Source organism: Triticum urartu, chromosome 5A, assembly GCF_056163025.1.
Source record: "Triticum urartu cultivar PI428250 chromosome 5A, HENAU_Tu73, whole genome shotgun sequence".
Lineage (NCBI taxonomy): Eukaryota > Viridiplantae > Streptophyta > Magnoliopsida > Poales > Poaceae > Triticum > Triticum urartu.
Window position 1 is genome coordinate 6,055,313 of NC_141877.1, and position 72,089 is coordinate 6,127,401.

The 72,089-nt window shown below is 45.0% G+C and overlaps 2 protein-coding genes and 2 pseudogenes across 2 annotated transcripts; all 4 read left to right on the forward strand.

Annotated features, from left to right (window-relative positions):
• The first annotated feature begins 2,857 nt into the window (after positions 1-2,857).
• On the forward strand, positions 2,858-5,597 carry LOC147967366 (uncharacterized). Its single transcript, XM_087522458.1, has 2 exons — positions 2,858-4,848; positions 4,949-5,597. Exons 1-2 carry the CDS (start codon positions 4,205-4,207, stop codon positions 5,595-5,597), a joined length of 1,293 nt encoding a protein of 430 aa, XP_087378584.1. The 5' UTR covers positions 2,858-4,204.
• A 4,301-nt stretch (positions 5,598-9,898) lies between these two features.
• On the forward strand, positions 9,899-11,465 carry LOC147967367 (uncharacterized; annotated as a pseudogene).
• Positions 11,466-33,240: 21,775 nt separating this feature from the next.
• LOC147967368 (uncharacterized) lies at positions 33,241-36,056 on the forward strand. The gene is made up of 2 exons (XM_087522460.1): positions 33,241-35,307; positions 35,408-36,056. Exons 1-2 carry the CDS (start codon positions 34,664-34,666, stop codon positions 36,054-36,056), a joined length of 1,293 nt encoding a protein of 430 aa, XP_087378586.1. The 5' UTR covers positions 33,241-34,663.
• A 4,394-nt stretch (positions 36,057-40,450) lies between these two features.
• Positions 40,451-42,017, forward strand: LOC147967369 (uncharacterized; annotated as a pseudogene).
• The last annotated feature ends 30,072 nt before the right edge of the window (positions 42,018-72,089 follow it).

Here is a 72,089-nt window from a genome sequence, read left to right on the forward strand (position 1 = left end):
GAGCAGCCACCTCCTTGAAGCGGCAGAAACACCCTTCGAGTACCAATAGCCTCCAAGCAGCAGGAAAAGAGAACCAGGAGCCTTCAAGCAGCAATAACAGAGCACCAGCAGCCTCCAAGCAGCAGGAAAAGAGCAGCTCTTCTTTACTCCAAGCAGGGGAGTACTTGGGATCAGCTAGTACTCTGGTTGGTGCGAGGAATAACCAGTTGGTTAAGCTGAATTACATTTGCAGCCAGGAGTACTTGAAGATTCAGATAAGGTGATTTTGGCAGAAGATTCAGATAAGCTGAATGACCAGTAACCGTTTTTGCATCTTTCTCTGTAAAATACTCCTGCTTATAATTAATTAATTAATTTCTCAAGGGAAGAAAGAAGAAGAAGATAAGAATGGGATTTAATTGGATAGCCCTGCCATCTCCTCTTGCTTAATGAGCTGTTAATGTGCCCCCCCTCTTTGTTGATGGATGTGGAGGCTACATTATTTTCCTGCAGTAGAGAACTCATGCTACAGTGATTCCAGGCTCCAAAAAAGTGATCCATGTGTGCTGTGCAAAACTAACTTTTTCATCTTGCAAGTTGCAAGATCTCTACCCATAATGAAAAATTACTGTTGCTGTGCTTAATCAGAGTATACTAATTCATGTGGAAGATGAAAATACCTTTAAGAATCAAACATTCATTTGGCTAGTCCTTAATCAGAGAATAGTAACTAGAGATGTTCAGATCCATAGAGGTGGAAAGTGTATCAAACAATGCTTGTTTTGCTGGGGGGATGAATCTACTCCCCTTTTTTTCACCTGTCCCCATGGCTAGACAGGTTCAGTCTAGAAATTGTCAAGTGTGTGCAGTGAGTTGCAAGTGTCTCACTGAATCAAGATATGGTCTTTTAATGTCTGATTTCTCATGGAACAGTGGTGTCTCTGCAAGTGTGGTGAGTCTTGCCAGTGTCTCTCTGAAGCAAGATAACACCATTGAAAGAGAAGAAAAACAAAAAAAACCATTGACCTCACACCCTCTCCCAGTGCCCATCATGACCCATTAATTGTTCTGCTATATGGTTTCTATTCTTGTTCTTTTCTTCCAACATGCATCACACCACAGTTCATGAATTTGATAAGATATAAGTTCACTAGAAAAAAATACGTGAACTTGGAATTATTATGTGGATTTGAAAAGGTACATGAATTTTAAAAAAATCATGGATTTGAAAAAAGTATGTGAATTCTGAAAAATTATATGTACTTGGAAAAAGTAAGCGGATTTGGAAATAAGTACGTAAATTTCAAGCACTTTCACGGATTTGAATAATTATGTGAATTTGAGTGTGGTCAAAACCGAGTCCAAGGACGAACCTTGTTTGGTTTTAGAGGGTGCAAGTTATCTGGTCTTGGAGTTGAGGCACACAAAAAAAAACTAATCTCAACTCTCCAGCGGCAGTCTTTTTAGTGGAAATTGTTGCAGACAACATTCAAGTTCCACAAGTAGTATAGTTGCGAGAAATAATACCACACACAAATAAGGCATGTGTTTTAGTCAGACAACACAACAGAAGCACCGCATGTATTTTCCTTTTTGAGAACAAGAAGACACCACATGTAGTAATTACTCCTAATTATATATACTGGAAATAACACACCCAAGTTTCTGCGACATAGCCCGAACACGTGGTGTACATATAGGTCCTGTATATACATATACATATACCAATGAAACTTATGCACGGACTGCCGTGACGGCGCCGTCGCTCTGTCACGGGCATACAAAACCGCACGCTACTGTTTCAGTTTCACGATGCGTATCCTTGGACATTCCTTGCACCACCAGTAGAGTTCCACTTAGCGAGAGCAAGCGAGCTCGTCCGCTCTTTCGCCGTTCTCGTATTAATGTATTGTATGTTAACTAAGTACTTATTCAAGCAAAAAAACGCCAAGCCCTTGTTCATCGTCCATGGACCGCAACAAGCTTCATGCTTCAACTGGTGTTAGTGTTAGGATTAGTAGTAGTAAACTAACACATAGATTCTACGTACCTATCAGTCTAGCTGATCAAAAGTCTAATTAAGAACAGTCTCAGTGAGGGACTGGATTAAGCAAAAGCTTTGACCAAATTAATTAGGTGACCAAGCCCAGCAAATGGTCTCATCAACTCAACTGTCTCTTGGACTGATGTACGGACATCGTACTACTTTGCTTGGTTCAAGGGTAGGTGGTGCTCCATCCTATCTCTGAATCTCACACCAATATCATTCATTCATTTTCAATCACCTACTACCTACCTAGACCTAACCTTCCTCTTCTTTCTTTTCTCAAATTGTTGCTTCTCTCTCTCTCTCTCTCTCTGGTTATTTTCTCTCCAAGTTGCATTCTATCATTTCCCGCAAACAGGTAAAAATGATGAGTATATATCATCAATTGTGCACCGATCCAAAAGAAGAGAGCTATCCTCTCCGCAAACATTTTGCCATTCCAAGTTGGGCTAGCTCCACCTTATCTTTTCCCATTTTTGTTTCCTTCAGTTTGCAATAAGTTAATGATCATGCTAAAAATGGCCACAAGACAACGACCCCTTTCGTGTATTAACCGCGCTGTTGAATTTGACGACCAAGTAGGTGCGGTGCTTCAACTTCAACAATGCGCCTCCAGTTTCATGTTAGGTGGAGCATGCACCCTGTCAAAAAAAGAAGAAAAGGAAATGAAAATAACGCATGAATGAATGAATGAATTTTCATTGAGCCTCCATGTACTGCATAGTAAGATAACATTAGCTAGAAAGCAAATCAAACTGAACCTGCCAGAATTGATTGGAGAATTTGATCTCCCGGCGTGCAAAATCTTTGATGACGACCAAGTTGGTTGATTTTAATTTGTCTGAAAACTAACAACATCAGAATGACAATGTGCATGGACAATACGTTGTGAGGTTCCCGTATCTGTCAAAATGAGACGTGAGATGAGCGCAGATCGGTTCAAACGTCACTGTATGTACCTGACTAACATTAACATCAGAAGGGAGGGTGTTGAGGTTTGACAGCCTCTTAATCACAAATTCTTGCTTTAATTAGGGCACTGCTTGACAAATGGAATGTTGTACTACATGCATGCCTGTCCGAGTCTTTAAACATTCTATTGCTGCACTGGCCTTGTGGTACGACTTGCTCATCAACAAGTTGTACGGAGGAAAACATGATTAATGGTGTGCTAATTAAGAGGGACCGAATCAATTGGAACAAGCAGGCACTGCTCATTTGGAGCTTGATCCACCTCTCTTAAATAAAGAACAGACAGTAATTAACGATGATGATGCAATCTACATGTTGTACCATTCTGCTGTAGATTAGCTACTCTGGAACAGCTTGACAATTTTCTTCCATTTCAGTACTTTCTATTCTCTCAGCATTTTCCATTCCATTTTGGGCTCCACATCTTATCTTTTCCTTCTTGGGTTGGAAATAAATAATTTACGGCACCTTTGATGTACTAAAGCAGGTGAAAAGCCAACAACCCCTTCTTTATTTTTACTCCACTCTCGATCGAAACAGTACGTCTAGTAGAAGATTAGGCCGCCTTATGGCATGCAATGTGGGGTTCATGGACATTCTCCGCTTTCAGTTACAGGATAGGTGACAGATCAGACGTTCTCAACCTTATTAAGAAGTTGCCACCACACGACCATTTGCTCCACAAATGGAAGAAGAATCAGCCTCAACGTTGTTCATGGTCGGTCACCAAAGACCAAACGATGGCAACTTTGATCATAAATGGATGGAAGAAGAAGAACTTAGCTAGGAAGTAATCAATCATTGATGAAATCCAGTATGTACGTGGGCTAATAGGGCTAGCGCACATAAAAAAAATCTGTCTAATGAGAGCCCACTAATGAATCAATCTAAGTGCGATGAGAGCCCACTAAACCACCTGCAGATTGCGTGCTTCCAGACGGCTTTCCAAACCGGCCGATGACGGTGCACCCCGAGCCAATCTCCTCATACAACACGCGCGGACACAAAATCATAATCAATCTAGGGTTTCTTCCAGAGCGAAGATCATCACGTACGGTAGGCACGCCATGGCTGCCGACGAAGACCGGCCGCTGAAGGCCGCACGCGTAGACGAAAGGGGGAGCAGGGGCTGACGCCTGACCTGCCGGAAGACGTGCCCGCCGCGTCTGCAGGGCCTGGCGCGAAGTGGTCGACGCCCACCGCCTCATGCGCGCCGACCTGCTCCCGCTCTCGTTCGCCGGCCTCTTCGTCCACTTCATGGAGCACAAGTATCCCGAATTCTTCGCCCGCCCCTCCTCCTCCTCGGGAGATGCCATCAGCGGCGACCTCAGCTTCCTGCCCTCCATCGGCCCTCGCGCCGGCACTATATGGGAACACTCTGATGATTGGCATGGCTACAACATCGAGGATCACTGTAACGGGCTACTCTTGCTCAGCAAAAATTGTGTCGTTAACCCTGCCACCCGTCAGTGGAATGCTTTCCCGCCGTGCACGGCCCAAGATTGTACTAGATGGAACATGTGGTACTCTAGTCATTTGGTCTATGATCCGATGATATCCCCACACTATGAGGTACTTATGATCCCATGTTTGCGTGACAACAACGATCGTATATGTGACGAAGACGAGGCAGACCTCTCCATGGAGGAATCCGAGTGGCCACCGTCTCCATGCAGGATGTATGTGTTCTCATCAAGGACTAGTTGTTGGGAGGACAAGTATTTCGTCCGAGAAGGCGGTGCGGCAAGGACCGTCGGCGAGATGCGGGTGGGTTGGCAGGAATTCAGAGAGGCTGCTGTCTATTTTCGAAGAGCACTTTATATGCACTGCGGGGCTGCTTTTCTTATGAGGTACATGTTTACCAGCTTTGTTATTATATTATCTGATGTCTATCTTGGTGGTGGTTTGTTATTAAAACATTTATGGACAATGCATGATTTGATTATGCAGAATATCATTGTCAGATAATGCATACCGTGTAATTAAAACACCAATTGTTATGAAAGTGGACGGCTCTCTAGATATTAATATAGCAAAATCAAAAAAGGGGGTGTACCTTGTGGCATTTGAAGAAGATAAGTGTTTGCTTCGAGTTTGGATCCTTAATGAATCATGTGGTCAAATGGAGTGGATGTTGAAGGATGACATAGACCTTAATCCCGTGCTAGTACGCCACCGGTTCAACCAACGAGTCCGTGGACACTGGATCTTAGAAGATATTAACTACAACTGGTTTCGTTCTATTCGTTCTCTAAATGACTTCAAGGAAGCATCAACTGAACAGATATATGAATGGGATTCTGACAATGATGATGTTCAAGATTGTTATTACCATAATAAAGAGAGTCATGATGATAATAAGAGCTATGATATTCAGATACTCGGATTTCACCCCTATAGAGAGATTCTGTTCTTGAGTGAATCAAGCGAGACAGGAATCACAGGACTGGCATATCATTTAAATGGCTCGAAGATTGAAGTCTTAGGAAATATATGCCCAAAGGGTTATTCGTATTTCAACATGAATGATGACATACAATACTTCATGTCTTCTCCTTACACCCCATGTTGGACTGGAGAGTTCCCTCCGAAGAACTAGTTCATCTCATGTACGGGCTTATGTGAGTTGATATCGATTTGAGCTACATACTCACCTTTAATTTATAAGGATAAGAATTTACAATTATATTTGTTTGTTTAATTACAATTGTTACTCCTACTATTGTACTATGTTTTATAGCTGGTGACTTCTTTGGAATTATGCACTCCTAGGTTAAGGTTCCCCAAAACTACCACATTTTAAAACGTGGCTCATACCTACCATAAAGTGTTTTATTCTTTTTGAAAACCCTGATGCCTGTGTGATTAAAATTTGATCGTTTTTATGACAGCCTGGGCCCGGACATCAGGTCCACGTGGCAACAATTATAGACGCCCACGATAAAAGAAAAGATATATATAGATGCCGCTAGTCAAACAAATGTCCATTGAGATAGTCAACTGAGCAGCTTCCATGGCATGCACATACACATCCTTCCAGCATTGATAATTTAGTGATCATGACTCACGAGAGTGATCCATATAGACTCGTAGAATGGTACAAGACCTAGAATATATACTCCTTCAGTGATGGACCATGCCTCTTGGATCTTAGACATCCTCTGGCCACTTGGACGTGCCAATCACTCTAATGTAGTGTAATGGCAGTATGCATGACTTTGGTTTTTGTCTGCTGACTCAACCTAAATCTAATCTATAGTACTTCCTCTGTAAAAAAATATAAGGGTGTTTAGATAACTAAATTAGCGATGTAAACACTCTTATATTTCTTTACGGAGGGAGTACTTATATCTCTAGCTAGGCAACTTGCTTGGTAGGAGACCAGAGTGAAGAGAGTCAGCCTCCACGGAGCATGCATATATACACATAAGTCGTCAATAATGAGAGCCCAGAACCTAATGCTGTTCTGAGGCATTATCTCAACATGAGTCCTCGACAAGATAATGCCTCAGAACCTGCAGATCAACAGGAAGAACACAACAGTCAACAACGATACAACAATGAAGAACCAGTCAATAATGAAGCAACAGGTACTACCTCCAAAACTTTTGCATTTTCATTTTCATGATCTACTCCTATTATTTGCAATAGCTACATGACTTATCTTTTGCTCCTTATTTGATAGGGGAAGAAACAAGTGGTGTAGAGGAACCAATTCATGAAGAAGCAAGTGGTCTAGAGGAAGCAATTCATGAGGAAGCAAGTGATGTACAGAAACCAATTCATGGGGAACTCACAAATGAGGAGAGATATGGTATTTATTTTGCACTCATGGTGATCAAGACCCAAAATGGACAAGTTCTGAAAAAAGACAAGGAGGTCATTGCTAGCCTACTCGATACAACCGTAAGAACTGTTGAGAGAATATGGGAAAGAGCTCTTAAACAGATTGAAAAAGGGGAGAAAGTTGATGTCTCAAATCAAAAGCCAGGTAGAGTTGGCCGCAAGCGGAAAGATTTGGATCTGTCGAGGGTGGTGACAATCCCATTGAACAGAAGGAGAACATTGCGAGGTCTGTCAAAGGCATTGGGTGTAAGCTGCACGACCTTACACTCAAGGTTCGAGTGGGGTCATTTGAGGCGTCACAGTAATGCATCCAAGAGGTAATGAGAAACAAGGGAGCGATAAACTACTCGATCCCTCACATGAACAAGGTACGCCGGCAGGAAGAAGGACGGCTTCGTATAGCCTTTATAGAAGAGGCAGAAGCAATCTTAGCAGCAGAAAAAGAGCAGAAGCAGCAGGAAAAGAACAACAAGAAAAGAGCCCTAGCAGCCTTCAAGAAGCAGAAACACCCTTCGAATACCAGCAGCCTCCAAGCAGCAGGAAAAGAGAATCAGGAGCCTTCAAGCAGCAGGAAAAGAGTACCAGCAGTCTCCAAGAAGCAGGAGCGGAGCAGCAACAACCTTCAAGCAGCAGGAAAAGAGCACGAGCAGCCTCCGAGCAGCAGGAAAAGAGTACCAGCAGTCTCCAACAAGCAGGAGCGGACCAGCAACAACCTTCAAGCAGCAGGAAAAGAGCACGAGCAGCCTCCGAGCAGCAGGAAAAGAGCAGCCACCTCCTTGAAGCGGCAGAAACACCCTTCGAGTACCAATAGCCTCCAAGCAGCAGGAAAAGAGAACCAGGAGCCTTCAAGCAGCAATAACAGAGCACCAGCAGCCTCCAAGCAGCAGGAAAAGAGCAGCTCTTCTTTACTCCAAGCAGGGGAGTACTTGAGATCAGCTAGTACTCTGGTTGGTGCGAGGAATAACCAGTTGGTTAAGCTGAATTACATTTGTAGCCAGGAGTACTTGAAGATTCAGATAAGGTGATTTTGGCAGAAGATTCAAATAAGCTGAATGACCAGTAACCGTTTTTGCATCTTTCTCTGTAAAATACTCCTGCTTATAATTAATTAATTAATTTCTCAAGGGAAGAAAGAAGAAGAAGATAAGAATGGGATTTAATTGGATAGCCCTGCCATCTCCTCTTGCTTAATGAGCTGTTAATGTGCCCCCCCTCTTTGTTGATGGATGTGGAGGCTACATTATTTTCCTGCAGTAGAGAACTCATGTTACAGTGATTCCAGGCTCCAAAAAAGTGATCCATGTGTGCTGTGCAAAACTAACTTTTTCATCTTGCAAGTTGCAAGAGCTCTACCCATAATGAAAAATTACTGTTGCTGTGCTTAATCAGAGTATACTAATTCATGTGGAAGATGAAAATACCTTTAAGAATCAAACATTCATTTGGCTAGTTCTTAATCAGAGAATAGTAACTAGAGATGTTCAGATCCATAGAGGTGGAAAGTGTATCAAACAATGCTTGTTTTGCTGGGGGGATGAATCTACTCCCCTTTTTTTCACCTGTCCCCATGGCTAGACAGGTTCAGTCTAGAAATTGTCAAGTGTGTGCAGTGAGTTGCAAGTGTCTCACTGAATCAAGATATGGTCTTTTAATGTCTGATTTCTCATGGAACAGTGGTGTCTCTGCAAGTGTGGTGAGTCTTGCCAGTGTCTCTCTGAAGCAAGATAACACCATTGAAAGAGAAGAAAAACAAAAAAAACCATTGACCTCACACCCTCTCCCAGTGCCCATCATGACCCATTAATTGTTCTGCTATATGGTTTCTATTCTTGTTCTTTTCTTCCAACATGCATCACACCACAGTTCATGGTTGCCATGTTCAGAAAACAATGCAGACAAGATACTCCAGTGGACAATGCAGTTCAGAAAACAAAAAACTGAGCAGCGGCAAGAAATTCAGATTATCAAACGATGCTTGTTTTGGAGGAGTATGCAGATGTGATTGCACGAACCGTGTCGGCAAAGGATTGTTCCCTTCAATTTCTACAGAACCATGACAGCCAATCGTCAGTTTTGCTATTGGAATTCAGAACTTGGTTGTTGCATCCAAACTACTCCGAGGAGAAACAAGCACCGCTGAGAATGCTAAACTAAAAATAAGAAGAACAAAATAGAGGGAAAGTGCGATAAACAGACATTTGAAATGATCCTGGTAGAACTGCACAGCTGCTTCTTGATGATACTCCACTGTTATGGTTATTGTTTGGTTGGAGCAGCCAATTAAGTCCTGAATGCCTAATCCACTGTCGGAGTATCAAAGAATTCAGTTTTGCTGTTGCATCCAAACTGTATGCTGCATTATTAAACTGTCGGAGAAGGATTTGTCTCACCAGCCGACAGAGCAGGGGCGCCTCGCCGGCTGCCTCGGCAGAGGAGGATGCAGGGAAGGAGGTCTCCCCTGAAGCTCGCGGCCACCGGCGCCAGGAGCTTGGCGGCGGTGATGGGTGGTGCCTTCCTCTCCTCCTGCCCGTAGGTCCGTCCCTGACAGCGCCAACTCGCCACCGTCGCGTCGTGGTGGACGATAGCAGCTCGCCGGCGTCCCCGTGGCGTCCAGTCGCCAGCGTCGTGTTGGTGGTGGTCTGGATCTGGTGCCTTCGGCCTCGCATCGACGGAATCCGTCGCCGGCTTGAACTCAAAGGTCCAAGATTTTTGGAAGTTTGCCGCGGGAAGTGCAAATTAGTCATTGTCGGTCACGAAACGATGTCAACTTTGATAGTTTTTTTTCCTCGTGGGTTAAGTGGATTCCCCGTGGGCTAATAGGGCTAGCGCACATAAAAAAAATCTGTCTAATGAATCAATCTAAGTGCGATGAGAGCCCACTAAACCACCTGCAGATTGCGTGCTTCCAGACGGCTTTCCAAACCGGCCGATGACGGTGCACCCCGAGCCAATCTTCTCATACAACACGCGCGGCGTGGTCTCCACGCGACACAAAATCATAATCAATCTAGGGTTTCTTCCAGAGCGAAGATCATCACGTACGGTAGGCACGCCATGGCTGCCGACGAAGACCGGCCGCTGAAGGCCGCACGCGTAGACGAAAGGGGGGAGCAGGGGCTGACGCCTGACCTGCCGGAAGACGTGCTCGCCGACGTCCTCCGCCGCGTCCCGCCGCGCTGGGTCGCTGCCTCCCGCTGCGTCTGCAGGGCCTGGCGCGAAGTGGTCGACGCCCACCGCCTCATGCGCGCCGACCTTCTCCCGCTCTCGTTCGCTGGCCTTTTCATGCACTTCAACGCGCACAAGTATCCCGAGTTCTTCGCCCGCCCCTCCTCCGGAGATGCGGTCAGCGGCAACCTCAGCTTCCTGCCCTCCACCGCCCCTCATGCCGGCACTATTTGGGACAAGTGCGATGATTGGCATGATTACCAGATACACGATCACTACAACGGGCTACTCTTGCTCAGCAAAAACCGTGTGGTTAACCCTGCCACCCGTCAGTGGAACGCTTTCCCACCGTGCGCGGGCCAAGATTGTATTAGCTGGAATGTGCGGTACAGCCGGCATTTGGTGTATGATCCGATGATATTCACACACTACGAGGTGCTTATGATCCCACGTTTGCATGACAAGGGTCGTGGTGGGGCAGACAAGGCAGACCTCCCGATGGAGGATTCTGAATGGCCACCGTCTCCATGTAAGATGTACATGTTCTCATCAAGGACTAGTTGCTGGGAGGAGAGGTATTTCGTCCGAGAAGGCGATGCAGCAAGGACCGTCAGTGAGATGCGGGTGGGTTGGATGAATTTCAGGGATGCTGCAATCTATTTTCTAGGAGCACTTTATATACACTGCGGGGCTGCTTTTCTTATGAGGTACATACTTACCAGCTCTGTTATTATGTTATCTGATGTTTATCTTGGTGGTGGTTGGTCATTAAAACAATCATGGACAATGCATGATTTGATTTTGCAGAATATCATTGTCAGATAATACATACCGTGTAATTAAACCACCAATTGTTATTAAAGCGGAGTACTAACTAGACCTTAATATAGTAAGATCAGAAAAGGGAGTGTACTTTGTGGCATTTGAAGAACATAAGTGTTTGCTTCGAGTTTGGATCCTTAATGAATCATGTGGTCAAATGGAATGGATACTGAAGCATGACAAGGACCTTAATCCCATGCTAGCACACCATCGGTTCAACCAACGAGTCCATGGACACTGGATCTTAGAAGATATTAACTACAACTTGTTTTGTTCTACTCGTTCTTCAAATGACATCAAGGAACCAAGTAAACATATATATGAATGGAACTCTGACAATGATGATGATGTTGAAGATTGCTACCAGAAAAAAGAGAGTCGTGATGGTAATGACTATGATATTCAGATACTCAGGTTTCACCCCCATAAAGAGATTGTGTTCCTGAGTGAATCAGAGGGGACAGAAATCACAGGACTGGCATCTCATTTAAATGGCTCGAAGATTGAAGTCTTAGGAAATATATGCCCAGAGGGTTATTCGCATTTCAAAGAATTATTGAATGATGATATACGGCTCGTCATGTCTTCTCCATACACCCCATGTTGGATTGGAGAGTTCCCTTAGAACAGTTAGTTGACTAGTTCATCACACGTATGTGCTTACATTAGTTCATATATATCTATTTGAGCGACATAAGATATGCATGGCTTGCATAAGGCGTTGTCACCTTTAATTTATATGTATTCATAAAGATAAGAATCAGTTAATCTCTATTCGAAGGACTTACAATTATATTCGTTTGTTTAATTTCAATTGTTACTCCTGATGTAGTACTATGTTTAATAAATCTTGAGAATTCTTTCTGGATGGTCTCAACACTCTAATTAGACCCGTCTTCGCTATAGGTACGCCAGGATGCAGTGAGTTGAAAGACACACACGAGCTAACAATTCAAGTTGAACTATGCAATGCAATGATGCATGTGCCATGAAGTGAGTTGAGACTGGAGTCACTTTCTTTCTCTCTTTGGTGTGTATAGCTATGCATGTAGGACCAGCTTCCATGAATCCATGGCATGCACATATCTAGCAGCTAGAATTAGTGGTCACGAGAGTAATCCATACAGACTTGTAGGATGGTACAAACCCTAGAAGATATACTCATTCAACGATGAACTGTATCTCTTGGATCTTTGACATCCTCTGGCCACTTGTACATACCAATCACTCTAGTGTGTGTAGTGACAGCCAGTATCCATGACTTTGGTTTGTCTGCTGACTCAACCTAAATCTAATCTATAGTACTCAAGCTAGGCAGCTTGCTTGGTTGTAGTGTAGTGAGAGAGCCAAGCTCGAAAAAGCATGCATATGTAGTGAAGAGAGCCAGTAGGTTGCTAACCAGGTTAGGTTTTTCTTCCTTCATTGACTTGCGTACACTGGTAGAAAAAGGGCCTGTTGTCCCGGTTCGTAAGGGCCTTTTGTCCCGGTTCCTGAACCGGGACTAAAGGGTCGGTACTAATGCCCTGTCCCTTTAGTCCCGGTTCAATCCAGAACCGGGACAGATGGGCCTCCACGTGGCCTGTGCGCGGAGCCCAGGCAGGAGACCCTTTGGTCCCGGTTGGTGGCACCAACCGGGACCAATAGGCATCCACGCGTCAGCATTTCTGTGGCTGGGGTTTTTGTTTTTTTTGTAAGGGGGGAGGTTTGGGGGTTTTGTGGGGTTAATTTAGGTGTTTCATATATTGTGTTAGCTAGCTATAATTAATAGAGAGAAGTGTCCTCTCTTATATCCGTGCTTGGTCGACGCTACGTACTATACATACGTATAGAGAGGACTAGACACGCTAGCTAGCTAGTAAGCAAACGAAGGAAACAGAAGATCGTCATGAACATATATGCATACATAGAGAAGTGATATCGACCACCTCTCCTTCTCCGAGAGATTGGTCGAACAACAAGTTCTCGTATATCTATCCGACACTACCGGCTACATATATACAATAATTATCTCTTACAAATATAATCATACGGACTCATGGTCCACATAGTATTCTCCGTCTTCAGCGATCACGTGGTCAAAAAAGAATGCCGCCAATTCCTCTTGAATTGCTCGCATGCGAGCTGGTGCTAGGAGTTCATCCCGCTTCCGAAACATCTAATTTGAAGAAGGGGGTCAATACATATATATATATGAATGAATGAAACTCAACACAAATGATGGTAATAAAATAAAATTGTGAATGTTGTTATTTACGTACTTCATATTGTTCGTCAGTGTAGCCCCGCTCACAGATCATGTGGCGGATGGACTCGCAAACGTAGTATCCACAGAAATTATTCCCTTGTTCCTGCCACAACCACTTTACAAGAAATAGAGGTCAATCAAACTGATAAGCAAGAATGCCAAATGGTATTGATGAAACTAGCGCTTGAATCAATAGAAGATGCGCGGAACATGCTACTATAGTACTTACTTTCGGGTGTCTAAATTGCAGCTTCTTCGGGAGTCCTGGAGCTTTTTTGAAGAATTTTTTCCAAACCCTGCCAGACAAAGAAAACAATTACTTGATATATCAGGAAATGAACAAAGTTGCTGATATGATGGATAATGATCGATTTAACTTACTTCTCGAGCATTTGAGTCATGTCCGCATAGTCCTGGGGATCTTTCGTCTTGAGTCTAAGACGGTTACTAGTCCCTGCTCAAGCTTAATCTCTAGGAGAATATAGTGGTAACTGCACACGCATGCATAACTCATCAATTACATTACTATAACCTTGACTAAAATATAAGGGAAACTGAATACGCACAAGACAGTAACACTCACCTGAAGTTGTAAGGAAAGAGTATTATATCTTTGTTTTCATTTATTACCAACGATCGTAGCAAGTTGGCCTCGGTATCTGCGACATGAAATTTAACCTGTGTTGCATCTATGAGATATGTGTTAATGAACCCAATATCACTGACTTGTCTTTTTCTTCAATTCGGCGATCTTCAATCTGCATAATATAGTGAGGATGATTATAAATACATGCAATGAAAGAGCTGAGCTATATAGAGAGACTTAATGACAGAAGTAGTACTACTTACAGACAGTAGCAGGTGACCGTTGTTTTATCGAGGGCCAATTGATTGAAAAACTGAAAGAACTCCTCAAATGGAACAGGCAACAGTTCAATTCCAACGAGGTCATGCTCCTTTTTAACTTTCACATACAAAGTACTCCTCCCCCCAGAGTCTCTACAGATTTTCAAGTACCAATCATGCAATCTTCGCATCATCGTTGATAGAGATCTTTCATCTTTGACGAGAGGCTTCCCGTACTCGTATCTTTGTATCTGCACCTCCATGAAATCATAATGTACATCGTCGGGAAGGTAATCGCCAAGATTGCTATAACCGGGCACCATCCTCGGATCATTAGCGACGTTGTCGCTAGGCACCTTGAGCGGGGGGCACGATTGCTTCGCTTGTTCACCGAGCTGGGCAATTTGTTTCCCAGCTCGTCGTTGTTTCAGCCTTTGATCACTGACAGTACTTCCCGACCGCTCCGCTTCGGCAAATTCCTTTCCAATAATGCGCTCATAGTTTCCTTTCGGCGGAGACTTGTGTGGTTTTGTCAGGGCAGCCAGAATGCGCTTCGCTTTCACCGGATCTACCTTCTCCTCCGGAGGTGGATGTTTCTTTGCTTTCACCCCTTTAAAGTAGTTCCTCACTTCTTCTCGTGCGATCTCGGCGTTCTCCTCCGGGGTCCTCTCGTATGGTAACTTCTCTGGAGTCTTCAGAGAAGGACCGAATCTGTATTTCCTCCCGCCTCTGGCTGTACTGCTAGACGCCGACAGAGCAGACGGAGCGGTTGTCTTCTTTACTTGCTTACGAGGCGGAGGAGAAGGACTACGACGCGCCGGAGCGGCGGTAGGTCTCTTCCGCCCTTGCTGATGAGGCGGAGAAGGAGGAGGCTGGCTGCTCGGGCGCGTCGGCGCAGGCGGAGTGCCCTCCCCGCGCCGGAGAAGGAGCCGGTCGAGTGCCCTGATCGTCACTCACCGGAGGAGGAGGCAGTGGAGGAGGCGGACTGCCCTGACTCGCCGGAGGAGGAGGCGGTGGAGGAGGTGGAGTGCCCTGACTTGCCGGAGGAGGAGGCGGTGGAGGAGGCGGAGTGCCCTGACTTGCCGGAGGAGGAGGAGGAGGCGGAGGCGTCCAGTTCGGAAGGTTGATGAGCTCCTTCCGCCATAGGCATGGAGTCTTCAGAGCAGACCCCAGCCTAGTCTCCCCTTCACCGGTAGGGTGGTCAAGCTGGAGGTCCTCAAATCCCTCCGTTATTTCATCCACCATCACCTTAGCATATCCTTCTGGAATCGGCCGGCGGTGAAAAGTTGCGCCGGGTTCAGTAGGATAAACAGAGCGTGAGAACATAACGATAGCCACCGCGAGCCTCAACACTCATTGGACCGCACACATCAGTATGTATGATTTTCAATAAGTTGGTTGCTCGCTCCATTGTTCCTGAGAACAGAGTCTTGGTCATTTTACCCATGAGGCATGGTTCACACGTGTCAAATGATTCATAATCAAGAGACTCCAAAAGTCCATCTGCATGGAGCTTCTTCATGCGTTTGACACCTATGTGACCAAGGCGGCAGTGCCACAAGTATGTGGGACTATCATTATCAACCTTACATCTTTTGGCACTCACATTATGAACATGTGTAGCATCACGTTCGAGATTCATAAAGAATAAACCATTCACCATAGGAGCATGACCATAAAACATATCACTCATATAAATGGAACAACCATTATTCTCGGATTTAAATGAGTAGCCATCTCGAATTAAACGAGATCCCGATACAATGTTCATGCTCAAAGCTGGCACTAAATAACAATTATTAAGGTTTAAAACTAATCCCGAAGGTAGATATAGAGGTAGCGTGCCGACGGCGATCACATTGACCTTGGAACCATTCCCGACGCGCATCGTCACCTCGTCCTTTGCCAGTTTCCGCTTATTCCGCAGCCCCTGCTTTGAGTTACAAATATGAGCAACTGCACCGGTATCAAATACCCAGGAGCTACTACGGGCACTAGTAAGGTACACATCAATTACATGTATATCACATATACCTTTTGTTTTGCCGGCCTTCTTGTCCGCTAAGTACTTAGGGCAGTTCCGCTTCCAGTGACCGCTTCCCTTGCAATAAAAGCACTCAGTCTCGGGCTTGGGTCCATTCTTTGGCTTCTTCCCGGCAGCTTGCTTGCCGGGCGCGGCAACCTCCTTGCCGTCCTTCTTGAAGTTCTTTTTACCCTTGCCTTTCTTGAACTTTGTGGTTTTATTGACCATCAACACTTGATGTTCCTTCTTGACTTCTACCTCCGCTGATTTCAGCATTGAGAACAACTCAGGAATGGTCTTTTGCATCCCCTGCATGTTGAAGTTCATCACAAAGCTCTTGTAGTTTGGTGGAAGCGACTGGAGGATTATGTCAATGACCGCATCATCCGGGAGATTAACTCCCAGCTGAGACAAGCGGTTATGTAACCCAGACATAGTGAGTATGTGCTCACTGACAGAACTATTTTCCTCCATCTTACAGCTGAAGAACTTATCGGAGACTTCATATCTCTCAATCCGGGCATGAGCTTGAAAAACCATTTTTAGCTCTTCGAACATCTCATATGCTCCATGTCTCTCAAAACGCTTTTGGAGCCCCGGCTCTAAGCTGTAAAGCATGCCGCACTGAAAAAGGGAGTAGTCGTCAACACGTGTCTGCCAAGCGTTCATAACGTCTTGGTTCTGTGGGACGGGAGCTTCACCTAGCGGTGCTTGTAGGACATAATCTTTCTTGGCAGCTATGAGGATGATCCTCAGGTTCCAGACCCAGTCCGTATAGTTGCTGCCATCGTCTTTCAGCTTGGTTTTCTCTAGGAACGCGTTGAAGTTGAGGGCTACGTGGGCCATTTGATCTACAAGACATATTGTAAAATATTTTAGACTAAGTTCATGATAATTAAGTTCATCTAATCAAATTATTAACGAACTCCCACTTAGATTAGACATCCCTCTAGTCATCTAAGCATTACATGATCCGAGTTAACTAGGCCGTGTCCGATCATCACGTGAGACGGACTAGTCAACATCGGTGAACATCTTCATGTTGATCGTATCTTCTATACGACTCATGCTCGACCTTTCGGTCTTCTGTGTTCCGAGGCCATGTCTGTACATGCTAGGCTCGTCAAGTCAACCTAAGTGTTTGCATGTGTAAATCTGTCTTACACCCGTTGTATGTGAACGTCTGAATAAAACACCCGATCATCACGTGGTGTTTTGAAACAGCGAACTGTCGCAACGGTGCACAGTTAGGGGGAACACTTCTTGAAATTATTATGAGGGATCATCTTATTTACTACCGTCGTTCTAAGTAAACAAGATGCAAAACATGATAAACATCACATGCAATCAAATAATAAACGTGACATGATATGGCCAATATCACATAGCTCCTTTGATCTCCATCTTGGGGCTCCATGATCATCTTGTCACCGGCTTGACACCATGATCTCCATCATCATGATCTCCATCATCATGTCTCCATGAAGTTGCTCGCCAACTATTACTTCTACTACTATGGCTAACGCGTTTAGCAATAAAGTAAAGTAATTTACATGGCGTTTCTCAATGACACGCAGGTCATATTAAAAGAATAAAGACAACTCCTATGGCTCCTGCCGGTTGTCATACTCATCGACATGCAAGTCATGATTCCTATTACAATAGCATGAACATCTCATATATCACATATAGATCATTCATCATTCATCACAACTTTGGCCATATCACATCACAAACCACTTGCTGCAAAAACAAGTTAGACGTCCTCTAATTGTTGTTGCAAGTTTTTACGTGGCTGAATTAGGGTTCTAGCAAGAACGTCTTCTTACCTACATTAAAGCCACAACGTGATTTGTCAACTTCTATTTACCCTTCATAAGGACCCTGTTTATCGAATCCGCTCCAACTAAAGTGGGAGAGACAGACACCCGCCAGCCACCTTATGCAACTAGTGCATGTTAGTCGGTGGAACCGGTCTCACGTAAGCGTATGTGTAAGGTTGGTCCGGGCCGCTTCATCCCACAATACCGCTGAAGCAAGAAAAGACTAGTAGCGGCAAGAAAGTTGACAAATCTACGCCCACAACAAATTGTGTTCTACTCGCGCAAGAAGAACTACGCATAGACCTAGCTCATGATGCCACTGCTAGGGAACGTTGCAGAAAACAAAAAATTTCCTACTCGTTTCACCAAGATCCATCTAGGAGTTCATCTAGCAACGAGTCATCGGATGCATCTACATACCTTTGTAGATCACGCGCGGAAGCGTTTAAAGAACGGGGATGAGGAAGGCGTACTCGACGTGATCCAAATCACCGATGACCAAGCGCCGAACGGACGGCACCTCCGCGTTCAACACACATACGGGACGGGAGACGTCTCCTCCTTCTTGATCCAGCAAGGAGGAAGGAGAGGTTGATGAAGATCCAGCAGCACGACGGCGTGGTGGTGGATGCAGGGCGTCACAGTAGCAGGGCTTCGCCTATACTACGAAGGAGAGATGTAACGGGGGGAGAGGGAGGCGCCAGGGGCTGGTGTATGAAGTCCCTCCTCTCCCCCACTATATATAGGAGGGCCAAGGGGGGGTGGTGCGCAGCCTAGGAGATCCAATCTCCTAGGTGCGGCTGCCAAGGGGAAGTTTCCCTCCCCCCCCAAGGCACCTAGAGGTGCCTTCCACCACTTGGACTCTTCCTTTAAGTGGAACCCTAGGCGCATGGGCTTTTGGGGCTGGTGCCCTTGGCCCATCTAGGCCAAGGCGCACCCCCTACAGCCCATGTGGCCCCCCGGGACAGGTGGCCCCACCCGGTGGGTCTGCGGGACCCCTCCGGTGGTCCCGGTACAATACCGATAACCCCGAAACTTGTCCCGATGGCCAAAACAGCACTTCCTATATATAATTCTTTACCTCCGGACCATTCCGGAACTCCTCGTGACGTCCGGGATCTCATCCGGGACTCCGAACAACATTCGGGTTACTGCATATACATATCTTCACAACCCTAGCGTCACCGAACCTTAAGTGTGTAGACCCTACGGGTTCGGGAGACAAGCAGACATGACCGAGACGACTCTCCGGACAATAACCAACAGCGGGATCTGGATACCCATGTTGGCTCCCACATGCTCCACGATGATCTCATCGGATGAACCACGATGTCGAGGATTCAATCAACCCCGTATGCAATTCCCTTTGTCAATCGATATGTTACTTGCGCGAGATTCGATCGTCGGTATCCCAATACCTCGTTCAATCTCGTTACCGGCAAGTCACTTTACTCGTACCGTAATGCATGATCCCGTGACCAGACACTTGGTCACTTTGAGCTCATTATGATGATGCATTACCGAGTGGGCCCAGTGATACCTCTCCGTCATACGGAGTGACAAATCCCAGTCTTGATCCATGTCAACCCAACAGACACTTTCAGAGATACCCGTAGTCTACCTTTATAGTCACCCAGTTACGTTGTGATGTTTGGTATACCCAAAGCACTCCTACGGTATCCGGGAGTTACATGATCTCATGGTCTAAGGAAAAGATACTTTGACATTGGAAAACTCTAGCAAACGAACTATACGATCTTGTGCTATGTTTAGGATTGGGTCTTGTCCATCACATCATTCTCCTAATGATGTGATCTCGTTATCAATGACATCAATGTCCATAGTCAGGAAACCATGACTATCTGTTGATCAACGAGCTAGTCAACTAGAGGCTTACTAGGGACATGTTGGTGTCTGTTATTCACACATGTATTACGATTTCCGAATAATACAATTATAGCATGAATAAAGACAATTATCATGAACAAGGAAATATAATAATAATGCTTTTATTATTGCCTCTAGGGCATATTTCCAACATATCATTCTACCAACCAATCTATCTGTCCAGCCGTCTAATAATTAATTACAATCTCAGTTAGGGATTAGATTAAGCAAGAGCATTGACTAAATTGGTAGGTGACCAGACCTAGCAAACGGTTTGGTTCCATCAACCGATTCTTTGGCTGTACGGGTGTGAGGTGTCGTACTACTGATTCTCAAACTGAACCTTACGAGCACTAATTTTCTTGCTACAGGAGTAGATGATGCTCCATATTATCTCTGGATTCTCAAGCGTCTCACGCCAAGAGGCCAACTCCATTCATTTTCACCCACCCACCTACCTACCTGTCCACCCCTATCTCTTTTCTTTCTCAAATTGTTGACAGGGCAATCACTTTCACAATGCAGAAAGCATGCCACTTATCTTGGGCCCCAAAATTCAAGACTTGGGGTAATTTTCTATCCGCCGCAAAATGGGAAAAAGATGACTGTTAGCAATTGTGCACCAATCCAAAAGAGGAGCTGTGCTCTCTCCAAACGTTTCCCATTCCAACTTGGGCCCATCTTATCTTTGCCCTTTTTCTCGTTGCAATGACAGAGGATTATAGTAAAAGTTGTGAGAATCCAATGACCCCTTGTTCTATTTTTCACTCCACTTTCAATCGAGAGAGTGTGATTACAGATTTGTATGAGTAACTCCAGAAGAAGAATGGAGGAGTGTAGTAGTAGTAAATAATTAATTAATGGTGTTATGGTGTTGAACAGAAAAGGAAATACCTAGAGAAAAGGCACATGGGAGGGAGGGAGGGAAAAGGAAATTTTTGGGCAAATGAATGGAGGATCTACACTGCACTAGAGCATTTTTATCTCTCTCCTTTTGTATCATTGTGAAGGAGTGTCACACTTAATTGGCACCCTCGTTCACGTGAGAATTGAGCCTATTTGATTTGAAAATGAAATTCCTATCTACATAGAGTGAAAAAGGCACATGGGAAGGACAAGGGAAAATTATGGACAAAGGAGGATTCTCTACACTACACTACACCCTTCCTCCTTGTTATGCATGTATCAGAGGGTCTAGCGCTGCCACTTGACACCCTCTCATTGGTACTACTCCATATGTTTAGGGCCTATTTGATTCACGGGATTCACAAAATGCATGAATAGAATAAACACATGAGCAAAGTGTCATGTCCTCTTATACATGAATTTGAATAAAATTATAGAAGAGTGTTTGATAGCGCAAGAAAAACAGATGAATTCTACCATAGGAGGTTTTGAGTGGATGGAAATTTTCCTCCAAAATTTACCACTCTCTCGGATCCGTATTACATGTCGCCCAAAAGGATGTATCTAGCACTAAAATACTTTGTATATAATCCAATGAAATAATTCCCAAGGATTCCAATCAAATGGATCAAATGACCACCTTTAGAAAAAATTCCACCAAAAATCATAGTACAAAATTTCTATGAACCAAATGAGCCCTTAACTTTGATACTCACCCACTTGTCTTGGCTTTCTTCTACACATGTGAATGTCTTGATACATAAATTCAACAGCACATCAACATTGTGAAGGTGTGTATGGTGGTGTTAACATAGAGTGAGATTTTGGCCTATCTTTGATGCAAAAGGAAATTCCTATATGCATAGAGTGAGAAGGCACATGGGAGGGACAGAGGAATTTTCCGGACAAAGGGACGGACGATCCTCTACACTACACTACCGGTGTCGGATCGGTGACCACGCGGGCCGTTGGATCATGACGCATGTGGCCATTGGATTCGCGTGGTCACGTGGCGGACCGGAGGATCGTCGGGGGGCACGATGTGTCGAGCGAATGAGGAAAACGAGGGGGAGGGATAAGGTCAGAGGCGCCTCCCGTGTGGGGCACGCATGGGCGGTGCGTGACGAGCGTGCAGGAGGCGACCGACCGAGGCTGAGGTTGGTCAGCCGATTTGGACTTTTTTGAAATTAACTTGAGGAATCACACGAACATGAAAAATGCAAGAATAGAGTGTCATGTCCTCTTATATCATGTAGGATTACCAAACTACAGAAATTTGGATGAAAGGTTGTTTTACAGCACAAGAAAATAAAGGGTTCGAGCTTATGAAAATTTACCTTCAAAATGTAGTACAATCAATCTTACTCAAATATTCGTAAGAATTCCAATCCAACGAATCAAGATGACCACCGTAAGAAAAATTCTAAGGATTTAAATCATATGGGATCCTATGGCTTTCTTCTACTATTGCGAAGGCTTTGATAGATAAATTCCACGGCACATCAATATGTATGTATTAATGTGGAGTATTTGACGAAAAATTACCACATTAGGGGTTGCCGTCCCACTGAACTACCACATTTAGAAAATTGACTGATAACTACCAAAATTTGCTAACTTTGTGACTAAAAACTACCACTTTAAAAAAATGGCCAGTTTAGACAATTTAAACATGTTTATGACATACGGGGCCCACACGTTAGGGTTGACGTGACGACAAAGTCAACTCCGTTTATTTTGACCGTTATTATGAGTGGGGCCCACACATCGGCATCAAGCTTCCTCTTCCTCCTCCTTCTCTCTCTGGCATTTCTTCAAACACATCATGTGCACCCGCGAGCCACCTCCGCAGCGCTTCACTGCCGGCGCTCACCTCTCCCCTGCCTCAAACCCGTCTGGATCCGGAGAGCCCGAGCTGCCCAACCACTCCTAGGAAGAGCCCGTCGCCGGCTCACGCGACTGCATGCACCTTCGCGGCGGCAATTGCTGCGCGCACGGCTCCGCACATGCTCGCGGCAACGGCGGCTGCACACGTGCTCGCGGCGGCGGCGGCCGCTAGCCGGCCAGCACGCGGCGGCGGCGGCGGCTGCGCACGCACGCTCGTGGTGGCAGGCGCTGCGCACACGGCTCCGCACACGCTCGCGATGGCCGCGGCCGAGCTCTTCAAGGAGTCCGTGGTCGCCGGTGCGGGCGAGGCGGCTCCACCCGCCGTGGTTGCGCCGCCGTCTCCATTCCCCGACCAACACCGGGGAGGTGCTGCGCCTGGGCGTCGCCATGGAGGAGTTCGGAGCTCAAGCACGGGTGCACACAAGATGTTCGTGGAAATGCCAGAGAGAGAGAGGGATGAAGAAAAAGATTGATGCCGACGTGTGGACCCCACATGTAATAACGGTCAACCTAACGGTTAAAATAAACGGAGTTGACTTCGCCGCCACGTCAGCCCCGACTTGTGGGTCCCGTATGTCATAAACGTGTTTAAATCATCTAAACTGATCATTTTCTAAAATTGGTAGTTTTCAGTCACAAAATTAGAAAAATTTGGTTGTCATCATTCACTTTTTTGAATGTGGTATTTCAGTGGGACGGCAACCTCTAATGTGGTAGTTTTTTGTCAAATACTCTATTAGTGTGTGTATGTTATTAGCTAATACTTATCTATCATACTTAAAGAAAATGTAAGGTTCCATCATTCTATCATACTTATCTATCATAAGCGGATGGCAGGACCTTACGGAAATTTTTCTTCCCCTCACATCTCTGGTTTTTTTTTTCAACTGTGTTTTCATTAAAACTATCCATGGACCACGGCATGCTGGATCGGTGCTTCAACTAGTACCAAGGAGTACTAAACTAACACCCGGCCCTAACATAGATTCTCATTCTACCAATCAATCTATCTGTTCAGCGGTCTAATAATTAACTACAATCTAAGTGAGGGATTAGATTAAGCGAGAGCTTCGACTAAACTAGTAGGTGAACAAACCCAGCAAACGGTTTGGTACTCCCTTAGTGATCTAAACGCTCTTATATTTCTTTACGGAGGGAGTATCAGCCCAGATCCCCCTTTAATTCTCAAACTGAACCTACGTGTACTAATTTGCTTGCTACAGGAGTAGATGGTGTGCTCCATCTTATCTCTGGATTCTCAAGCATCTCACACCAAGAGGCCAACTCCATTCATTTTCACCCACCAACCTACCTACCTGTCCACCCCTATCTTCTTTCTTTCTCAATGTGTTGATCAGGCAACCAATTTCAGAACGCATGCTACTTATTTTCTCTCCAAGTTGCACTTTACCATTTCCCGTAAAATGGGTGAAAATATGATCGTTAGCCATTGTTGTGCACAAATCCAAATGGACTATGCACTCTCCAAACGTTTCCTATTCCAACTTGGGCTCCATCTTATCTTTGCCCTTTTTTCGTTGGAATGAATGAAGGTTATAGTAAAGCTGGTGCGAAACCAACGGCCCCTTCTTCTATTTTTCAATCCACTTCTGATCGTGGGAGTGTAATTAGAGATCGATCCGAAATTTAACACGTCTGTTGAATTTCACGACAAAATCGATTCGTCAACCATCTTGCTTCCGATTCCAAATTAGGTGCCATATGAAATGTACATGAAGCATGTGCCTTTTTATGATGTCTAGAACACTGAAATGAGACATGAAATGAGAGCATAGATATTATTTTTATTTTTGCAAGGAACTGTCAAATCCATTTATTAAAAAGGGGTATTATAAAAACACCCCCAAATCAATGTCAATGTATCCACCACCATATATATTTTCATAATGTATTTGGTCAATACTGTAGTTGTTGCTACAAAGGAAATTTTTGGACAAAGGAACGGAGGACCCCTCTCTCTCTCTCTCTCTCTCTCTCTCTGGAAGCCCTCTCTTTGTGTGTCACCGTGAAAGAGTGTCTGCTGGTGCTGACACGTAGTTGGCGCCCTCGTTCACGTGAGATTTTTTGCCTATTTTATTAGAAAAGGAGATTCCTATCAACATAGAGTGAGAGAGATGGCACATGGGAGGGAAAACGGAAATTTTTGAACAAAGGAACGGAGGGCCCTTTCTCTCTATCTTGTCTCTTCGTGTGTCACTGTGAGCAGTGTGTAGTGCTGACACTTAATTGGCACTGGGTCTATTTGACTGAAAAAGGAAATTCCTATCTACATATAGTGATAAGGCACATGGGAGGGGCAAAGGAAAATTCCGCACAAAGGAATGGAGGATCCTCTACACTACACTACCTGCGTCAGATCGGTGAGCATGCGGACCGCTGGATCATGTCGCACGTAGCCGTTGCATCCGCATCATCGGACCGAAGGATTCGTCAGGGTGCACGATCTGGCGAGCGAACGAGGAGAAAGAGGGAAAGAGACAAGCTATGAGATGCCTCACGTGTGGGGCACGCATGAGCGGTGCATGACGAGCGTGTGGGAGACGACCGACCAAGGCTGAGATTGGTCAGCCGATTTGGACCTTTTCTGGATTCACTACACACGGACATGAATAAGGGAGTGTCATGTCTTCTTGTATCATGTAGGATTACCAAATATAGGAAGAGTGTTTGATAGCACAAGGAAAAACAAAGGATTTCAACCAAAAGGTTTATGTGTATGAAAATTTACCTTCAAAATATAATACAAATGAATTTTATACAAGTATTCGTAAGAATACCAGTCTAATGAATCAAGACGACCACCGTAAGAAAAAATCCTATGCGATGTATGTGGTTTTCTTCTACTATTGTGTAGGTCTTGATAGATAAAATCAGCGGCACATCAATATGTATGTACCCCATTCGTAACTTAATATAAGACATTTTTTTTGAAAACTTCCAAATCTATTCATTTTCAATCATGGCAGCACAATAAACATCAGAAACAATAAAAATTGCATCCAGGTTCGTAGACCATTTAGCGCCAACTTCAAGCACTGAAACGAGCCGGAGGGGCGCCACCTTCATCGCCCCTCCCACGTCGAAGCCGGGCGAAATTAGTTGTAGTAGACAATCGGAAAGTCGTCGTGCTAAGGCCTCATAGGACCAACACACTAGAGCAGCAACCGTTGCCGATGAAAAGACGCGTAGATTGGAAGGATTCAATCTAAAGACACACGAACGAAGACCAGATCCGAGTAGATCCACCAAAGACAAGCACCGATCAAATCCCGCGAGATCCATCGGACACACACCTCCACATGCCCTCCGACGATGCTAGATACACCACCAGAACGGGGGCTAGACGGGAAGAATCTTATTCCGTCTTCAGGGAGCCGCCGCCGTCTCGCCTTACTGAGCCTGGCACAAACCTAACAAAACAAAAAAAAAATCTGAAAATGGAGTGCTCCGGTGGCAAAGACCGGGATCTACCACGTCTGCATGGCCCTAGGGCCGCCAAAGACGCCGACGGGAGACAGATGACCTAGACTGGTTTTAGAGGCTGGCTGAATCGTTAATATAAGACGTTTTTGACATTACCATAGACTGAACAAACATCTTACAAAAAGTTACAGGCGTATTATTAATTTGTGTGTTATTAACTACTGATAGTACTTATCTCTCGTGCTTAAAGAAGACATAAAGTTCCGTCGTCCGCTCATATTTTGCCCAACCTTACACAAGTTTTCCTTTCCTTTTCCCATTTTGATTTCCTCCTCACATCTCTAAGTTTTTTTTTCATCGTTTTTTCCTTACAACCACCCATGGACCATGACATGCTTGATTGGTGCTTCAACTAGTATCAAGGAGTACTAAACTAACACCCGGCCCCAACATAGATTCTCATTCTACCAACCAATCTGGCTGTCCAGCAGTCTAATAATTAATTACAATCTCAGCGAAGGATTAGGCCCTTCCCAGTGCTTCACCGTGGACAGAGGCTAAGCATACCACATAAACGAAAAAAATAACATGGCACAACATTTAAAGAGGACATAGAGTACTTTGGTGACCCAGGAAGAACCAATGCCAAGCACGATAACCTAGGCAAACAACTTAAATGAAACAATTTGACCAATGCATGAAAGACTTTAGGTGCTAACTCATTAAATAAAGTGTGCTTAGCAACAACAAGTTAAGCATCTATGCATTGGGGAGTTGAGTTGCTAAGGTATTTAATGCACTTAGCACCTCATCTAAGCACCATTGCATTGGGAGAGGTCTTAGACTAGCCACGATGGGTAGTAACATAGAGTAGTAACATGCCCGTGTTACTACTCTATGTTACTACCTCTATAGTGGAGAGTAACATATATGTGGTAACATACAACACTTTATTTATTAGGCTATAGACTCATCTTACCTTGATATATGTGTTGTTACTCATACTACTAGTAACTAGCTATGTTACCATATGCCTTTCTTTTTTCATTTATTACTTGCCACGTCATTTGTTTTATTTAGATATGTGTGATGTTACTATCTATGTTACTCCCACTGTGGGTAGTCTTAGATTACGCAAGAGCTTTGACTAAATTAATAGCTGACCAAACCCATCAAACGGTTTGGTTTCATCAACTGATTCTTTCGCTGTATGGGTACCGTACTACTATTGCCCATATCCTCTCTGATTCTCAAACGGAAGTGTACGCGTACTAATTTGCTTTGCTACAAGAGTAGATGGAGCTACATCTTATCTTTGGATTCCCAAAACCTCTCACACCAAGAGGCCAACTCCATTCATTTTCACCCACCCACCTACCTACCTATCCACACCTATCTTTTTTTTCCCAATTTGTTTATCAGGGCAATCAATTTCAGAATGCAAAAAGCATGCCATTTATCTCGGGGTAATTTTCTATCCAAGCTGCATTTTACGATTTCCCGCATAATGAGAGAAAAGATGATCGTTAGCAATTGTGCACCAATTAAAAAGAAGTGCTCTTTCTCTCTCTCAACGTTTCCCATTCCAAGTTAAACACGTCTGTTGAATTCCATGACAAAATCGATTCGCCAACCATCTTGCTTCCAATTCCAGTTTAGGTGCCAGATGAAATGTACACGGACCTGTGGAAGATGGCGGTGACGACACACGAGTGCGTCTGACCGGATTGTGCCCCAGACCTGGTATGTGGCTCGGCTGGGGCTTCCGAATGTTTCGGTTTCCGGCTTTTGATGTTAGGCTTAGGTGAGTGGTTTGGGTAGTGGCCCAGCTAGCACCCCTTCATCATTTTGGATAGAAGTTTGCGGTATGTGTTGCCAAGATGATGGATTCAGACTCATTGTTGTAATACTTTGTAAGGTCCTGAGAATAATCAATAAAGTGGCCGTATGCATCTTCCAGATGCAGAGGCCGGGGGTCATCCTCCTTTTCTAAAAAAAACCTTTTCGTGCTGTTTGGATGACCGTCAAAATGAGACATGAGATGAGCTTACATTTTTTCTAAATGTTAGCTCTAAAATCCATTTATTAGAAAGAGGTGTTATAAGAACACCCTCAAATCAATATCAGTATATCTACCATCAGATATATTTTTGTGATGTATTTTGTAGTTGTTGGATTTTTCTTCTATAGATTGGATCAAACTTAGAAATGATGAATTTTTAACTGAATTTATACACTGTGAAAGAGTGTCGACACTCACACTTAATTGACACCCTCGTTCACGTGAGATTTTGGCCTATTTTTATTTATTAGAAAAGGGAATTCCTATCTACATCGAGTGAGAAGGCACATGGGAGGGACAGGGGGGATTTCTGGACAAAGGAACGGACGATCCTCTACACCACACTACCGCTGCGGATCGGTGACCATGCGGACCATTGGATCATGTCGCACGCAGCCGTTGGATTTACGTGGTCAGTGGCCGGACTGGAGGATTGTTGGGGCGCGCGATGTGTCGAGCAAATGAGGAAGAAGAGGGGAAGGGATAAGGTCGGAGGCGCTTCTCATGTGGGGCACCCATGAGCGGTGCGTGACGAGCATGCGGGAGGCAACCGACTGAGGGTGAGGTTGGTCAGCCGATTTTGACATTTTGGGGATTAATTAACGTGATGAAACACACGAACATGAAAACGCGGGAATAGAGTGTCACGTCCTCTTATATCATGTAGGATTACCAAACTACATGAATTTGAGTGAAAGGGTATTTGACAGCACAAGAAAATAAAGGGTTTGAGTGTATGAAAATTTACCTTCAAAATGTAGTACAATCAATCTTATACAAATATTCCTAAGAATTCCAATCCAAGAATCAAGACAACCACCATAAGAAAAACTTCTAAGGATTTAAATCATATGGGATCCTATGGCTTTCTTCTACTATTGTGAAGGCCCTAAGAGATAAATTCCACGACACATCAATATGTATGTATGTTATTAACTAGTACTTGTCTATCATACTTAAAAAATTTGCAAGGTTCCTTCATTCTATCATAAGAGGATGGCGGAACCTTACACAAGTTTTTCTTCTCTCCTACCTTTTTGATTTCCCCCCTCACATCTCGGGTTTTTTCTCACTGATTTTCCATTAAAACTATCCATGAACCACATCATGCTTGATCGGTGCTTCAACTAGTATCATAGAGTACTAAACTAACACACAGCCCCAACATATATTCTCATTCTACCAACCGGTCTACCCGTCCAACGGTCTAACAATTAACTAAAATCTCATGTGAGAGATTAGATTAAGCAAGAGCATTGACTGAAATTGGTAGGTGACCAAACCCAGCAGCAAATGGTTTGGTTTCATCCACTGATTCCTTGCCTGTACGGGTATCGTACTACTGTTGCCAAGATCCCGTCCTCTCATTCTCAAAGTGAACCTTACGAGTGCTAATTCGCTTGCTACAGGAGTAGATGGTGCTCCATCCTTATCACTAGATTCTCAAACATCTCATACCAAGAGACCGACTTCATTCATTTTCACCCACCCAACTACCTACCTGTCCACCCCTACCTTCTTTTCTTTCACTATTTGTTGACAGGGCAATCAATTTCACAATCCATAAAGGATAAAGCATGCCACTTGTTTTGGGGTAATTTTCTATCCAAGTAGCATTCTACCATTTGTTAGCCATTGTACACGAATCCTAAAGAAGAATTCAGGTCCCTCCAAACGTTTCCCATTCCAACTTGGGCTCCATCTTATTTCCCCCCTTTTTTCATTTGAATGAATGAAGATTATAGCAAAACTGGTGCGAAGCCAACGACCCCTTCTTCTATTTTTCCACTCCACTTTCCACCGAGAGGCTGTAACTAGAGATCGATCCGAAGTTAAACACGTCCATCGAATTTCACGACAAAATCGATTCATCAAGCATCTTGCTTCCAATTCCAGTTTAGGCCCCAGATGAAATGTACGTGAAACATGTACCTTTTGTGATGTTAATTTGGATCACCATCAAAAATGAGACATTAGACGAGTATAGTTTTTTTTAATGTTAGCAGAGAACTGCCAAATCCATTTATTAGAAAGAGGTATTATAAGGACACCCTCAAATCAATATCAATATATCCACCATCAGATATACTTTTGTAATGTATTTGGTCAATATTGTAGTTCTTGGATTTTTCTTCTATATATTTGATCAAACTTAGGAATGATTGACTTTAAGGTAGAATGTATTTGGCAGTTTTAGTGAACATATGGCTTGATTTGCGGGATTCACAAAATGCATGTGGTATGTTCACTAAAACAAAGCTAAGCCATATGGTGCTACTCCATATGTTTAGGGCCTATTTGATTTGCGGGATTCACAAAATGCATGAATAGAATAAACACATGAGCAAAGTGTCATGTCCTTTTATGCATGATTTTGAATAGAAGAGTGTTTGATAGCACAAGAAAAACAGATGAATTCTATCATAGGGGGTTTGAGTGGATGAAAATTTTCCTCCAAGATTTACCATTCTCTTCGATCCATATTACTTGTCGCCCAAAAGGATGTATCTAGCACTAAAATACGTCTAGATATATCCATTTGAGTGACAAAAAATATAGATCAAAGGGAGTACAAATTAATCCAATGGAATAGTTCCCGAGGATTCCAATCAAACGAATCAAATGACCACCAATAGAAAAGTTCCTCCAAAAATCATAGTACATAATTTCTATGAACCAAAGGAGCCCTTAACTTTGATACTCTCCCACTTGTCTTGGCTTTCTTCTACATATGTGAATGTCTTGATACATTAATTCAGCAGCACATCAATATGTTGTACTACCTCCGTTTCAAAATAGGTAATATGTATTAATGTGAGAAATCCATAGGAACGGATGAGCTCGCATGCTCCTGGAATCGCTGGGCGCTCGTTCTCGTCCGAATTGGGCTGCGTCAGGTACTGTCAGATGTATACGTTGTGTATTGGGCTTTGCAGGTAGGACGGGCCCACATGATTAACAGACCCGGGGGGGGGGGGGGGGGGGGGGACGGGACGTTCAGGACCAACATGTGCGAGGCTGCGAGTGCAAAACCAGGGGTGCTCAACGTCCACACCTACACTTTGGCACACCAACTACACACCAGGATATTTGATACATCAACTTTTGCATGAGCGGGCACTAGAAGCATCTACAACCGTCTCAAACTCCCCTCAAACGTTCAGGTGGATGGTCCAGTCGACACGAATGCGGAAGCCGGCCACATCCAATCCTATACCTTAAGTATCTGCCTTTATTAACTTACAAATATTGTCAAGCCACATAATTTTGTTCAAATCCCTGATTTTTTTTAAAAAAATCACGTATATTTTAATTCAAATCAATGATTTTTTTTAAATTCGTTTAATTTTTTCAAATTCAAGTATTTTTCTCAAGTTCACGTCATTTTTTCAAACTCATGCGCTTTTTTCAAATTCGCATACATTTCTTCAGATCCGTGTAATTTTTTCACGTTCGCTTTTTTCTGAATCCGCTTACTTTTTCTAGGTTCGTGATATTTTTTAAATTTATGATTTTTTTGAATAAAGTACATGAATACTAAAAAAGTACATTAATTGGAAATATTTATGCAAACATGGAAAAAGTACGTGAAACATTAAAAAGTTCATGAATTTGATAAGATATAAGTTCACTAGAAAAAATTACGTGAACTTGGAATTATTATGTGGATTTGAAAAGGTACATGAATTTTAAAAAAATCATGGATTTGAAAAAAGTATGTGAATTCTGAAAAATTATATGTACTTGGAAAAAGTAAGCGGATTTGGAAATAAGTACGTAAATTTCAAGCACTTTCACGGATTTGAATAATTATGTGAATTTGAGTGTGGTCAAAACCGAGTCCAAGGACGAACCTTGTTTGGTTTTAGAGGGTGCAAGTTATCTGGTCTTGGAGTTGAGGCACACAAAAAAAAACTAATCTCAACTCTCCAGCGGCAGTCTTTTTAGTGGAAATTGTTGCAGACAACATTCAAGTTCCACAAGTAGTATAGTTGCGAGAAATAATACCACACACAAATAAGGCATGTGTTTTAGTCAGACAACACAACAGAAGCACCGCATGTATTTTCCTTTTTGAGAACAAGAAGACACCACATGTAGTAATTACTCCTAATTATATATACTGGAAATAACACACCCAAGTTTCTGCGACATAGCCCGAACACGTGGTGTACATATAGGTCCTGTATATACATATACATATACCAATGAAACTTATGCACGGACTGCCGTGACGGCGCCGTCGCTCTGTCACGGGCATACAAAACCGCACGCTACTGTTTCAGTTTCACGATGCGTATCCTTGGACATTCCTTGCACCACCAGTAGAGTTCCACTTAGCGAGAGCAAGCGAGCTCGTCCGCTCTTTCGCCGTTCTCGTATTAATGTATTGTATGTTAACTAAGTACTTATTCAAGCAAAAAAACGCCAAGCCCTTGTTCATCGTCCATGGACCGCAACAAGCTTCATGCTTCAACTGGTGTTAGTGTTAGGATTAGTAGTAGTAAACTAACACATAGATTCTACGTACCTACCAGTCTAGCTGATCAAAAGTCTAATTAAGAACAGTCTCAGTGAGGGACTGGATTAAGCAAAAGCTTTGACCAAATTAATTAGGTGACCAAGCCCAGCAAATGGTCTCATCAACTCAACTGTCTCTTGGACTGATGTACGGACATCGTACTACTTTGCTTGGTTCAAGGGTAGGTGGTGCTCCATCCTATCTCTGAATCTCACACCAATATCATTCATTCATTTTCAATCACCTACTACCTACCTAGACCTAACCTTCCTCTTCTTTCTTTTCTCAAATTGTTGCTTCTCTCTCTCTCTCTCTCTCTCTGGTTATTTTCTCTCCAAGTTGCATTCTATCATTTCCCGCAAACAGGTAAAAATGATGAGTATATATCATCAATTGTGCACCGATCCAAAAGAAGAGAGCTATCCTCTCCGCAAACATTTTGCCATTCCAAGTTGGGCTAGCTCCACCTTATCTTTGCCCATTTTTGTTTCCTTCAGTTTGCAATAAGTTAATGATCATGCTAAAAATGGCCACAAGACAACGACCCCTTTCGTGTATTAACCGCGCTGTTGAATTTGACGACCAAGTAGGTGCGGTGCTTCAACTTCAACAATGTCGCCTCCAGTTTCATGTTAGGTGGAGCATGCACCCTGTCAAAAAAAGAAGAAAAGGAAATGAAAATAACGCATGAATGAATGAATGAATTTTCATTGAGCCTCCATGTACTGCATAGTAAGATAACATTAGCTAGAAAGCAAATCAAACTGAACCTGCCAGAATTGATTGGAGAATTTGATCTCCCGGCGTGCAAAATCTTTGATGACGACCAAGTTGGTTGATTTTAATTTGTCTGAAAACTAACAACATCAGAATGACAATGTGCATGGACAATACGTTGTGAGGTTCCCGTATCTGTCAAAATGAGACGTGAGATGAGCGCAGATCGGTTCAAACGTCACTGTATGTACCTGACTAACATTAACATCAGAAGGGAGGGTGTTGAGGTTTGACAGCCTCTTAATCACAAATTCTTGCTTTAATTAGGGCACTGCTTGACAAATGGAATGTTGTACTACATGCATGCCTGTCCGAGTCTTTAAACATTCTATTGCTGCACTGGCCTTGTGGTACGACTTGCTCATCAACAAGTTGTACGGAGGAAAACATGATTAATGGTGTGCTAATTAAGAGGGACCGAATCAATTGGAACAAGCAGGCACTGCTCATTTGGAGCTTGATCCACCTCTCTTAAATAAAGAACAGACAGTAATTAACGATGATGATGCAATCTACATGTTGTACCATTCTGCTGTAGATTAGCTACTCTGGAACAGCTTGACAATTTTCTTCCATTTCAGTACTTTCTATTCTCTCAGCATTTTCCATTCCATTTTGGGCTCCACATCTTATCTTTTCCTTCTTGGGTTGGAAATAAATAATTTACGGCACCTTTGATGTACTAAAGCAGGTGAAAAGCCAACAACCCCTTCTTTATTTTTACTCCACTCTCGATCGAAACAGTACGTCTAGTAGAAGATTAGGCCGCCTTATGGCATGCAATGTGGGGTTCATGGACATTCTCCGCTTTCAGTTACAGGATAGGTGACAGATCAGACGTTCTCAACCTTATTAAGAAGTTGCCACCACACGACCATTTGCTCCACAAATGGAAGAAGAATCAGCCTCAACGTTGTTCATGGTCGGTCACCAAAGACCAAACGATGGCAACTTTGATCATAAATGGATGGAAGAAGAAGAACTTAGCTAGGAAGTAATCAATCATTGATGAAATCCAGTATGTACGTGGGCTAATAGGGCTAGCGCACATAAAAAAAATCTGTCTAATGAGAGCCCACTAATGAATCAATCTAAGTGCGATGAGAGCCCACTAAACCACCTGCAGATTGCGTGCTTCCAGACGGCTTTCCAAACCGGCCGATGACGGTGCACCCCGAGCCAATCTCCTCATACAACACGCGCGGACACAAAATCATAATCAATCTAGGGTTTCTTCCAGAGCGAAGATCATCACGTACGGTAGGCACGCCATGGCTGCCGACGAAGACCGGCCGCTGAAGGCCGCACGCGTAGACGAAAGGGGGAGCAGGGGCTGACGCCTGACCTGCCGGAAGACGTGCCCGCCGCGTCTGCAGGGCCTGGCGCGAAGTGGTCGACGCCCACCGCCTCATGCGCGCCGACCTGCTCCCGCTCTCGTTCGCCGGCCTCTTCGTCCACTTCATGGAGCACAAGTATCCCGAATTCTTCGCCCGCCCCTCCTCCTCCTCGGGAGATGCCATCAGCGGCGACCTCAGCTTCCTGCCCTCCATCGGCCCTCGCGCCGGCACTATATGGGAACACTCTGATGATTGGCATGGCTACAACATCGAGGATCACTGTAACGGGCTACTCTTGCTCAGCAAAAATTGTGTCGTTAACCCTGCCACCCGTCAGTGGAATGCTTTCCCGCCGTGCACGGCCCAAGATTGTACTAGATGGAACATGTGGTACTCTAGTCATTTGGTCTATGATCCGATGATATCCCCACACTATGAGGTACTTATGATCCCATGTTTGCGTGACAACAACGATCGTATATGTGACGAAGACGAGGCAGACCTCTCCATGGAGGAATCCGAGTGGCCACCGTCTCCATGCAGGATGTATGTGTTCTCATCAAGGACTAGTTGTTGGGAGGACAAGTATTTCGTCCGAGAAGGCGGTGCGGCAAGGACCGTCGGCGAGATGCGGGTGGGTTGGCAGGAATTCAGAGAGGCTGCTGTCTATTTTCGAAGAGCACTTTATATGCACTGCGGGGCTGCTTTTCTTATGAGGTACATGTTTACCAGCTTTGTTATTATATTATCTGATGTCTATCTTGGTGGTGGTTTGTTATTAAAACATTTATGGACAATGCATGATTTGATTATGCAGAATATCATTGTCAGATAATGCATACCGTGTAATTAAAACACCAATTGTTATGAAAGTGGACGGCTCTCTAGATATTAATATAGCAAAATCAAAAAAGGGGGTGTACCTTGTGGCATTTGAAGAAGATAAGTGTTTGCTTCGAGTTTGGATCCTTAATGAATCATGTGGTCAAATGGAGTGGATGTTGAAGGATGACATAGACCTTAATCCCGTGCTAGTACGCCACCGGTTCAACCAACGAGTCCGTGGACACTGGATCTTAGAAGATATTAACTACAACTGGTTTCGTTCTATTCGTTCTCTAAATGACTTCAAGGAAGCATCAACTGAACAGATATATGAATGGGATTCTGACAATGATGATGTTCAAGATTGTTATTACCATAATAAAGAGAGTCATGATGATAATAAGAGCTATGATATTCAGATACTCGGATTTCACCCCTATAGAGAGATTCTGTTCTTGAGTGAATCAAGCGAGACAGGAATCACAGGACTGGCATATCATTTAAATGGCTCGAAGATTGAAGTCTTAGGAAATATATGCCCAAAGGGTTATTCGTATTTCAACATGAATGATGACATACAATACTTCATGTCTTCTCCTTACACCCCATGTTGGACTGGAGAGTTCCCTCCGAAGAACTAGTTCATCTCATGTACGGGCTTATGTGAGTTGATATCGATTTGAGCTACATACTCACCTTTAATTTATAAGGATAAGAATTTACAATTATATTTGTTTGTTTAATTACAATTGTTACTCCTACTATTGTACTATGTTTTATAGCTGGTGACTTCTTTGGAATTATGCACTCCTAGGTTAAGGTTCCCCAAAACTACCACATTTTAAAACGTGGCTCATACCTACCATAAAGTGTTTTATTCTTTTTGAAAACCCTGATGCCTGTGTGATTAAAATTTGATCGTTTTTATGACAGCCTGGGCCCGGACATCAGGTCCACGTGGCAACAATTATAGACGCCCACGATAAAAGAAAAGATATATATAGATGCCGCTAGTCAAACAAATGTCCATTGAGATAGTCAACTGAGCAGCTTCCATGGCATGCACATACACATCCTTCCAGCATTGATAATTTAGTGATCATGACTCACGAGAGTGATCCATATAGACTCGTAGAATGGTACAAGACCTAGAATATATACTCCTTCAGTGATGGACCATGCCTCTTGGATCTTAGACATCCTCTGGCCACTTGGACGTGCCAATCACTCTAATGTAGTGTAATGGCAGTATGCATGACTTTGGTTTTTGTCTGCTGACTCAACCTAAATCTAATCTATAGTACTTCCTCTGTAAAAAAATATAAGGGTGTTTAGATAACTAAATTAGCGATGTAAACACTCTTATATTTCTTTACGGAGGGAGTACTTATATCTCTAGCTAGGCAACTTGCTTGGTAGGAGACCAGAGTGAAGAGAGTCAGCCTCCACGGAGCATGCATATATACACATAAGTCGTCAATAATGAGAGCCCAGAACCTAATGCTGTTCTGAGGCATTATCTCAACATGAGTCCTCGACAAGATAATGCCTCAGAACCTGCAGATCAACAGGAAGAACACAACAGTCAACAACGATACAACAATGAAGAACCAGTCAATAATGAAGCAACAGGTACTACCTCCAAAACTTTTGCATTTTCATTTTCATGATCTACTCCTATTATTTGCAATAGCTACATGACTTATCTTTTGCTCCTTATTTGATAGGGGAAGAAACAAGTGGTGTAGAGGAACCAATTCATGAAGAAGCAAGTGGTCTAGAGGAAGCAATTCATGAGGAAGCAAGTGATGTACAGAAACCAATTCATGGGGAACTCACAAATGAGGAGAGATATGGTATTTATTTTGCACTCATGGTGATCAAGACCCAAAATGGACAAGTTCTGAAAAAAGACAAGGAGGTCATTGCTAGCCTACTCGATACAACCGTAAGAACTGTTGAGAGAATATGGGAAAGAGCTCTTAAACAGATTGAAAAAGGGGAGAAAGTTGATGTCTCAAATCAAAAGCCAGGTAGAGTTGGCCGCAAGCGGAAAGATTTGGATCTGTCGAGGGTGGTGACAATCCCATTGAACAGAAGGAGAACATTGCGAGGTCTGTCAAAGGCATTGGGTGTAAGCTGCACGACCTTACACTCAAGGTTCGAGTGGGGTCATTTGAGGCGTCACAGTAATGCATCCAAGAGGTAATGAGAAACAAGGGAGCGATAAACTACTCGATCCCTCACATGAACAAGGTACGCCGGCAGGAAGAAGGACGGCTTCGTATAGCCTTTATAGAAGAGGCAGAAGCAATCTTAGCAGCAGAAAAAGAGCAGAAGCAGCAGGAAAAGAACAACAAGAAAAGAGCCCTAGCAGCCTTCAAGAAGCAGAAACACCCTTCGAATACCAGCAGCCTCCAAGCAGCAGGAAAAGAGAATCAGGAGCCTTCAAGCAGCAGGAAAAGAGTACCAGCAGTCTCCAAGAAGCAGGAGCGGAGCAGCAACAACCTTCAAGCAGCAGGAAAATAGCACGAGCAGCCTCCGAGCAGCAGGAAAAGAGTACCAGCAGTCTCCAACAAGCAGGAGCGGAGCAGCAACAACCTTCAAGCAGCAGGAAAAGAGCACGAGCAGCCTCCGAGCAGCAGGAAAAGAGTACCAGCAGTCTCCAACAAGCAGGAGCGGAGCAGCAACAACCTTCAAGCAGCAGGAAAAGAGCACGAGCAGCCTCCGAGCAGCAGGAAAAGAGCAGCCACCTCCTTGAAGCGGCAGAAACACCCTTCGAGTACCAATAGCCTCCAAGCAGCAGGAAAAGAGAACCAGGAGCCTTCAAGCAGCAATAACAGAGCACCAGCAGCCTCCAAGCAGCAGGAAAAGAGCAGCTCTTCTTTACTCCAAGCAGGGGAGTACTTGGGATCAGCTAGTACTCTGGTTGGTGCGAGGAATAACCAGTTGGTTAAGCTGAATTACATTTGCAGCCAGGAGTACTTGAAGATTCAGATAAGGTGATTTTGGCAGAAGATTCAGATAAGCTGAATGACCAGTAACCGTTTTTGCATCTTTCTCTGTAAAATACTCCTGCTTATAATTAATTAATTAATTTCTCAAGGGAAGAAAGAAGAAGAAGATAAGAATGGGATTTAATTGGATAGCCCTGCCATCTCCTCTTGCTTAATGAGCTGTTAATGTGCCCCCCCTCTTTGTTGATGGATGTGGAGGCTACATTATTTTCCTGCAGTAGAGAACTCATGCTACAGTGATTCCAGGCTCCAAAAAAGTGATCCATGTGTGCTGTGCAAAACTAACTTTTTCATCTTGCAAGTTGCAAGATCTCTACCCATAATGAAAAATTACTGTTGCTGTGCTTAATCAGAGTATACTAATTCATGTGGAAGATGAAAATACCTTTAAGAATCAAACATTCATTTGGCTAGTCCTTAATCAGAGAATAGTAACTAGAGATGTTCAGATCCATAGAGGTGGAAAGTGTATCAAACAATGCTTGTTTTGCTGGGGGGATGAATCTACTCCCCTTTTTTTCACCTGTCCCCATGGCTAGACAGGTTCAGTCTAGAAATTGTCAAGTGTGTGCAGTGAGTTGCAAGTGTCTCACTGAATCAAGATATGGTCTTTTAATGTCTGATTTCTCATGGAACAGTGGTGTCTCTGCAAGTGTGGTGAGTCTTGCCAGTGTCTCTCTGAAGCAAGATAACACCATTGAAAGAGAAGAAAAACAAAAAAAACCATTGACCTCACACCCTCTCCCAGTGCCCATCATGACCCATTAATTGTTCTGCTATATGGTTTCTATTCTTGTTCTTTTCTTCCAACATGCATCACACCACAGTTCATGGTTGCCATGTTCAGAAAACAATGCAGACAAGATACTCCAGTGGACAATGCAGTTCAGAAAACAAAAAACTGAGCAGCGGCAAGAAATTCAGATTATCAAACGATGCTTGTTTTGGAGGAGTATGCAGATGTGATTGCACGAACCGTGTCGACAAAGGATTGTTCCCTTTAATTTCTACAGAACCATGACAGCCAATCGTCAGTTTTGCTATTGGAATTCAGAACTTGGTTGTTGCATCCAAACTACTCCGAGGAGAAACAAGCACCGCTGAGAATGCTAAACTAAAAATAAGAAGAACAAAATAGAGGGAAAGTGCGATAAACAGACATTTGAAATGATCCTGGTAGAACTGCACAGCTGCTTCTTGATGATACTCCACTGTTATGGTTATTGTTTGGTTGGAGCAGCCAATTAAGTCTTGAATGCCTAATCCACTGTCGGAGTATCAAAGAATTCAGTTTTGCTGTTGCATCCAAACTGTATGCTGCATTATTAAACTGTCGGAGAAGGATTTGTCTCACCAGCCGACAGAGCAGGGGCGCCTCGCCGGCTGCCTCGGCAGAGGAGGATGCAGGGAAGGAGGTCTCCCCTGAAGCTCGCGGCCACCGGCGCCAGGAGCTTGGCGGCGGTGATGGGTGGTGCCTTCCTCTCCTCCTGCCCGTAGGTCCGTCCCTGACAGCGCCAACTCGCCACCGTCGCGTCGTGGTGGACGATAGCAGCTCGCCGGCGTCCCCGTGGCGTCCAGTCGCCAGCGTCGTGTTGGTGGTGGTCTGGATCTGGTGCCTTCGGCCTCGCATCGACAGAATCCGTCGCCGGCTTGAACTCAAAGGTCCAAGATTTTTGGAAGTTTGCCGCGGGAAGTGCAAATTAGTCATTGTCGGTCACGAAATGATGTCAACTTTGATAGTTTTTTTTCCTCGTGGGTTAAGTGGATTCCCCGTGGGCTAATAGGGCTAGCGCACATAAAAAAAATCTGTCTAATGAATCAATCTAAGTGCGATGAGAGCCCACTAAACCACCTGCAGATTGCGTGCTTCCAGACGGCTTTCCAAACCGGCCGATGACGGTGCACCCCGAGCCAATCTTCTCATACAACACGCGCGGCGTGGTCTCCACGCGACACAAAATCATAATCAATCTAGGGTTTCTTCCAGAGCGAAGATCATCACGTACGGTAGGCACGCCATGGCTGCCGACGAAGACCGGCCGCTGAAGGCCGCACGCGTAGACGAAAGGGGGGAGCAGGGGCTGACGCCTGACCTGCCGGAAGACGTGCTCGCCGACGTCCTCCGCCGCGTCCCGCCGCGCTGGGTCGCTGCCTCCCGCTGCGTCTGCAGGGCCTGGCGCGAAGTGGTCGACGCCCACCGCCTCATGCGCGCCGACCTTCTCCCGCTCTCGTTCGCTGGCCTTTTCATGCACTTCAACGCGCACAAGTATCCCGAGTTCTTCGCCTGCCCCTCCTCCGGAGATGCGGTCAGCGGCAACCTCAGCTTCCTGCCCTCCACCGCCCCTCATGCCGGCACTATTTGGGACAAGTGCGATGATTGGCACGATTACCAGATACACGATCACTGCAACGGGCTACTCTTGCTCAGCAAAAACCGTGTGGTTAACCCTGCCACCCGTCAGTGGAACGCTTTCCCACCGTGCCCGGCCCAAGATTGTATTAGCTGGAATGTGCGGTACAGCCGGCATTTGGTGTATGATCCGATGATATTCACACACTACGAGGTGCTTATGATCCCACGTTTGCATGACAAGGGTCGTGGTGGGGCAGACAAGGCAGACCTCCCGATGGAGGATTCTGAATGGCCACCGTCTCCATGTAAGATGTACATGTTCTCATCAAGGACTAGTTGCTGGGAGGAGAGGTATTTCGTCCGAGAAGGCGATGCAGCAAGGACCGTCAGTGAGATGCGGGTGGGTTGGATGAATTTCAGGGATGCTGCAATCTATTTTCTAGGAGCACTTTATATACACTGCGGGGCTGCTTTTCTTATGAGGTACATACTTACCAGCTCTGTTATTATGTTATCTGATGTTTATCTTGGTGGTGCTTGGTCATTAAAACAATCATGGACAATGCATGATTTGATTTTGCAGAATATCATTGTCAGATAATACATACCGTGTAATTAAACCACCAATTGTTATTAAAGCGGAGTACTAACTAGACCTTAATATAGTAAGATCAGAAAAGGGAGTGTACTTTGTGGCATTTGAAGAACATAAGTGTTTGCTTCGAGTTTGGATCCTTAATGAATCATGTGGTCAAATGGAATGGATACTGAAGCATGACAAGGACCTTAATCCCATGCTAGCACACCATCGGTTCAACCAACGAGTCCATGGACACTGGATCTTAGAAGATATTAACTACAACTTGTTTTGTTCTACTCGTTCTTCAAATGACATCAAGGAACCAAGTAAACATATATATGAATGGAACTCTGACAATGATGATGATGTTGAAGATTGCTACCAGAAAAAAGAGAGTCGTGATGGTAATGACTATGATATTCAGATACTCGGGTTTCACCCCCATAAAGAGATTGTGTTCCTGAGTGAATCAGAGGGGACAGAAATCACAGGACTGGCATCTCATTTAAATGGCTCGAAGATTGAAGTCTTAGGAAATATATGCCCAGAGGGTTATTCGCATTTCAAAGAATAATTGAATGATGATATACGGCTCGTCATGTCTTCTCCATACACCCCATGTTGGATTGGAGAGTTCCCTTAGAACAGTTAGTTGACTAGTTCATCACACGTATGTGCTTACATTAGTTCATATATATCTCTTTGAGCGACATAAGATATGCATGGCTTGCATAAGGCGTTGTCACCTTTAATTTATATGTATTCATAAAGATAAGAATCAGTTAATCTCTATTCGAAGGACTTACAATTATATTCGTTTGTTTAATTTCAATTGTTACTCCTGATGTAGTACTATGTTTAATAAATCTTGAGAATTCTTTCTGGATGGTCTCAACACTCTAGTTAGACCCGTCTTCGCTATAGGTACGCCATGATGCAGTGAGTTGAAAGACACACACGAGCTAACAATTCAAGTTGAACTATGCAATGCAATGATGCATGTGCCATGAAGTGAGTTGAGACTGGAGTCACTTTCTTTCTCTCTTTGGTGTGTATAGCTATGCATGTAGGACCAGCTTCCATGAATCCATGGCATGCACATATCTAGCAGCTAGAATTAGTGGTCACGAGAGTAATCCATATAGACTTGTAGGATGGTACAAACCCTAGAATATATACTCATTCAACGATGAACTGTATCTCTTGGATCTTTGACATCCTCTGGCCACTTGTACATACCAATCACTCTAGTGTGTGTAGTGACAGCCAGTATCCATGACTTTGGTTTGTCTGCTGACTCAACCTAAATCTAATCTATAGTACTCAAGCTAGGCAGCTTGCTTGGTTGTAGTGTAGTGAGAGAGCCAAGCTCGAAAAAGCATGCATATGTAGTGAAGAGAGCCAGTAGGTTGCTAACCAGGTTAGGTTTTTCTTCCTTCATTGACTTGCGTACACTGGTAGAAAAAGGGCCTGTTGTCCCGGTTCGTAAGGGCCTTTTGTCCCGGTTCCTGAACCGGGACTAAAGGGTCGGTACTAATGCCCTGTCCCTTTAGTCCCGGTTCAATCCAGAACCGGGACAGATGGGCCTCCACGTGGCCTGTGCGCGGAGCCCAGGCAGGAGACCCTTTGGTCCCGGTTGGTGGCACCAACCGGGACCAATAGGCATCCACGCGTCAGCATTTCTGTGGCTGGGGTTTTTGTTTTTTTTGAAAGGGGGGAGGTTTGGGGGTTTTGTGGGGTTAATTTAGGTGTTTCATATATTGTGTTAGTTAGCTACAATTAATAGAGAGAAGTGTCCTGTCTTATATCCGTGCTTGGTCGACGCTACGTACTATACATACGTATAGAGAGGACTAGACACGCTAGCTAGCTAGTAAGCAAACGAAGGAAACAGAAGATTGTCATGAACATATATGCATACATAGAGAAGTGATATCGACCACCTCTCCTTCTCCAAGAGATTGGTCGAACAACAAGTTCTCGTATATCTATCCGACACTACCGGCTACATATATACAATAATTATCTCTTACAAATATAATCATACGGACTCATGGTCCACATAGTATTCTCCGTCTTCAGCGATCACGTGGTCAAAAAAGAATGCCGCCAATTCCTCTTGAATTGCTCGCATGCGAGCTGGTGCTAGGAGTTCATCCCGCTTTCGAAACATCTAATTTGAAGAAGGGGGTCAATACATATATATATGAATGAATGAAACTCAACACAAATGATGGTAATAAAATAAAATTGTGAATGTTGTTATTTACGTACTTCATATTGTTCGTCAGTGTAGCCCCGCTCACAGATCATGTGGCGGATAGACTCGCAAACGTAGTATCCACAGAAATCATTCCCTTGTTCCTGCCACAACCACTTTACAAGAAATAGAGGTCAATCAAACTGATAAGCAAGAATGCCAAATGGTATTGATGAAACTAGCGCTTGAATCAATAGAAGATGCGCGGAACATGCTACTATAGTACTTACTTTCGGGTGTCTAAATTGCAGCTTCTTCGGGAGTCCTGGAGCTTTTTTGGAGAATTTTTTCCAAACCCTGCCAGACAAAGAAAACAATTACTTGATATATCAGGAAATGAACAAAGTTGCTGATATGATGGATAATGATCGATTTAACTTACTTCTCGAGCATTTGAGTCATGTCCGCATAGTCCTGGGGATCTTTTCGTCTTGAGTCTAAGACGGTTACTAGTCCCTGCTCAAGCTTAATCTCTAGGAGAATATAGTGGTAACTGCACACGCATGCATAACTCATCAATTACATTACTATAACCTTGACTAATATATAAGGGAAACTGAATACGCACAAGACAGTAACACTCACCTGAAGTTGTAAGGAAAGAGTATTATATCTTTGTTTTCATTTATTACCAACGATCGTAGCAAGTTGGCCTCGGTATCTGCGGCATGAAATTTAACCTGAGTTGCATCTATGAGATATGTGTTAATGAACCCAATATCACCGACTTGTCTTTTCTTCAATTCGGCGATCTTCAATCTGCATAATATAGTGAGGATGATTATAAATACATGCAATGAAAGAGCTGAGCTATATAGAGAGACTTAATGACAGAAGTAGTACTACTTACAGACAGTAGCAGGTGACCGTTGTTTTATCGAGGGCCAATTGATTGAAAAACTGAAAGAACTCCTCAAATGGAACGGGCAACAGTTCAATTCCAACGAGGTCATGCTCCTTTTTAACTTTCACATACAAAGTACTCCTCCCCCCAGAGTCTCTGCAGATTTTCAAGTACCAATCATGCAATCTTCGCATCATCGTTGATAGAGAACTTTCATCTTTGACGAGAGGCTTCCCGTACTCGTATCTTTGTATCTGCACCTCCATGAAATCATAATGTACATCTTCGGGTAGGTAATCGCCAAGATTGCTATAACTGGGCACCATCCTCGGATCATTAGCGACGTTGTCGCTAGGCACCTTGAGCGGGGGGCACGATTGCTTCGCTTGTTCACCGAGCTGGGCAATTTGTTTCCCAGCTCATCGTTGTTTCAGCCTTTGATCACTGACAGTACTTCCCGACCGCTCCGCTTCGGCAAATTCCTTTCCAATAATGCGCTCATAGTTTCCTTTTGGCGGAGACTTGTGTGGTTTTGTCAGGGCAGCCAGAATGCGCTTCGCTTTCACCGGATCTACCTTCTCCTCCGGAGGTGGATGTTTCTTTGCTTTCACCCCTTTAAAGTAGTTCCTCACTTCTTCTCGTGCGATCTCGGCGTTCTCCTCCGGGGTCCTCTCGTATGGTAACTTCTCTGGAGTCTTCAGAGAAGGACCGAATCTGTATTTCCTCCCGCCTCTGGCTGTACTGCTAGACGCCGGCAGAGCAGACGGAGCGGTTGTCTTCTTTACTTGCTTACGAGGCGGAGGAGAAGGACTACGACGCGTCGGAGCAGCCGGAGCGGCGGTAGGTCTCTTCCGCCCTTGCTGATGAGGCGGAGAAGGAGGAGGGTGTCTGCTCGGGCGCGTCGGCGCAGGCGGAGTGCCCTCCCCGCGCCGGAGAAGGAGCCGGTCGAGTGCCCTGATTGTCACTCACCGGAGGAGGAGGCGGTGGAGGAGGCGGACTGCCCTGACTCGCCGGAGGAGGAGGCGGTGGAGGAGGTGGAGTGCCCTGACTTGCCGGAGGAGGAGGCGGTGGAGGAGGCGGAGTGCCCTGACTTGCCGGAGGAGGAGGAGGCGGAGGCGTCCAGTTCGGAAGGTTGATGAGCTCCTTCCGCCATAGGTATGGAGTCTTCAGAGCAGACCCCAGCCTAGTCTCCCCTTCACCGGTAGGGTGGTCAAGCTGGAGGTCCTCAAATCCCTCCGTTATTTCATCCACCATCACCTTAGCATATCCTTCTGGAATCGGCCGGCGGTGAAAAGTTGCGCCGGGTTCAGTAGGATAAACAGAGCCAACAGCCGCCTTGACCTTCAAATTCATCCATTGCGTCATAAGGTGGCAATTTTGAGACTCCGTGATAGCATCCACGGGATAGCTGGCAAGAGCCGTCAAGGCATGCTCCGGCTAAAGCAGCTCGGTGGAAGCCACTCTGCTTCTCCGCTGAGATGGCGGGGTAGCTTCGGGGGAAGCTTCGGCAGTATGTTTGCTACAATTTGCTTCTCGTTCCTCTATCGCTTGTACCCTTGCTTGCAGCGCTTGCATTTGGGTCTTCTGCAAGTTTTTCCTCCTCTCCTGGGATTTGTAACCACCTGTGTCCGGAAACCCAACCTTCCACGGAATGGAGCCTAGCGTGCCTCGTGTCCGTCCAGGGTGCTCAGGATTCCTGAGGGCCATTGTGAGCTCGTCGTTCTCTCTGTCTGGAAAGAACATCCCTTGCTGCACTGCTTCGATATACTGCTGAAGCTTCCTGACTGGTATGTCCATTTGATCGTTCGTCCAAATGCACTTCCCTGTTACAGGGTCCAAGGTTCCGCCAGCCCCGAAGAACCAAGTCCGGCAACGGTCTGGCCAGTTAATTGTCTCTGGTTCGATCCCTTTATCAACCAGATCATTCTCAGTCTTGGCCCACTTAGGTCGGGCTACGAGGTAGCCACTTGACCCCGTGCGATGGTGATGCTTCTTCTTCGCAGCATTTTGCTTGTTTGTCGCCGACATCTTCTTACTCTTTTTCGATGTCTTGTGGGCCACAAATGCGGGCCGGTGATCTCTGATCTTCTCATATCTGCCCTTGAATTCTGGTGTCTCTTTATTTTCGACAAACTTATTCAGCTCTTTCTTCCACCTCCTGAATAGTTCTGCCATCCTCTTAAGAGCAAAAGACTTGATTAATTGCTCTTTAATTGGCTTCTCTGGGTGAAATTTGACTGGAATCATTTTTCTGCATATCATTGACATAAGACACCTCAGGGTCTTCTGTAGCCGGCTTTAACCATTGCTGGATGCTGATCGGGATCTTGTCCCTAACCAAAACCCCGCACTGAGCAACAAATGCGCTCTTTGTCCGGAGGGGTTCAATCGGTTGGCCGTCAGGCGCGATTGCTATGATCTCAAACTTTTCATCCGAGCTCAACTTTTTCTTCGGGCCTCATCTCTTTACCAAAGTTGTGCTCGATCCGGAGGGCTAGAAAAAAGAACAAAGACTAAATTAATATGTGTACATACCAAAACAATGAATGCATCAATTAGCTAGTCAGCAGAAGCTTAACTAATATATATACCTGGCCGGACTCGTTCGGTCACCGGAGACGTCATCACGGTCTCCTTCTTGCACCGGCATTGGGTCACCGGAGCCGTCCTCACGGTCTCCTTCTTGCACCGGCATTAGGTCACCGGAGCCATCATAATCATAGCCAGCTGCTTCCAGACCATCAGTGTCGTTGAGAAACAACAAGACGACGTCATCACTTCCTCGTCCGATTATGTCCCCCAACAACTCTTCTTGTACTTCGTCTCGGGCGGTGTCCATAGTTTCTACAAATATTGACAACATGGCAATTATTATTCAAACATGACAGTGTTGGGGATCGTAGCAGAAATTAAAAAATTTCTACGCATCACCAAGATCAATCTATGGAGTATTCTAGAAACGAGGGGAATAGGAGTGCATCTACATACCCTTGTAGATCGCGAGTGGAAGCGTTCAAGTGAACGGGGATGATGGAGTCGTACTTGCCGTGATCCAAATCACCGATGACCAAGTGCCGAACCGACAACACCTCCGCGTTCAACACACGTACGGTTGGGAAGACGTCTCCTCCTTCTTGATCCAGCAAGAGGGAGGGAGAGGTTGATGAAGATCCAGTAGTACGACGGCGTGGTGGTGGATGCAGCAGGATCCCGGCAGGACTTCGCCAAGCACAAGCGGGGAGGAGAGGTGTTACGGAGGGAGAGGGAGGCGCCAAGAGCAAGGTGCGGCTGCCCTTCCTCCCTTCCACTATATATAGGGGCTAGGGGGGCGCATGCCCCCTTGGAGATCCCATCTAAAAGGGGGGGGGGGGCGGCGGCCCCTGGGGGCAACGGCCCCATTAGGGTTTCCAACCAGGGGGGCGCATGCCCCCTCGGGGGGCAACGGCCCCCTAGGGTTTCCAAGCCTAGGCGCCTTGGGCCCTTGGGTGGGGCGCACCAGCCCATCAGGGTCTGGTTCCCACGCCACTTCAGCCCATGGGGCCCTCCGGGATAGGTGGCCCCATCCGGTGGACACCCGGGACCCTTCCGGTGGTCCCGGTACAATACCGGTAACCCCCGAAACCTTCCGGCTGGCCGAAACTAGACTTCCTATATATAAATCTTTACCTCCGGACCATTCCAGAACTCCTCGTGACGTCCAGGATCTCATCCGGGACTCCGAACAACTTTCGGGTTACTGCATACTAATATCTCTACAACCCTAGCGTCACCGAACCTTAAGTGTGTAGACCCTACGGGTTCGGGAGACACGCAGACATGATCGAGACGCCTCTCCGGTCAATAACCAACAGCGGGATCTGGATACCCATGTTGGCTCCCACATGCTCCTTGATGATCTCATCGGATGAACCACGATGTCGAGGACTTAATCAATCCCGTATACAATTCCCTTTGTCAATCGGTACGTTACTTGCCCGAGACTCGATCGTCGGTATCCCAATACCTTGTTCAGTCTCGTTATCGGCAAGTCACTTTACTCGTACCGTAATGCATGATCCCGCGATCAACCACTTGATCACATTGAGCTCATTATGATGATGCATTACCGAGTGGGCCCAGAGATACCTCTCCGTCATACGGAGTGACAAATCCCAGTCTCGATTCGTGCCAACCCAACAGACACTTTCAGAGATACCTGTAATGTACCTTTATAGTCACCCAGTTACGTTGTGACGTTTGGCACACCCAAGGTACTCCTACGGTATCCGGGAGTTGCACAATCTCATGGTCTAAGGAAATGATACTCGACATTCAGAAAAGCTAAAGCAAACGAACTACACGATCTTTGAGCTAAGCTTAGGATTGGGTCTTGTCCATCACATCATTCTCCTAATGATGTGATCCCGTTATCAATGACATCCCCATGTCCATAGCCAGGAAACCATGACTATCTGTTGATCAATGAGCTAGTCAACTAGAGGCTCACTAGGGACACATTGTGGTCTATGTATTCACACATGTATTACGATTTCCGGATGATACAATTATAGCATGAATAATAGACAATTATCATGAACAAGGAAATATAATAATCATTTTATTATTGCCTCTAGGGCATATTTCCAACAGTCTCCCACTTGCACTAGAGTCAATCATCTAGTTACATTGTGATGAATCGAACACCCATGGAATTCTGGTGTTGATCATGTTTTGCTCTAGGGAGAGGTTTAGTCAACGGATCTGCTACATTCAGGTCCGTATGTACTTTACAAATTTCTATGTCTCCATTTTGAACACTTTCACGAATGGAGTTGAAGCGATGCTTGATATGCCTGGTCTTCCTGTGAAACCTGGGCTCCTTGGCAAGGGCAATAGCTCCAGTGTTGTCACAGAAGAGAGTCATCGGCCCCGACTCATTGGGTATGACTCCTAGGTCGGTGGTGAACTCCTTCACCCAGATTTCTTCTTGTGCTGCCTCCGAGGCTGCCATGTATTCTGCTTCACATGTAGATCCCGCCACGACGCTTTGCTTGCGACTGCACCAGCTTACTGCCCCACCATTCAAAATATACACGTATCCGGTTTGTGACTTAGAGTCATCCAGATCTGTGTCGAAGCTAGCGTCGACGTAACCCATTACGACGAGCTCTTCGTCACCTCCATAAACGAGAAACATATCCTTGGTCCTTTTCAGGTACTTCAGGATGTTTTTGACCGCTGTCCAGTGTTCCTTGCCGGGATTACTTTGGTACCTACCTACCAAACTTACGGCAAGGTTTACATCAGGTCTGGTACACAGCATGGCATACATAATAGACCCTATGGCTGAGGCATAGGGGATGACACTCATCTTTTCTATATCTTTTGCCGTGGTCGGGCATTGAGCCGTGCTCAATCGCACACCTTGCAATACAGGCAAGAACCCCTTCTTGGACTGATCCATATTGAACTTCTTCAATATCTTGTCAAGGTACGTACTTTGTGAAAGACCGATGAGGCGTCTCGATCTATCTCTATAGATCTTGATGCCTAATATATAAGCAGCTCCTCCAAGGTCCTTCATTGAAAAACACTTGTTCAAATAGGCCTTTATGCTTTCCAAGAATTCTACATCATTTCCCATCAATAGTATGTCATCCACATATAATATGAGAAATGCTACAGAGCTCCCACTCACTTTCTTGTAAACGCAGGCTTCTCCATAAGTCTGCATAAACCCAAACACTTTGATCATCTCATCAAAACGAATGTTCCAACTCCGAGATGCTTGCACCAGCCCATAGATCGAGTGTTGGAGCTTGCACACCTTGTTAGCATTCTTAGGATCGACAAAACCTTCCGGCCGTATCATACATGGATCCTATCTCGGATTTCATGCCTTCCAGCCATTTGTCGGAATCTGGGCCCGCCATCGCTTCTTCATAGTTCGAAGGTTCTCCGTTGTCTAACAACATGATTTCCAAGACAGGGTTGCCGTACCACTCTAGTGCGGAACGTGTCCTTGTGGACCTATGAAGTTCAGTAGCAACTTGATCTGAAGTTTCATGATCATCATCATCAACTTCCTCTCTAGTCGGTGCAGGCACCTCAGGAACATTTTCTTGAGCTGCGCCACTTACCGGTTCAAGAGGTAATACTTCATCAAGTTCTACCTTCCTCCCACTTATTTCTTTTGAGAGAAACTCTTTCTCTAGAAAGGACCCATTCTTGGCAACAAATATCTTGCCTTCGGATCTGAGGTAGAAGGTATACCCAACAGTTTCTTTAGGGTATCCTATGAAGACGCATTTTTCCGACTTGGGTTCGAGCTTTTCAGGTTGAAGTTTCTTGACATAAGCATCGCATCCCCAAACTTTTAGAAACGACAGCTTCGGTTTCTTCCCAAACCATAATTCATACGGTGTCGTCTCAACGGATTTGGACGGAGCCCTATTTAAAGTGAATGCAGCAGTCTCTAAAGCATAGCCCCAAAATGATAGCGGTAAATCGGTAAGAGACATCATAGATCGCACCATATCTAATAGAGTGCGATTATGACGTTCGGACACACCATTACGCTGAGGTGTTCCAGGCGGCGTGAGTTGTGAAACTATTCCACATTTTCTTAAGTGTGTGCCAAATTCGTGACTCAAGTATTCTCCCCCACGATCTGATCGCAAGAACTTGATTTTCCTGTCACGTTGATTCTCAACCTGACTCTGAAATTCCTTGAACTTTTCAAAGGTCTCAGACTTGTGTTTCATTAAGTAGACATACCCATATCTACTCAAGTCATCAGTGAGGGTGAGAACATAACGATAGCCACCGCGAGCCTCAACACTCATTGGACCGCACACATCAGTATGTATGATTTCCAATAAGTTGGTTGCTCGCTCCATTGTTCCTGAGAACGGAGTCTTGGTCATCTTACCCATGAGGCATGGTTCGCATGTGTCAAATGATTCGTAATCAAGAGACTCTAAAAGTCCATCTGCATGGAGCTTCTTCATGCGTTTGACACCTGTGTGACCAAGGCGGCAGTGCCACAAGTATGTGGGACTATCATTATCAACCTTACATCTTTTGGTATTCACACTATGAATATGTGTAGCATTACGCTCAAGATTCATTAAGAATAAACCATTCACCATCGGAGCATGACCATAAAACATATCTCTCATATAAATAGAACAACCATTATTCTCGGATTTAAATGAGTAGTCATCTCGTATTAAACGAGATCCTGATACAATGTTCATGCTCAAAGCTGGCACTAAATAACAATTATTGAGGTTTAAAACTAATCCCGTAGGTAAATGTAGAGGTAGCGTGCCGACGGCAATCACATCGACCTTGGAACCATTCCCGACGCGCATCATCACCTCATCCTTCGCCAGTCTCCGTTTATTCCGCAGCTCCTGCTTTGAGTTACAAATGTGAGCAACCGCACTGGTATCAAATACCCAGGAGCTACTACGAGTACTGGTAAGGTACACATCAATTACATGTATATCACATATACCTTTCGTGATGCCGGCCTTCTTGTCCGCTAAGTATTTGGGGCAGTTCCGCTTCCTGTGACCACTTCCCTTGCAATAAAAACACTCAGTCTCGGGCTTGTGTCCATTCTTTGGCTTCTTCCCGGCAGCTTGCTTACCGGGCGCGGCAACTCCCTTGCCGTCCTTCTTGAAGTTCTTCTTACCCTTGCCTTTCTTGAACTTAGTGGTTTTATTCACCATCAACACTTGATGTTCCTTTTTGACTTCTACCTCTGCTGATTTCAGCATTGCAAATACTTCAGGAATGGTCTTTTCCATCCCCTGCATATTGAAGTTCATCACAAAGCTCTTGTAGCTCGATGGAAGCGACTGAAGGATTCTGTCAATGACCGCGTCATCCGGGAGATTAACTCCCAGCTGAGTCAAGCGGTTATGCTACCCAGACATTGTGAGTATGTGCTCACTGATAGAACTATTTTCCTCCATCTTACAGCTGAAGAACTTGTCGGAGACTTCATATCTCTCGACCCGGGCATGAGCTTGGAAAACCATTTTCAGCTCTTCGAACATCTCATATGCTCCGTGTCGCTCAAAACGCTTTTGGAGCCCCGGTTCTAAGCTGTAAACCATGCCGCACTGAACGAGGGAGTAATCATCAGCACATGTCTGCCAAGCGTTCATAACGTCTTGGTTCTGTGGGACGGGTGCGTCACCTAGCGGTGCTTCTAGGACATAATCTTTCTTAGCAGCTATGAGGATGATCCTCAGGATACGGACCTAGTCCGTATAGTTGCTGCCATCGTCTTTCAGCTTGGTTTTCTCTAGGAACGCGTTGAAGTTGAGGACAACGTGGGCCATTTGATCTACAAGACATATTGTAAAGATTTTAGACTAAGTTCATGATAATTAAGTTCATCTAATCAAATTATTAAATGAACTCCCACTCGGATAGACATCCCTCCAGTCATCTAAGTATAACATGATCCGACTTAACTAGGCCGTGTCCGAGCATCACGTGAGACGGACTAGTCAACATCGGTGAACATCTTCATGTTGATCGTATCTTCTATACGACTCATGCTCGACCTTTCGGTCTTCTGTGTTCCGAGGCCATGTCTGTACATGCTAGGCTCGTCAAGTCAACCTAAGTGTATTGAGTGTGTAAATCTGTCTTACACCCGTTGTATTCGAACGTTAGAATCTATCACACCCGATCATCACGTGGTGCTTCGAAACAACGAACCTTCGCAACGGTGCACAGTTAAGGGGAACACTTTCTTGAAATTATTACGAGGGATCATCTTATTTAAGCTACCGTCGTTCTAAGCAAATAAGATGTAAAACATGATAAACATCACATGCAATCAAATAGTGACATGATATGGCCAATATCATTTGCTCCTTTTGATCTCCATCTTCGGGGCTCCATGATCATCGTTGTCACCGGCATGACACGATGATCTCCATCATCATGATCTCCATCATCGTGTCTTCTTGAAGTTGTCTCGTCATCTATTACTTCTACTACTATGGCTAACGCTTTAGCAATAAAGTAAAGTAATTACATGACGTTTATGTTGACACACAAGTCATAAATAAAAAAAGACAACTCCTATGGCTCCTGCCGGTTGTCATACTTATCGACATGCAAGTCGTGATTCCTATTACAAGAACATGATCAATCTCATACATCACATATATCATTCATCATTCATCACAACCTTTGGCCATATCACATCACAAAACACTTGCTGCAAAAACAAGTTAGGCGTCCTCTAATTGTTGTTGCAAGTTTTTACGTGGCTTCTATAGGTTTCTAGCAAGAACGTTTCTTACCTACGCCAAAACCACAATGTGAATTGCCAATTTCTATTTACCCTTCATAAGGACCCTGTTCATCGAATCCGATCCGACTAAAGTGGGAGAGACAGACACCCGCCAGCCACCTTATGCAACTAGTGCATGTCAGTCGGTGGAACCGGTCTCACGTAAGCGTACGTGTAAGCTTGGTCCGGGCCGCTTCATCCCACGACGCCGCCGAATCAAGATAAGACTAGTAACGGCAAGCAAATTGACAATATCGACGCCCACAACTACTTTGTGTTCTACTCGTGCATAGTAACTACGCATAGACCTAGCTCATGATGCCACTGTTGGGGATCGTAGCAGAAATTAAAAAAATTCTACGCATCACCAAGATCAATCTATGGAGTATTCTAGCAATGAGGGGAATAGGAGTGCATCTACATACCCTTATAGATCACGAGCGGAAGCGTTCAAGTGAACGGGGATGATGGAGTCGTACTCGCCGTGATCCAAATCACCGATGACCAAGTGCCGAACGGACAGCACCTCCGCGTTCAACACACGTACGGTTGAGAAGACGTCTCCTCCTTCTTGATCCAGCAAGGGGGAAGGAGAGGTTGATGAAGATCCAGCAGCACGACGGCGTGGTGGTGGATGCAGCAGGATCCTGGCAGGACTTCGCCAAGCACAAGCGGGGAGGAGAGGTGTTACGGAGGGAGAGGGAGGCGCCAAGAGCAAGGTGCGGCTGCCCTCCCTACCTTCCACTATATATAGGGGCTAGGGGGGGCGCATGCCCCCTTGGAGATCCCATCTAAAGGGGGGCGGCCCCTGGGGGCAACGGCCCCCTTAAGGTTTCCAACCAGGGAGGGCGCATGCCCCCTCGGGGGGCAACGACCCCCTAGGGTTTCCAACCCTAGGCGCCTTGGGCCCTTGGGTGGGGCACACCAGCCCATCAGGGACTGGTTCCCACGCCACTTCAGCCCATGGGGCCCTCCGGGATAGGTGGCCCCATCCGGTGGACCCCCGGGACCCTTCCGGTGGTCCCGGTACAATACCGGTAACCCTCGAAACCTTCCCGCTGGCCGAAACTGGACTTCCTATATATAAATCTTTACCTCCGGACCATTCCGGAACTCCTCGTGATGTCTAGGATCTCATCCGGGACTCCGAACAACTTTCGGGTTACTGCATACTAATATCTCTACAACCCTAGCGTCACCGAACCTTAAGTGTGTAGACCCTACGGGTTCGGGAGACACGCAGACATGACCGAGACGCCTCTCCGGTCAATAACCAATAGCGGGATCTGGATACCCATGTTGGCTCCCACTTGCTCCTCGATGATCTCATTGGATGAACCACGATGTCGAGGACTTAATCAATCCCGTATACAATTCCCTTTGTCAATCTGTACATTACTTGCCCGAGACTCGATCGTCGGTATCCCAATACCTTGTTCAGTCTCGTTACCGGCAAGTCACTTTACTCGTACCGTAATGCATGATCCCGTGATCAACCACTTGATCACATTGAGCTCATTATGATGATGCATTACCGAGTGGGCCCAGAGATACCTCTCCGTCATACGGAGTGACAAATCCCAGTCTTGATTCGTGCCAACCCAACAGACACTTTCGGAGATACCTGTAATGTACCTTTATAGTCACCCAGTTATGTTGTGACGTTTGGCACACCCAAGGTACTCCTACGGTATCCGGGAGTTGCTGTAGGATCGAAAGTATGTCTAGAGGGGGGTGATTAGACTACTTGACCAAATAAAACTTAACCTTTTCCCAATTTTAGTTCTTGGCAGATTTTAGCTAATTTAGGACAAGTCAAGCAATCATCACATAATTCAAGCAAGCATGCAAATAGTATATAGGCAGCGGAAAGTAAAGCATGCAACTTGCGAGAATGTAAAGGGAAGGGTTTGGAGAATTCAAACGCTATTGGAGACACGGATGTTTTTCCCGTGGTTCGGATAGGTGGTGTTATCCTACATCCACGTTGATGGAGACTTCAACCCACGAAGGGTAACGGTTGCGCGAGTCCACACAGGGCTCCACCCACGAAGGGTCCACGAAGAAGCAACCACCCACAAAGGGTCCACGAAGAAGCAACCTTGTCTATCCCACCATGGCCATCGCCCACACAGGACTTGCCTCACTAGCGGTAGATCTTCATGAAGTAGGCGATCTCCTTGCCCTTACAAACTCCTTGGTTCAACTCCACAATCTTGTCGGAGGCTCCCAAGTGACACCTAGCCAATCTAGGAGACACCACTCTCCAAGAAGTAACAAATGGTGTGTAGGTAATGAACTCCTTTCTCTTGTGCTTCAAATGATAGTCTCCCCAACACTCAACTCTCTCTCATAGGATTTGGATTTGGTGGAAAGAGGGTTTTAGTGGAAAGCAACTTGGGAAGGCTAGAGAACAAGATTCATATGGTAGGAATGGAATGTCTTGATCTCAACACATGAGTAGGTGGTTCTCTCTCAGAACATATGAGTTGGAATGGTGTGTGTGTTCTGATAGCTCTCTCATCGAATGAGAAGGAGGTGGAGGGGTATATATAGCCTCCACACAAAATCCAACCGTTACACAGTTTTCCAATCTCGGTGGGACCGAATCAACAAGCTTGGTCGGACCGAAAATGTAAACCTAGTGACCCTTAGTGATTTTCGGTGGGACTGACATGCAACTCGGTAGGACCGATATAGTTAGGGTTTGGGCATAACGTAATCTCGGTGAGACCGATTACACAAACTCGGTGAGACCGAATTTGGTAATTAGCTAACCAGAGAGTTGGTCAGGCAAACTCGGTGGGACCGATTTGCTCTTTCGGTGAGACCGAGTGGAACTCGGTGAGACCGAAAAGTTACAAAGGGGAAACACTGAGTTTACATTGCAATCTCGGTGGGACCGATTCGCTCTTTCGGTAAGACCGAAAAGTTACGAAAGGGAAACAGAGAGTTTGCAACCCCATCTCGGTGAGACCGAGATCCTTATTGGTAGAACCGAATTGCTAGGGTTTGGCAGTGGCTAATGACAAGTGAAACTCGATGGCGCCGGATAGGAAGAATCGGTAGGACCGAGTTTGGCTTAGGGTTTAGGTCATATGTGGATATGGGAAAGTAGTTGAGGGTTTTGGAGCATATCACTAAGCACATGAAGCAAGAGGCTCATTAAGCAACACCTCATCCCTCCTTAATAGTATTGGCTTTTCCTAAAGACTCAATGTGATCTTGGATCACTAAAATATAAATGAAGAGTCTTGCGCTTTTGAGCTTGAGCCAATCCTTTATCCTTAGCATTTTGAGGGTTCCACTTTCACATCCATGCCATGCCAATCATTGAGCTTTCCTGAAATAATCATCTTGGAATAGCATTAACTCAATGAGCTATATGTTGTTATGAATTACCAAAACCACCTAGGGATAGTTGCACTTTCAATCTCCCCCTTTTTGGTAATTGATGACAACATATAGATCAAAGCTTCAACAAATGATAATAAGCGTGAAATATATCGTCGCTTTGAGAAGTATGTGATAAGTAAGAGCTCCCCCTAAATTTGTGCATATTTAAAATTTGCTTTGGACTGTAAATGCACAAAGAGTTAGAGTCATGGGTTACTCTTCCATGTCACATACATCTTGGTGGAGCGCTTAAAATGATAAGAGTGAAATACATGCACTCATCACCAAGAGTAATGAATGATCACATAAGATAAGATAATAGCATTAAGCAAGCATTAAGTGTAGCTTATGATCAAACACATGATCATCAATGTCTCACAAATAATGACGTAGTATCTCAAGCACTCAAAAGCAGACAAGTTCGAAAAACCACCAAATAAAGCAAGAGAGAAAAGCAACACACTCTCTCTCGAAGCCTATGATCTATACATCTTCTCCCCCTTTGGCAACAAGTTACCAAAAAGTTCCTAGAAAATGCATAGCACTAGATCGACGCTCAGGCTTGATCTTCAGGTGGTGGTGGAGTCCGGATCACTCCAAGGACGAAGGCTTCGGTAGATGCTGAAGTAGTCGCTGGAGTTGGAGCAGAAGTAGATGCTGGAGCTGGTGGAACTGAGGCTGTAGCTGGTGCTGAAGTGGTGGCTCTGGTGTCAGCAACCGGCACGGCAGATGACCTCGGGCCTCGTGGCACTCTAGCAAAGGTATGAGTGGTAGTCCTGCCTCTCCTCTCCTGCATGTCCTCCTGGAGCTGCTCCACTGCAGACTGAACTTCCGTTACCTTGACATCCAAGTCATAGAACTTCTGTTCCATGATTCTCTCTAGGCTCTGCTGATTCTGAGTGAGAGTGGCCAGACTTTGCTCAATCCTCAGCGTGGATGCAATCAAGTAACCGAGCTGCTCTTGTTTGGTCTTCAAGAAGTATTCAGATGCCTCCTCTTGGGTAGGCATCTTGGCAGCTTTCTCCTTCCTTGCCGTCTCCTTATTTGCAAATGCTTGGGCAGATGATGGCTCGTTCTCAGTCATGACAACTTGATTGTCCTCGAAATCTGGACGGATGGGCAGGTGTTCCTTGTCCAACAGATATATGCCTGTGCCCATCTTTGAGTTGATGAGCTCCTAAATTTGAGGGGCATATCCGCAGCTCCTCTTCTGATCTGCTGCAGTCCTCTTGATAGTTTCCACTATGAGGCTCATCACCTTGAACTTCTGAGGCACATCAAACACATGTAGCAAGTTGATGGCATGGCCTCTGATCATCTTGTGATCTCCAGACTTAGGCAATAAGGTGTGCCTTAGTATCCAATTGATCGTCGGGAGCCCTGACAGAAGGTAATGCAAAGAGCCAAACTTGAAGGTATCAAGTGCTTCATTTGGGATCTCCTTGTACATATTTGACATTGAGTTGTGATCCATCTTCTTCTTGGCATAGATATCCAAGTCATCATCTTGCTCCGGGGCATTTATGATCTGTGCCCACTCAGCAACTGTGGATTGGTACCTTGTACCCTCAGACATCCATGTGATCCTCCCATCTGGAGAAAAGTGAGCCGTGGAGTAGAATTGCATGATCAGTTCCTCGTTCCACTTTGTGAGCTTCTGCCCAACAAAGTCAGCTACTCCACAAGCATGAAAGCTGTCATATACTCCTGGGTAGTGTTCCTCCTTCTCCCTCATGTAGGTCCAGTCAACCCATCTCATGTCACAGACAATTGGCTTCTTATCTAGTAAAACAGTCTCATAGAAATCCTGCTGCTCCTTGGTGTGAAACCTTTAGTCCACGGCAGTCCTTCTCCTTGAAGCATATGGGTCTGCTTCTCTCCATTTCCTCAGCCCTGAATCTCTTCTAAGCTTCATGTCCTCACCACAGGATGAGCATCGTTGTGGTCTAGGATCTTGGGCTTTAGCTTCCTTAGGACATTTTCTTCCTCATCCTCAGCAACAGTCTCAGGCACTGGGGCCTTGTTCTTCTCAGCTGCAGGAATGCTCCTTGTATTTCTCTTAGGTTTTGGCTTGGAGGCAGCTTTGGGCTTAGATGCAGTAGCCCCTGACCTTATGGCATCACCCATTAGCTTGGGTGCCTTGGGCGCTGGTGCAGCTGCCTCTTCTTCCTCTTCCTCTTCCATGATGGAAGCTTTGCCAAGCACTCTAGCCACAGTCTTCTTCACTCTCTCCTTCCTTTTCTTGCCCTCAGCTGCAACTGGCTCTTGGGAAGTGGGCTTCTCAGTTGAGGCTCTAGCCTTTGACATGGGCTGCCTGCCTGCTGGCCTTTTGATTTTCTGACCTGGCTTAGTGCCTTGAGCTGGCTCAATTCTCTTGGAAGTGGCCTCTTCCTCTGCCACATAGTCCTCATCTTCAGAGTCTGAAGTTTTCTTCTTCCTTTGTCTCGTGGCAGCCTTTGGCAAATTGCTAGGAGTGCTCCTGCTGCCTTCATCAGATGAACTGGAGGGAATAGTGCCCTCACTCATCACCACTTGCTGCTCTGACATATTTTGGCTATCACTTTGATCAGACATGCTGCAACTGACAGCTGACCCTGTGAATAGATTATAGATGAGGTAGAAAGGATGAGCATCACAAAATGCAGAGAATTTTGCAAAAGAATGATCCAAAAACTTAGTTTTAGTTTCCTACTGAAATCATCTCGGATCTACCGATTTTCAAACTCGGTGATACCGAAGCAATTTTGGAACCTAAACTAGTGAACTCGGTAGGACCGAGTCACAGTTCGGTGGCACCGAGACTACTAGGGTTTCACTGATTTCAAAAATCAGTCACACCGATAAGTAATTCTCGGTCAGACCGAGTCTCACTTGTGCAATGGCATAAGCCAAATCGGTGGGACCGAGTTTTTCAACTCGGTGGGTCCGAGATGGTTTCGGCGGAAACCTAAACCTAGAATTTTCGAATCAAACCTAAACTACGGGCGTTTTGACTGGATAGAAGTTTCTCAAACGTGGCAAGAATCAATATGATCACAATGTGCTAGGAATCAGATTGAGGAATAGCACAGAGATCAAGTCCATACGTTAGTTCGGCGGGGACTTGCTACGGCGGCAACGGCAGGGCAGAATTCCCGTTGACGGCGACGGATACCAGCGACTGGAGGCTGCTGGCGGCGAGAAGACGATCCGGAGACCTCGAGGGCAGAGCAGGCTATCACGCGGGCGAAGGGGTTCGGAGAAATTTCCAAATTTTGCCCGTGACTATATATAGCCCGACCCTGTCGGTGTGACCGAGTGGAACGACTCGGTGGCACCGAGATTCATAACTGCGTGCAGTTACTGAAACTCGGTGTGACCGAAAAGTTCAAATCCGTTGCACCGAGATCGAAAACCTAGATCAACTTAATGATCTCGGTAGGACCGAAAGTGGAGTATCGGTCAGACCGAGAATCATAAAGAGGTTTTGGAAGTTTAAGTCTATGACGAATCAGGGACTCCGAGCGCTCCTCACACAGAGTGGTTCGAATCTGACTTGATCAAATTTTGTGATGCAGCATGAATAGAGTTTGAGACGAGAAAAGCATAGATAGCTAGAGGAGGTTCTTACGCATTCTTGTCCATCCACTTGGCAAAAAGAAATAAAGCCGAACAATCAAAACAACAAGTGGATGTCCTCGAATGAGTAAAATATGCAACCAGCATGCTCACACAATAAGATGGCAAATGAAATATGTGACAAGACATGCACAACCAATACTAGCATCTATCAAGCAATTTGCGATGACTAGGTCATCTATATATGAGTATATTGACTTAGGAGTCAAGTGAGATCACTTGATCATGGGTCATACTCATCGTTTAAGCTCAAGTGGGGTTACCACTTTTACATAAAGCATTGTTTTGTTCACATCTTTAGAGTTGCTTTAGCTCAAGTCTTAGAGTAAAGCTCCCCCTAGATGTGATATCCCCCCTAAGAGGGATGAACTAACCTTGGGTTTTGTCGATGAAGACTTCATGTAGATATTGAAGATGTGGATGCTCAATGTTGATGTAGATCTCTTGGAGCTATCCATTTGAGTGAATTGCACTTTCAATACCTACATGGGTTAGTCCCACAAGGAACAAACAAGGATATCCATAGACATAGAGTGATGCACACAAAAGATGATGTCCATGAAAACTTTTAGGTTACCTTGTCCCTTGTCTTACCAATAAGAGGGTTTGTGACTCCTTGAACTAGTGCAAGATGTGGAAGTTGATTGCACTTGTTCTTGCCAAAATGATAAGAGTGAAGTATGTTGGCGGAATCACCCTCAAGAACTCTCTAGTTCTTCTTCTTTTGGATCCACATCATCTTGATGGGAATCCTTGGAGTTGTAGTCGTACTTGATGAAGTGGAGCTTGAAGTAGTCTTGGGAATCCACTTGACTAAGGTCTTCGGAGCTTCTTCAAATGCATCAATTTCCTCTTGAAGCTTGTCCTTGCCTTTTTGCTTGTAGTCTTGTGGTGGAAGATCGTCTTGAGCTTGTGTCCCCTTGAAAGAAGTATACTTCTCTTGTTGAGGGACAAACTTTGTCTTGGGGTATTGATCTTCTTCCCACTCAACTCCATTGGCATTGAACTTTCGTTCAAAACCAACACCTTGATTCTTCCGGTGCATTCCTTGCTTGCGCACAATTTCTTCGAATTGCTTACTCCCGGCAAGGCTTTTGTACACTCCTTTCTCTATAATTCCCTTCAATAAGCTATTTTCTTGCTCAAGTGTAACTTGGCTAAGAGAATCATTAGTGGAATCAAGAGAACTACTAGAAGCAACCATATTGGATGTAACATGATCATTGTTACTGCTAGAGGAAGAATCTTTCTTGTTAGACTTGACTTGAGGCATGTAAGTGGATAAGAGCAAACGCTTGGCAATGTAAGAAGAACTTTTCTTGCAGAGATTATCATTGATTGCTTTTAAGAACTCATGCTCTTGCTCAAGATTGAGCTTTTCAAAGCGTAATTTCTCATGAGCTCTTAAAAGTTCTCGATGATCTTCGAAGATAGTGTCATGAGCTAACTTAAGAGTTTTTAGTTCTTTAGTTAGAGCCTCAATCTTCTCCTTATCATTGTCATTCGTTTTATCTTGATTAGCATGATTAATTTGTCTTTTATCATAGTATTCATCACTAGAGTTGTCAACAAGCAAATCATCACCTAACAAGTCATCTTCATCACTATTGAAATCAACATACTCGGGGTGTGTTACCTTAGGACCTTTGGCCATGAAGCATCTTCCAATTCCCTCATTTGGTGAGTCAAATATGTCGTAGGAGTTGGTTAACACAAGTGCTAGACCGGCAACACCTTCATCTTGAGTATCTTCAGAGTCGGAGTGATAACTTCTCTCGGAGTGGCTGTCGGAGTCGGAGCCGGATACCCATTCACCAACATGAGCTTGATGTCTTCGTCTTGTGTAGCTCCTTGATGATTTTTCCTTCCTTTCCGAATCCTTGCTTCTCCGTGAGTATCTTCTCTCATAATGATCATCTCTACTCCTTCTCTCTCTTGGTGGTGATCCTTTGCTTCTTCTTTTTGGAGAATCTTCTCTTCTCTTGTAGGGAGCCGTACACTCATTGGAATAGTGTCCGGGTCTTCCACAATTGTAACAGTTTCGCTCTCGACTAGAAGATCTTTTGTCATTGTAGGACCTTGACTTGGAGCTTCTATATTTGCTTCTACTCTTGTAGAACTTGTTGAAGTTCCTCACCATTAAGATCAATTCTTCATTGAAGTCTTGTTTCTCACTTGATGATGTAGGGGCTTCACATGAGGCTTTATAGGCACCACTTGATTTGTTGTGAAGTTCCTCTTTATCCTTAAGTGACATCTCATGAGCAACAATTCTTCCAATCACCTCCGTTGGCTTGAGATCTTTGTAATTTGGCATCATTTGGATCAATGTGCACACGGTATCATATTTTCCATCCAAGGCTCTTAGAATCTTCTTGATGATGAATTTATCGGTCATCTCTTCACTTCCTAATCCGGCAATCTCATTTGTGATGAGAGCAAGCCTAGAGTACATTTCAGCGACACCTTCACCATCCTTCATCTTGAACTTGTCAAGTTGGCTTTGAAGTACATCCAACTTGGATTCCTTGACGGAGTCGGTACCTTCGTGCATATCAATCAAAGTGTCCCAAATTTCCTTTGCATTCTCAAGACGGCTGATTTTGTTGAATTCTTCGGGGCACAATCCGTTGAAGAGAATGTCACAAGCTTGAGCATTGTATTGCAACATCTTCAACTCATCCGCGGTAGCTTCACGGTTTGGTTCTCTCCCGTCAAAGAAGTCACCTTGCAAACCAACACACACAATAGCCCAAACAGCGGGGTTATGTCCAAGAATATGCATTTTCATTTTATGCTTCCAACTAGCAAAATTAGTACCATCAAAGTAAGGACCTCTACGGTGATAATTTCCCTCGCTAGACGCCATACTCTCCTAGGTTGTGAAACCAAGGCTATGACCACCAAAAGCTATGGAGATCAAGCAAATGGAGACCAAAGCTCTGATACCACTTGTAGGATCGAAAGTATGTCTAGAGGGGGGTGATTAGACTACTTGACCAAATAAAACTTAACCTTTTCCCAATTTTAGTTCTTGGCAGATTTTAGCTAATTTAGGACAAGTCAAGCAATCATCACATAATTCAAGCAAGCATGCAAAGAGTATATAGGCAGTGGAAGTAAAGCATGCAACTTGCGAGAATGTAAAGGGAAGGGTTTGGAGAATTCAAACGCTATTGGAAACACGGATGTTTTTCCCGTGGTTCGGATAGGTGGTGCTATCCTACATCCACGTTGATGGAGACTTCAACCCACGAAGGGTAACGGTTGCGCGAGTCCACACAGGGCTCCACCCAAGGGCAACAGTTGCGCGAGTCCACACAGGGCTCCACCCACGAAGGGTCCACGAAGAAGCAACCACCCACAAAGGGTCCACGAAGAAGCAACCTTGTCTATCCCACCATGGCCATCGCCCACACAGGACTTGCCTCACTAGCGGTAGATCTTCACGAAGTAGGCGATCTCCTTGCCCTTACAAACTCATTGGTTCAACTCCACAATCTTGTCGGAGGCTCCCAAGTGACACCTAGCCAATCTAGGAGACACCACTCTCCAAGAAGTAACAAATGGTGTGTAGGTAATGAACTCCTTGCTCTTGTGCTTCAAATGATAGTCTCCCCAACACTCAACTCTCTCTCATAGGATTTGGATTTGGTGGAAAGAGGGTTTTAGTGGAAAGCAACTTGGGAAGGCTAGAGAACAAGATTCATATGGTAGGAATGGAATGTCTTGATCTCAACACATGAGTAGGTGGTTCTCTCTTAGAACATATGAGTTGGAATGGTGTGTGTGTTCTGATGGCTCTATCATCGAATGAGAAGGAGGTGGAGGGGTATATATAGCCTCCACACAAAATCCAACCGTTACACAGTTTTCCAATCTCGGTGGGACCGAATCAACAAGCTCGGTCGGACCGAAAATGTAAACCTAGTGACCGTTAGTGATTTTCGGTGGGACTGACATGCAACTCGGTAGGACCGATATAGTTAGGGTTTGGGCATAACTTAATCTCGGTGAGACCGATTACACAAACTCGGTGAGACCGAAATTGGTAATTAGCTAACCAGAGAGTTGGTAAGGCAAACTCGGTGGGACCGATTTGCTCTTTCGGTGAGACCGAGTGGAACTCGGTGAGACCGAAAAGTTACAAAGGGGAAACACTGAGTTTACATTGCAATCTCGGTGGGACCGATTCGCTCTTTCGGTAAGACCGAAAAGTTACGGAAGGGAAACAGAGAGTTTGCAACCCCATCTCGGTGAGACCGAGATCCTTATCGGTAGAACCGAATTGCTAGGGTTTGGCAGTGGCTAATGACAAGTGAAACTCGGTGGCGCCGGATAGGAAGAATCGGTAGGACCGAGTTTGGCTTAGGGTTTAGGTCATATGTGGATATGGGAAAGTAGTTGAGGGTTTTGGAGCATATCACTAAGCACATGAAGCAAGAGGCTCATTAAGCAACACCTCATCCCTCCTTAATAGTATTGGCTTTTCCTAAAGACTCAATGTGATCTTGGATCACTAAAATATAAATGAAGAGTCATGAGCTTTTGAGCTTGAGCCAATCCTTTGTCCTTAGCATTTTGAGGGTTCCACTTTCACATCCATGCCATGCCAATCATTGAGCTTTCCTGAAATAATCATCTTGGAATAGCATTAGCTCAATGAGCTATATGTTGTTATGAATTACAAAACCACCTAGGGATAGTTGCACTTTCAGTTGCACAATCTCATGGTCTAAGGAAATGATACTTGACATTCAGAAAAGCTACAGCAAACGAACTACACGATCTTTGAGCTAAGCTTAGGATTGGGTCTTGTCCATCACATCATTCTCCTAATGATGTGATCCCGTTATCAATGACATCCCCATGTCCATAGCCAGGAAACCATGACTATCTGTTGATCAACGAGCTAGTCAACTAGAGGCTCACTAGGGACACATTGTGGTCTATGTATTCACACATGTATTACGATTTCCGGATAATACAATTATAGCATGAATAATAGACAATTATCATGAACAAGGAAATATAATAATCATTTTATTATTGCCTCTAGGGCATATGTCCAACAGACAGATGGATATATTAGTGGCAAACGTAGAACTAATATTAATTAGTGGCCTCGACGCTGCTTCTCTAGGGTTTGGGGTGGCCTCGACGCTACTTCTCTAGGGTTTGGGGTGGCCTCGACAACGCTTCAAGGATAAAAAAAAGAATAGGAAGAAGAAAAAAAAGAGGAGAAGAAAGAATAGAAGAATAGAGGAGTAAGAACTCCTCTATTCTTTCTTATCCTCTTTTTTTCTTCTTCTTCCTCTTTTTTTTGTCGGGAACGAGGGTCGTCGAGGGTCACCGAGCGGTAGAGGAAACCCTAAATAGCAAGTATCGTGGGTGTGAGATACATGTGGCCGTCGGTGTCGGACACTACATCCACGTCCCACAAGTGACGTGGGCGTCGAAGCCCGCGTCACTTGTGGGACGTGGATGTATTGTCCGACACCGACGGCCACATGTATCTCACACCGATGATACTTGCTATTTAGGGTTTCCTCTACCGCTCGGCGACCCTGACCCTCGACGACCCTCGTTTCCGATAAAATAAAGAGGAAGAAGAAGAAAAAAAAGCTTTTTTTTTCTTCTTCTTCCTCTTTATTTTATCGGAAACGAGGGTCGTCGAGGGTCAGGGTCGCCGAGCGGTAGAGGAAACCCTAAATAGCAAGTATCGTGGGTGTGAGATACATGTGGCCGTCGGTGTCGGACACTACATCCACGTCCCACAAGTGACGTGGGCGTCGAAGCCCGCGTCACTTGTGGGACGTGGATGTAGTGTCCGACACCGACGGCCACATGTATCTCACACCGACGATACTTGCTATTTAGGGTTTCCTCTACTGCTCGGCGACCCTCGACGACCTTCGTTCCCGATAAAAAAAGAGGGAGAAGAAGAAAAAAAAGAGGAGAAGAAAGAATAGAGGAGATCTTCTCCTCTATTCTTTCTTCTCCTCTTTTTTTTCTTCTTCCTCTTCTTTTTTTTATCCTCTTCTTCCTCTCATGTTCGACGACCCTCGACCCCTCGGCGACCCTAGACCCCCTCTCGACCTCCTCATGTCGAAGTTATTGGGTAGGGGGTATATCGACAACGACATACCCGATACATACATACATACATATCACATGCATCCATACATATATGAACAAAATTAATATCTACTAATTAACAACCAAAATAAAAAAACTAATACATATAGGAAGAAGAAGAAAAAAGAAGAGAAGAAAGAATAGAGGAGGAGAAAGAATAGAGGAGAAGACTTCCTCTCCTCTTCTTCTCCATCTTCTTCCCCTTCTTCCCCGCCTCTCTCATGAATGTCCGACGTCCCCCCTCCCCCCTCATCATCATCTATCATCCCCCCTCTCATGTTCGACGACCCTCGACCCCTCGGCCACCCTCTTGACACACCCACGACCTAAAATGACCTAAAATGAAAATAACCTAAAATGCACTAATGTTATCGACGACCCTCTCGACACACCCACGAATAAGAAAATATATCATCTTCTTCATCTCCTCTTCTTTGCATATTCACATAGCCACATACACATACATAGCCACATACATATTCATCTATGAATAAAAAAACATCATAGGTACAATTCATATCGACATTCATACATACATGAAAAAAATTATATGAACATCGTGAACAAAAAGATCATCGAGCAAAATTATTTTCCATGAACATACATATAGCCACATTCATATAGAACTTTTGCATATATGAACATATATAGATGATTTTCTAAAAATGTAACTTTTGCATATAAACAGAGAGCAGTGGCAGCAATGGGTGGCGTCGTCGGCGATGGGGATGGGAAAGGGGGGAGCTCACTGGGGGCGGGCGGCGACGGGGAGAGGAGGCCAGCGACGGGAAGGAGGACGGCGGGCTCGGGGATGCCGGCGACGGGGACGGCATGCGCGGGGCGCGCAGCACGCGGTGACGGGAACGACGGGCTCGGGGTGGCACACGGCGACGGGGACGGCGGCGGGCTCGGGGCGGCACATGGCGACGGGGACGAGGAGGCGGGGCTCGGGGCAGGGCGGACGGCAGCGGGCTCGGGGCAGGGCGGCCGGCGACGGGCAGGAGGGCGCGACGACGACGACAGCGATAGGGCGCGGCGACAGCGACGGGGCAGGGCGCGGCGACGGCAAGCATGCGGGGATGGGGCAGGGCGCAGCGACGGCGACGAGGAGGATGAGCAGCCTGGCGGCATCGGCGATGGGGAATGGAGCAGTTGGCGAAATTTTCGCAAGTGTGGGCTTATATAGGAGGTGTTGGTAACGTAGTAATTTCAAAAAATTTCCTACGCACACGCAAGATCATGGTGATGCATAGCAACGAGAGGGGAGAGTGTGATCTACGTACCCTTGTAGATCGACAACGGAAGCGTTAGCACAACGTGGTTGATGTAGTCGTACGTCTTCACGGCCCGACCGATCAAGCACCGAAACTACGACACCTCCGAGTTCTAGCACACATTCAGCTCGATGACGATCCCGGGACTCCGATCCAGCAGAGTGTTGGGGAAGAGTTCCGTCAGCACGATGGTGTGGTGACGATCTTGATGTACTACCGTCGCAGGGCTTCGCCTAAGCACCGCTACAATATTATCGAGGACTATGGTGGAAGGGGGCACCGCACACGGCTAAGAATATGATCACGTGGATCAACTTGTGTCTCTAGGGGTGCCCCCTGCCTCTGTATATAAAGGATCAAAGGGGGGTGCAGCCGGCCAGGAGAGGGCGCGCCAGGAGGAGTCCTACTCCCTCCGGGAGTAGGATTCCCCCCTTTCCTAGTTGGAATAGGATTCGGGAGGGGGTAAAGAGGAGAGAGAGAAGGAAGGGGGGGCGCCGCCCCCCTCTCCTTGTCCTATTCGGACTAGGGGGGAGGGGCGCGCGGCCCAGCCCTGGCCACCTCTCCTCTCTTCCACTAAGGCCCACTAAGGCCCATATACCTCCCGGGGGGTTCCGGTAACCTCCCGGTACTCCGGTAAAATCCCGATTTCACCCGGAACACTTCCGATATCCAAATATAGGCTTCCAATATATCAATCTTTATGTCTCGACCATTTTGAGACTCCTCGTCATGTCCCCGATCCCATCCAGGACTCCGAACTCCTTCGGTACATCAAAACTCATAAACTCATAATATAACTGTCATCGAAATGTTAAGCGCGCGGACCCTACGGGTTCGAGAACAATGTAGACATGACCGAGACACGTCTCCGGTCAATAAAAAATAGCGGAACCTGGATGCTCATATTGGCTCCTACATATTCTACGAAGATCTTTATCGGTCAGACCGCATAACAACATATGTTGTTCCCTTTGTCATCGGTATGTTACTTGCCCGAGATTCGATCGTCGGTATCTTAATACCTAGTTCAATCTCGTTACCGGCAAGTCTCTTTACTCATTCCGTAATACATCATCTCACAACTAACTCATTAGTTGCAATGCTTGCAAGGCCTATGTGATGTGTATTACCGAGAGGGCCCAGAGATACCTCTCCGACAATCGGAGTGACAAATCCTAATCTCGAAATACGCCAACCCAACATGTACCTTTGGAGACACCTGTAGAGCACCTTTATAATCACCCAGTTACGTTGTGACGTTTGGTAGCACACAAAGTGTTCCTCCGGTAAACGGGAGTTGCATAATCTCATAGTCATAGGAACATGTATAAGTCATGAAGAAAGCAATAGCAACATACTAAACGATCGGGTGCTAAGCTAATGGAATGGGTCATGTCAATCAGATCATTCACCTAATGATGTGATCCCGTTAATCAAATAACAACTCTTTGTCCATGGTCAGGAAACATAACCATCTTTGATTAACGAGCTAGTCTAGTAGAGGCATACTAGTGACACTCTGTTTGTCTATGTATTCACACATGTATTATGTTTCCGGTTAATACAATTCTAGCATGAATAATAAACATTTATCATGATATAAGGAAATAAATAATAACTTTATTATTGCCTCTAGGGCATATTTCCTTCAGTCTCCCACTTGCACTAGAGTCAATAATCTAGATTATACAGTAATGATTCTAACACCCATGGAGCCTTGGTGCTGATCATGTTTTGCTCATGGAAGAGGCTTAGTCAACGTGTCTGCTACATTCAGATCCGTATGTATCTTGCAAATCTCTATGTCTCCCACCTGGACTAGATCCCGGATGGAATTGAAGCGTCTCTTGATGTGCTTGGTTCTCTTGTGAAATCTGGATTCCTTTGCCAAGGCAATTGCACCAGTATTGTCACAAAAGATTTTCATTGGACCCGATGCACCAGGTATGACACCTAGATCGGATATGAACTCCTTCATCCAGACTCCTTCATTTGCTACTTCCAAAGCAGCTATGTATTCTGCTTCACACGTAGATCCCGCCACGACGCTTTGTTTAGAACTGCACCAACTGACAGCTCCACCATTTAATGTAAATACGTATCCAGTTTGCGATTTAGAATCGTCCGGATTAGTGTCAAAACTCACATCGACGTAACCATTTACGATTAGCTCTTTGTCACCTCCATAAACGAGAAACATATCCTTAGTCCTTTTCAGGTATTTCAGGATGTTCTTGACCGCTGTCTAGTGATCCACTCCTGGATTACTTTGGTACCTCCCTACTAGACTTATAGCAAGGCACACATCAGGTCTGGTACACAACATTGCATACATGATAGAGCCTATGGCTGAAGCATAGGGAACATCTTTCATTTTCTCTCTATCTTCTGCAGTGGTCGGGCATTGAGTCTGACTCAACTTCACACCTTGTAACACAGGCAAGAACCCTTTCTTTGCTTGATCCATTTTGAACTTCTTCAAAACTTTGTCAAGGTATGTGCTTTGTGAAAGTCCAATTAAGCGTCTTGATCTATCTCTATAGATCTTAATGCCTAATATGTAAGCAGCTTCACCGAGGTCTTTCATTGAAAAACTCTTATTCAAGTATCCCTTTATGCTATCCAGAAATTCTATATCATTTCCAATTAGTAATATGTCATCCACATATAATATCAGAAATGCTACAGAGCTCCCACTCACTTTCTTGTAAATACAGGCTTCTCCAAAAGTCTGTATAAAACCAAATGCTTTGATCACACTATCAAAGCGCTCCGAGAGTCTTGCACCAGTCCATAAATGGATCGCTGGAGCTTGCACACTTTGTTAGCTCCCTTTGGATCGACAAAACCTTCTGGTTGCATCATATACAACTCTTCTTCCAGAAATCCATTCAGGAATGCAGTTTTGACATCCATCTACCAAATTTCATAATCATAAAATGCGGCAATTGCTAACATGATTCGGACATACTTAAGCATCGCTACGGGTGAGAAGGTATCATCGTAGTCAATCCCTTGAACTTGTCGAAAACCTTTTGCGACAAGTCGAGCTTTGTAGACAGTAATATTACCGTCAGCGTCCGTCTTCTTCTTGAAGATCCATTTATTCTCAATTGCTTGCCGATCATTGGGCAAGTCAACCAAAGTCTGTACTTTGTTCTCATACATGGATCCCATCTAAGATTTCATGGCTTCAAGCCATTTTGCGGAATCTGGGCTCACCATCGCTTCTTCATAGTTCGTAGGTTCATCATGATCTAGTAGCATGACTTCCAGAACAGGATTACCGTACCACTCTGGCGCGGATCTCACTCTGGTTGATCTACGAGGTTCAGTAGTATCTGAAGTTTCATGATCATTATCATTAGCTTCCTCACTAATTGGTGTAGGTGTCACAGAAACAGATTTCTGTGATGTACTACTTTCCAATAAGGGAGTAGGTACAGTTACCTCGTCAAGTTCTACTTTCCTCCCACTCAATTCTTTCGAGAGAAACTCCTTCTCCAGAAAGTTTCCGAATTTAGCAACAAAAGTCTTGCCTTCAGATCTGTGATAGAAGGTGTATCCAATAGTTTCCTTTGGATATCCTATGAAGACACATTTTTCCGATTTGGGTTCGAGCTTATCGGGTTGAAGCTTTTTCACATAAGCATCGCAGCCCCAAACTTTCAGAAATGACAACTTTGGTTTCTTGCCAAACCACAGTTCATAAGGCGTCGTCTCAACGGATTTTGATGGTGCCCTATTTAACGTGAATGCGGCCGTCTCTAGAGCGTATCCCCAAAACGATAGCGGTAAATCAGTAAGAGACATCATAGATCGTACCATATCTATTAAAGTATGATTACGACGTTCGGACACACCATTACGCTGTGGTGTTCCGGGTGGCG

Excerpts from the sequence above, each read along its gene's own strand:
- LOC147967366 (XM_087522458.1), top strand. The coding sequence starts at position 4,205 with ATGCGCGCCGACCTGCTCCCGCTCTCGTTCGCCGGCCTCTTCGTCCAC. Across the intron at positions 4,849-4,948 it reads GGGGCTGCTTTTCTTATGAG|AATATCATTGTCAGATAATG; the intron begins GTACATGTTTAC and ends TTGATTATGCAG.
- LOC147967368 (XM_087522460.1), top strand. The coding sequence starts at position 34,664 with ATGCGCGCCGACCTGCTCCCGCTCTCGTTCGCCGGCCTCTTCGTCCAC. Across the intron at positions 35,308-35,407 it reads GGGGCTGCTTTTCTTATGAG|AATATCATTGTCAGATAATG; the intron begins GTACATGTTTAC and ends TTGATTATGCAG.